General features: G+C 37.4%; 4 protein-coding genes across 6 annotated transcripts; 2 read left to right on the forward strand and 2 right to left on the reverse strand.

Moving 5' to 3' along the window:
• Positions 1 to 8,298: 8,298 nt before the first annotated feature.
• Positions 8,299 to 12,698, forward strand: LOC104112721 (BTB/POZ domain-containing protein At2g13690). Its single transcript, XM_009622726.4, has 2 exons — positions 8,299 to 9,268; positions 11,603 to 12,698. Exons 1-2 carry the CDS (start codon positions 8,558 to 8,560, stop codon positions 12,536 to 12,538), a joined length of 1,647 nt encoding a protein of 548 aa, XP_009621021.1. The 5' UTR covers positions 8,299 to 8,557; the 3' UTR covers positions 12,539 to 12,698.
• Positions 12,699 to 15,938: 3,240 nt separating this feature from the next.
• Positions 15,939 to 19,178, reverse strand: LOC104112720 (pentatricopeptide repeat-containing protein At1g20230). The gene has a single exon (XM_009622725.4). It carries the CDS (start codon positions 19,104 to 19,106, stop codon positions 16,827 to 16,829), a length of 2,280 nt encoding a protein of 759 aa, XP_009621020.1. The 5' UTR covers positions 19,107 to 19,178; the 3' UTR covers positions 15,939 to 16,826.
• A 1,956-nt stretch (positions 19,179 to 21,134) lies between these two features.
• On the forward strand, positions 21,135 to 22,289 carry LOC104112724 (F-box/kelch-repeat protein At3g23880-like). The gene is made up of 2 exons (XM_009622729.3): positions 21,135 to 21,862; positions 22,214 to 22,289. Exons 1-2 carry the CDS (start codon positions 21,135 to 21,137, stop codon positions 22,287 to 22,289), a joined length of 804 nt encoding a protein of 267 aa, XP_009621024.3.
• Positions 22,290 to 23,012: 723 nt separating this feature from the next.
• LOC104112718 (pentatricopeptide repeat-containing protein At3g24000, mitochondrial) lies at positions 23,013 to 27,267 on the reverse strand. 3 transcript variants are annotated; one of them, XM_033660414.2, is made up of 3 exons: positions 24,821 to 27,267; positions 23,957 to 24,234; positions 23,013 to 23,611 (listed from the first exon to the last, which is right to left on the reverse strand). In XM_033660414.2, the coding sequence occupies exon 1, from the start codon at positions 27,213 to 27,215 to the stop codon at positions 25,239 to 25,241; it is 1,977 nt and encodes a 658-aa protein (XP_033516305.1). In that variant the 5' UTR covers positions 27,216 to 27,267; the 3' UTR covers positions 23,013 to 23,611; positions 23,957 to 24,234; positions 24,821 to 25,238. The 3 variants fall into 3 exon arrangements, with proteins under 3 accessions (XP_033516305.1, XP_009621018.1, XP_018632074.1); XM_009622723.4 differs by having other exon boundaries at positions 23,013 to 24,110; XM_018776558.3 differs by having other exon boundaries at positions 23,013 to 24,234.
• Positions 27,268 to 59,615: the final 32,348 nt, after the last annotated feature.

The following is a 59,615-nucleotide window of genomic DNA, read 5'->3' on the forward strand; positions in this document are numbered from 1 at the left end:
CGTGCATACGTAGCATCCACAATTAGTAGCACATACTAATTTAATACCTACAGAGTAGTTTCTTTCTCACAAGGTCAGATAAGAGACTTACCTCGCTCCGAAATTCGATAACCGGCTTCAACACCTCTCTAACACCTCAAATCGATGCCCATCGATCCGAAACTATCCAAACAGCGAGCAAACCAATCAAAATATACTTCAATACTCATAACTTAACAATTTATAATAATTTTCAATTCCAATCGAAAAGTCAACAAAGTCAACCCTCGGGTCCACGTGCCCGGATTCCGAAATTTTTCAAAGATAAACATTACCCATGACACCACAAACTCAAATATATAATTTATTCCTAATTCCATATCCAATTTTATGGTCAAAATCAAACAATATCAAATTCTAGGTTTTCTTCCAAAATCCCCCAATTTCTACAAAATTCCATGTTTAAATTCATGTATAATCCATGTATTTATCTTACAACAAGTGAAAATAACTTACCTCATGATATATGGCAAAAATGATCTTCAAGAATCACCCCAAATCGCCCCATATGTGCTCCAAGAACTTAAAAGTGAAGAAAATGAGCTCAAAATCCCGAAATTAGATGTTTAATACACTTGTCAGGCCTCCTCCTTCACGATTGTGATCATTAGCCATGCGATCGCGGTTAATAAAAGTTCCATAATCATTTCCTTCATCGCAATCGCGGCCAAAATCACGCGATCGCGATGTACAAATTATTTTTTATTCTTCATAGACACCCTTCGGTATGAAGGCCATAACTCTTTGTACAAAATTCCAAATGATAAAAGGTTTAAGTTTTTGAAAATTAGATTCAAAGATCTACAAATTCCTTATAGATTGCACGATATAAGTTCACAAAGTCAGACCAGTAACATCAGAAATTACTTCTATGCGATCTCGACCTTCCTTCTGCGATCAAGATTCATAAGGTCTGGAACAACACTTTGCTCTTTGCGATCGCGGCCCAAACCTCAGCAATCGCATTTAATAACCTCAACACCAGTTATCAGTAGTTCCAAAAGGCCTAAAAGTGATTCGGAACCATCCCAAAACCCACCCGAGGTCCGAAGAACCATGTCCATTCATTCTAACAAGTTTATATACCATATGTAAGCTTGTCCGAAGGCTCGGAACATAAATTGCAGCATTGAAACCAAGAATTAAAGATCAAACTAAATTTCTTAAACTCTCTTAACTTTCAAACCTTCATCCTTCGCCAAACACGTCCGAATCACACGTAAACATTTCAGAATGACGCCAAATTTTATGTACAAGTTACAAGTCACAATACGAACCTATTCCAAGGCTCGAAATCCCAAACAGACATTGATAACACTGAAGTACACTTCAAATCATACTTAGGAAATTCTAAAACTTTCAAAATGCCAACTTTTCACAATAAGCGCCATAATGCCCCTAGACCGTCTGATACTTAACCCGAGCATACGCTCAAGTCCAAAATCATCATACGAACCTATTGGAACCTTCAAATCCCGATTCCGAAGTTGTTTACTCAAAAGTCAAACCTTGATCAACTCTTTTAACTTAAAGCTTCCGAATTGAGAATTTTTCTTCCAAATCAACTCCGAACTTCCCGGAATTCAAATCCGACCACACGTACAAGTCATAATATATGAAGTGAAACTATTCAGGCCTCAAACTATTGAACGGCATGTTAAAGCTCAAAACGACTGGTTGGGTCATTACAGTAAGGTCGTTGCACCTTCGAGTAATATTATGGACATCCATACCATCAATATGAACCTTAGCAGGATTCAAGAATCATACATACATGCTTAGAATAACTTTATAAGGAAAGAATAATATGGACAACCTTAGTTTGTAGGATTAGATCCGTTATGAAATAGTGTATCATTTACGTTTATTTCACTTTAGATCATGCCAAAAGAAAGAAGGATAACATACCTTTGCAATCTTCTCTCCAATCGCCAACCAAGCTCAATATGATTTTACGTCTACAATGAGGAAACCAACTTCGTCGTCATCACATAAGCGTTGTAACTCTCATATGTCGAAACCAATATTCTACAAGAAAATGGACAATACCTCCCTTGTTTGTACCACATCCCAGACTCCGCCTCATATGTCGAAACCAATATTTACGATTAACAAAATATAATATAGTCCTATTCCTTTCCATGAATCTGCCTACAACATCTATAACATCATACTTATGCTTAGCATATCATTTTCAGCCCAAAACATCATAAGAAAATCTTCAAAAATAGTCCACACGCCTAGCACCTTAACCTTTATCGTCAACCTTTTATTTTTCATATTTTCTTATTCAATCAACTTAATTGGCACATAGATAAGCTTAATAACATCAGCCATAACATAATCAAACTATTTCTAACAATTTTCAGCCACAAAAATAAGATAAGTTAACGATTCTTTATGCCATGTCAATTACAATCTTGTAAATTTTCACTCAGACAACTCAACCAATACATGATTAACCTTAATCACAATCAATAAAAAGATTTATTTATCTTAGGCAGTAGGTACAACTTGAAATTATCAGCTGGTGTAGCTCACAACAACCCTCAATCACACCACAACACTATAGGAGTTGTATTCTCTTCTTGAATTAACTTTTGATATTCAAGTTGGTGTGTAAGCACTTGTATTGTTGAAACTATAATATATATAAAGGAGGGGCTGATTCTTAGCTTAATCAACGAGAACAACAATAAAACTAAGGTTACTTAACTTTGAAGAACCCTAAAAAACAGTCGCAAGATGAAGAACTATGATCTAGCAAACACCACTAGATTTCTAACGTTGGATTCATGTTTTGATCTTTGATTTTCACTATAAAATCATGGAGACTGCTGAAGAGCATCTAGGAGGGTTTAGGAACTGTTTTGATCTAGAAAAATTGAGCTAAGACGAGTTATAATTGACTTAAATAGAGCTGGACTTTTCCGCCAACTTTGTGGGTCCCAAGGGAGCTGATTGCGTAGTCTCGCAAAAATATAAATATTTCTCTACTTCAATGTCGTATTGACAAACGGTTTAATGCATTTCAAACTAGACTCATAGATCTTCAATTTGATATGCGGATAATCCCGTAACTCCAAGTATATTGGGAGAAAAGATCTGGTACATTTGACCTAATTTTCAGCACATTTATGAATGTAACTTGTGATGACCTCTCGTCGACTTTTGTTTCACAACTCGCTTGACTTCAAAACTCAACACACGATTATCATACGACTATAATAACTCATAACATAAACTCCTTATCATGTTAAGCACCCTAGTCTCACCCCAAAAGTATATGTTATAACATTCCCAACTTGTCGATTTCGACAAAACTTATTTTCTTCAATTCATTTAGTTTCTAAGCCTTCCAATCCTCTTGGTACTTGTTATTCATGATCGTAAATATTTGTAACCTCCAAGGTAACATGATTAACTCACTTTATGTACCTTCAAAGATGATCTCATTTCTTAGATTATATCAATTGACTTACGCTGTACTCTTACGTACGAAAACATGGGGTGTAACAAATGCGGGAAGAAGATAACTAGTAAGTAAAATCAAGTTCTATAGAACATTTATTAGACCTATTATGTTATAATGGAACAAAAGGGGAAATATAATGTCAATTGAAGCTTAATAATATTTATCTCTCTCGATAATTCTTTAATAATGTTGATTTAGTTAAAAAAAATATTACATTAGTTGCCTAATACATACTCCATAGACTGTTTGAGTTTAAAGAGGTTATTCAATAATTTGCTTCATTATAAGTTAAAAATCATCAAATTTATGCATTCAACTTTTCCTAAATGCTCAATTTTGCCCTCCACCTTAAGCTATCAGCAAAAAACTAAATTCCAAATGCTTAATATAGTGTTATTGGCCCGTGCGCAGCACAAGCTACCCCTAGCTAGTATAAAATAGAAATAACAATAAGATAATGAGTTAAAAATATATGAGGGTGATTGGTAACCGAAAAAAGGAAAGTCGGACAAAAGTTTGAGTAGGTAATGGAGAAAAAGAAAAGGAAAAGAAGAGAAAAAATAAAAACTAGAATATCTAATATTCAATAAAGAAATAATGATAGAAATAAATTTTTAATAATATTTTTACTCCTTACTCTTTTCAAGAGACTAATTTACACTCTTTATGTCACGTCAGCTCAAAATGTTGTTTTATTAACTTTCAAACAAAGTCAGGAGGTCATAGAATCAAATATTAAGGTATAATTGATAAAGTGAAACAACCCAAGAGATAATTATGTATTATTCCTTATTAAACAAATAAAAAGGAGCTACCGAAGTAACCATAATAATATCCTTTTAAATCCTCTCTAGATTTTAAATTTCATAATTAAGGTGGGTAAAAAATATCTACCGTTTATTTGAGATTCTTTTAAAAACTAATATTTCTTGGTGTTTGATTGAAAATTAGTTTTCGAAAAAAATATTTTTCTTCAAAACAAATTTTCCCACAAAAAATGAAGCAACCGCAACTTTAGAACAACTAATTAAACAAGATTGAACCACACGGAATATGGGATTTTATAATTAACTTAGATTAGGTTTTGGAATTGGTAACAAACAATTTCAATTTATCTTTGGTTCCGACAGTTAAAACTTAAAACACCAAAGAAAACTAAAATCTAACTTATATTTTTTCTATGAACTTTCTTGTATACATGGCTTGTAACGGCTACTTATGAAACATTACTTCCCAAACGTTTATTTTAATCCAAGTATATGAAGCATTTATTTTTTCGAAAATTCATCCTAGCTAACATTTTCTGGAGAGAATGTTCCTCTTTGAATAATTACAACTTTTCAATTTAAATATTTTAATTGTTAGAGGATTTTGTTTCTTAGAAATATCTCATTTGTCATAGTATCTTATTTTGGTTTCTCACTCGGTATCCGATATCAGCATTAATCAATATTAGCACCTGCGCGGATACGCGTACATTAACCATGTCAAAATTATTTGGATTATATGTAAATAATCTTAAAATTTAAATCTTCTCGATAAATATAGATAATCATTGGATATTAATTAAGCAATATTACATGAAAAAAACTAACCATTTCTCAAATCTCCTAGTTATAGTTCTATTTTTTGTTTTTGGTACAATTCTCGTCGGTGTCATTGGATCCTAAAAATAGTGAGGAAGCAAAATAATAACTCAGATTTATGGCAAACACAATATTCAAAGGTTGAGACTATGAAAAATTCTTTGGATATGACTTCACTCTTTTACTACTACTTGAACTCTTATTTGGTGTTTGATATCTTTCAAAAAATAGTTCTATTTAAAATTTTAATTTCTAAAACTTTATTTTTCAATAATAATTATTTTTATAATAATATAAGTGAAAACATTATCCTTGATTCAAAACTCATTTTAGTCGGCTATCTAAAAATTTAAAAAAATTCTTTAGCCACTGAATTGTTTTTCCCCCCTCAATATGACTCCATTTTAATATTTGATATAACCATGTTAAATATCTGAGTTATTTGAATTATATATAAATAATCTTAAAATTTAAACCTTCTAGATAATTATAGATAACCCTTAGATATTAATTAAGAAACAATACATGAAAAAAGACTAACATTTTCTCAAATTTCGTAGTGATAATTTTATTTTTGCACCATTTTCATTGGTGTCATTGGAACCTAAAAATTATCACAAAGCAAAATAATAACTCGTATTAATGGCAAAGCGCAAAGGTTGGAACAATATAAACAATTCTTTGATTACGACGTGACTCTTTGACTACGACTTGAACTCTTATTTGGTATGTTGTTATCTTTCAAAAAATATTTCTATTTTGAAATTCCAATTTCCAAAACTTTATATATATTTCAATAATGATTGTCTTTATAATGATACAAGTAAATATATTATCCTTAATTTAAAATTCACTTTAATTGGCTATCTAAAAATTTAAATGATTCTTTAGCCGGTGAAATTTTATTTAAGTATGACTCCATTTTGAGTTTATCGATCTAACCATAGATTTTGAATTTTGAATACACTATATATACAATTTTTTTGTTCTTTAAATCATTAAATATTAAATTAGTTGATTGTCATTATATAACATTACATATATTATCTTTAAAATGCCAAGTAATTTTTTCTCCGTACCATATTTGGCTTAACCTCAATGTAAACTACACAAATTGCATTTAAATTCAAATTCGAATATCATATCAGTGTATTAGTAATAGTAATTTTTTAAAACGACACACAATGTAAATTAAGAAAACTATTCTACGATATCCTTATCTTATAATTTATGTATTTGAGTTGGAGTATTTTTTTGAAATTAATGAGAACAGCTTCCAAATATTTTATACTCAACAAAGATGAAAAAGAAGAAGAAATTTGTTGTCATCTCTTGTTTTTGGGTTTTAATTTTTTCATACATTTTTTTTCTTTCTTTCTTTATTTTCTTTTATTTTATTTTTTATGTCTTTATTTCTTTTATTACAAAAAGTTAATTTATTTTGCCATAAAGGATGAGTTTTAATTGAATTTGTCTACATAAGAACTTTATTTATATTTTTAGTCTTTGGTTGAAATTCTTTCATATTTTTGTTTTGGCTTTATCTAATCAACCTAAATAGGTGCTCTCACAACCACTTAAATTAAAAAAAATTAAAGGATGAGTAATTTTATATATAATTCATATAAAATACGTGTATAATCGTGTGTTGTCGGTATATCATCTATGTATATTAGCTATAAAAAGTAAACAATAAATCTGACAGATATTTATGTAAATATTTTATAAGATTTCGGTTTCTTAATTTTATCCATGATATGACTTCTATTAGAATAATTTTAAAAACTCTCTGCTAAAATTCAAAAATATCTTATCTTTTTTATTTTTAAAATTATATTATATTTTAAAAAATAATTCTATTTCGAAATAATTTGTTTACATATTAAAAGAAAATCACGTCATACCATTTTTTTTAAAACATACTTTTGGTTACGCTTGAAAATTGCTATATAAACTATCAATTAAAAAGCAATATAGCTCTTGTTGAATTCGAGAAAAAAAAAACCTTTCACATAATCTAATGATTCAAAACTAATATTCTTTAACGAAAAAAATATTATACCCTTGCAATGTTGGCTTGAATGCAGCTAAATGAAGAGATTTCAGCTTATACCCTTTAATTTCTAGAAGGTGCTAATTTGAAATTAATGATAGCAATTGTATAGCCAAAGTTTTGTTATTTGTTTGATGTCGATTTATACAAATTGACTCTTCAAACAAATATTTTTCAAAAGGGAAAAAAATAACTTTTTTTTGAATATTGACTGATTTTTGTGTTGTTTCTTTCTCCAGCATGTAGGTTTACTTCATTATATATGTAAGCAAACTTTTATTCGATTTTTAAACTCTTTTTTGTTAGCTGGATAAACATAGACGTGTACCCTATATATTATATTTATTTTAAAAGAAATTCGCTTTATTCAAATCTAGATATAGTGCTTTAAAGAATTATAATTATAGGGTTTTAAATGTGAAAATATTCTATAGTTATATGGAGTAGTTTTTTTCTTTTTTTGCGAGAGGCGAAGTAGTATTTAAATCATTAGAAAAGATAATAAAATTTCTAATATGATTGCATATGATCATTAACCGAATTAAGTATGATAACATGATAACAAAAGATAAATTTCTTTTTTATTTTAATTCAAATTTAAAAACTTTATCTATAAATTCAAAATTATTCTTTAATTCAAATTCAGTTTATAAATATATATATATACACACACACACACACACACATACACACTTGTATTTCTATTTGATTATCATAGTCAAATATAGAATAAAGTTACCATATACTATTATCATTTATTAGCTTGCCATTTGGTTTAACCACAATTTTAAATATATATGGTAACTTTATTCTATTAATATATATATAAATATAGATATAAAAATCTAATTAAATTCAAATTCACGCTAAAAAATTTCATATTAAAAATATAACGCTCCCGAATAACAATTTAGTGACCATATCTCATTTGTCGTGTCCTCTAAAATACTACTTTAAAATAGTCTTCCCACTCATCATACACCTTCTCCCCACAAGGCCACAATAAAATAAAAAAGGCATCAAGCGGATCTGTAAATTTCTTTTTTCAAAATAAATATCCAAATGTTGCTTTCTTTTAAAATTTTAAAAAACAGAAACAAAAGTAAAAAAGGAAATCCCAATATTCACAATCACAGCTCACTTTGCCAGTATCTATACTGTTTGCTTTTGCCGTCAGCTCAAGAATCTCCTCTCCACCACCCTACCACCCACGGACCACCTCCTAATATTCTTCGCCCTAAGAAAGAACATTGCCAATTCCCATTTCCCAATAAATGTAAAAGTTTTCACATTTCTACATATGGGATTCATACTCTGATCTCTAACAATCTCTCTCTCTCTCTCACACACACACACTGTAAGACACATACTGTTTTTCTGTGTCTTTAAGCTTTTGCTCTCGAAATGCACGACTCCACGCGCCTTAAATCTCAACCCCACAATCGCCGCCGTGAACCGCCTCCGTCGCATCATCATCGCCGTGCTTGGTGTTGCTCCTTCACTATTCCACCACACAGCCCAGAAAACCCAATTCAAACTCCAACTCCGGCCGGTTTGCCCAAAAAGAACCAATCTTTACTAAAACCAGAAATAGCCACAAAATCTTCATCCAATTCCACCTTATCTTCTTTCGCTAATTCACCTCAAAACACCTCCAGACCCGGCATCGTGACCCGAATCGACCCGCGTCGGATCCTCTCACCGGGTCGGGTATCTCCAATTGATTCCATTGACGAAACCCTAAACCCGATTAACCCGGTTAATTTCCCTGAAATTCCTAAATCCCCGAGTCCGGTTGATTGCGAGCAGCAAGTTAGTGGTGGTGGGTCCGGGGTTAGGGATGATTGTAATTTGGGGATCTTTGATGTGAGGTTGAATTTAAAAGGAAAGAATGGGAGTGGATTAGTATTGGAGCTTAATTCTGAGGTTCTTAGTACTAATAGTTGTGTTTTTGCTGACTTGATTGCGAAAAACTCGAGGGGGTTGTGTAGGATAGAGGTGCCTGAGGTGGAGAATTTGGGGGTGTTTCGCGAGACGATTGAGCTAATGTTTGAGGATGATATTCCCCGGAAACTTATCAGGATTGGTGCTTATCGCGCCATTGATGTGCTTGAGGTAATCAATCTTCTCAAGATCCAGGATTTTTAAGTTCCCTAACTTATGTTTTTTTTTTTTAAAAGCATTAATACGTGATTATTAGACTAGGATAAAAATGCTATCAGGCTTATTGAGTTTTGTTTGCCAAAATGAGAAATAGATTATGAATAATTTGGTGGTCAAACTTAGCAGGTGAACATAGAATAGTTAATTTCGGGAGAGAGAGGGGTGTAATGATAGTGATTCCAGAATGAATTACTTGTTCCTCAGAGAATATTGAACTTCTCCGATGATTTTGAAGGATGGGAAGAGTATGTAGAGAAATTGTGATGAAGTTGGCATCTTTTTGATAAAGTGAAAGAAGTTGGTATCATACATTTCTTGTTTGAAGACTAACTAGGCACACTCAGTAGACTAATTAAGAATCGCGTTGGTGATTCTAAGAGTATGGAAGATCACGTATGCTTTTTAAAATAGAGAAGAAAACATGCAGTGGAGTTGACATCTTATATTTCATGCTTGAAGACTAATTAGGTTAGCTGCTAAGATTGGAGCAACCATATCGACTAATTAGAAATTGCATGGTTGGTTCAGTTTACAGAGGTTAGTTCTTGCACTGCTGGTCCTTCTGAAACTTCTTTCCTGTGTGCGTGGTATATTACATATGGCAAAGAAACTTAAGTGTTTTCCACATTCCAATGGCTAGCTAGAACATTGAATATATGTGCGATAACAATGCAGTCGAAAGGAAACTAGAGAGCTACCACATTCCGAATCCTAGATCTAGCGGAAACTAATCCTAATGTTTTGGTACTAGGTTAATTCAGTGTTCTTAATGGAAGTTTGACTATTTCCTTAATTCAAGTGTATGCCTGTGAGCATTCTCTTATAGGTAATATCCTATTGTAAACCTCTTCTTTATTCTTGAAAAAATAATTAATTAACCAACGAAAAGTTACATAAGCTCTTAACGTGGTGCAACCTCAGTTACACGATGTAATCTGATCCTGCTGAGTGCTGCCTAACATGTCTGCTTTGCTGCATTCTTTGCTCCATTCGGCCAAACTCGACCTGATATTTCCATACCATTCAAAATCTCACAAAGATCTTTAGTTCCATAGCTTTCAGGATGTGCAGAATAAGGTGCCTGAAATGGCCAGAGCTTTACAAAATAGTGGAGCAAGTCTGTTGTCCATAATTGTCGCCTTCTTGCATGTCATTTACAAAGATCTACTGTTGGTTTTCTTGCATAATTGCTCGCTGAAGATAGAGCTGCTAATCGATTCTTCTTATTTATCTTAAAAAATCATTGATTTATGTCGTGTTAACTGCAGCCTCATTTGTGTTTGTGTACTGTTCATTCGACGAACATTATACTAAATGGATAACCCAAAGGTCAAAGGGTAAACCAACCCCCCCCCCCCCAAAGAGGAAACAAAGGAAGGTTACTTTTCTAAAAAGTACGAATAAAGTAAGATATTCAAAAAAGATTAACAGATATGGAATAGAAGCTAAGATAGCTTTATTTTCTGTTAATTTTCTAAAAAAACTTTATTCTCTGTTTAGCTATGCATAATTTGGTAATGTTGTTCGTATAGGATTGAAAAATAAAGAAAAGGATTGGAAGTGGATGGATCTTTGTTTTTCCAAATGTGGAAGCAAAGGCTTATACAACTTTTCTTTAATGTGGAGAAAAATCTTGTAAGAATTTTCTCTATTTTCTAAGAGTAGTTATAATGTATATCTGCAAAGTAATGCCATTTAGCTTTGCCTTGTGGCAGTAAAACCTATAAACACTTTTGGTTGGTATGTCTTCCCAGAATGCATTTGAATCCTTTGTTTCTTTAGTCTTCTAAATGCCTATCAAATCAGTCCTCTCGTCATGTTTTGCATTCTGCTAATTTCTATGCTGAATGACTTGAGTATTAAAAACTACTGCAGAGTGCTACTTCTGCAGTAGGTCTCCGTGAAAGAGGGACCTCTTCTATTGGGTGTCTTTGTTTTGTAATTTGTTCTTTCTCTATATGGAGCTTTAGGTCTCCGTGCCCCTTGTTCCACCATTTGTTTACATGGCGATTGGGTAGCCAGTTTAAGCTTTTTGTGCGTTTTTCCTTCATCATCTTTTAAGAGGTATAGCATTGTCGAACATATATTAAAGCTCCTCTTTTACTGAATAGAGAAATTCGACCTTACATCTTCAAAAAAGGAAAAGTATTCATTGTCTAGCTAACTCTCACTATTAGTTTTCACACAATAAAACCCGCCCCTGGTTGTTTGGCTAGTACTAGGCTTCTCTCTCTCCTATTTTCAACTTTGTCTTTGTTGTTTAATGCTATACCTTGTTAATGTTAGGTATCAGCTGGAATCAAATTCAACCGTGGTGTTTTATCGTGTTTGAAGTACCTTGAAGCTGTTCCTTGGACTGAGGAAGAAGAAGAGAAATTGAGGAGCTTGTTTAATAAAATGAAGTTTGATCATGAAACTGCTAGAGACATCTCGGCCAGACTCTACACACTAGATATGGCAGATTCCCAACATACTTTGTCTAAGCAGCTTGTTTGGTCTGTTACCACCTGTGTCGATGCCAATTCCAGAAACGAGCTAAAATCCTTAGTCAGGGGTCTCCTGTGCAAAAGCTCAGTGTACAAAAAGGACTGCCCTGATTTGAACAAGGCGGATATATTTGCAGTTTGCCAGTCTTGTATAAGTTCACTTGTTTGTTTGCTTGAGGAGGCCACTAGTACCAGTCCATCTAATAAATTTGCAAAGAAAGGGGAGAAACCCTTGATTGAGCGCATATCGAAGCAGGTTGACAACATCATTTGGCTGCTTGAAATTTTGCTTGATCACCAGATGGCAGAGGACTTGGTGGTGATATGGACCAATCAAAGCAAGTTGCTTGGAATGCATAAATGTGCATCTCCATTGGTCAGATACGAGCTTAGCCGGGTGACAGCTATGTTATTCATAGCAATGGGCACAGGGAAAATGCATTGTCGCTCTGAAGCAAGGTCGGGGCTTCTTCAGACATGGTTTAGGCCGATGCTTTTGGACTTCGGATGGTTACAGAGATGCAGAAAGGGCCTAGACATGAAGGCATTGGAGGAAGCCATGGGTCAAGCACTCCTTACTCTTCCTTTGAAGGAACAATATATTCTGTTTATGGATTGGTTCAAGTGTTTCTCTAAGCATGGTACTGAATGCCCTAACCTTAGCAAATCATTCCAGATATGGTGGCGACGATCGTTCTTGAGAGGGTCTGAAACTCATGCCACTGAATCTAGGTAGACTGGTGTTTTTTAGTCCTGTTTTCTTTCTAGTGGAGTGCTGTACTTGGGCAATCTGAAACACTTGGGAAGTCAATAATGTAGATTAACACTGTAGATTTACTAATTGTTGTGAGAAGGAATGGAATGCCAATTCAGTATATATGGCACTTTTACCATAATATCTACTTTTTAAAAGAATAAATACATATTATACTTAACTTTGATACTGGTTGATGCTTATAATGTTATACGTCAGACAATAGTATAAGGTGGATTTTGTAGAAAGGATAAAGTCTGATGATAACGTCAAACTCCAAATACTCCATCTTTTGCAATTGACAGTATTCCTCCAGTATTTTTCTCTAAATACATAGTTAAGAAAGTAAAACATTAAATTTATATAATAGGTAGTGCAAACTAATGAAAGAGCGTGTGAATAATAAAAAGGCAGTGGAGTGGGTTTTGGAAACTAATGAAAGTTTTCGCTACATTTTCTCTACATGTGCTAATTTTGTAAAAAAGAAATTACTATTTATGGAATAAACAAAAAGTGATATCATTTTCTTAAATAGTTATTAAAAACTGCTTAGCAGTGTAATTTTCCTTTTTGGGGAAACTAATGGAAGTTTTCGCTACATTTTCTCTAAATAGATAATATACTTTCTTTACAGAAAAAAAAAAAAAAAAACGCTCTATTCAAATTTATTTTTTTAAAGAGTAAATTATACTATGTATTTAGAGAAAATGTAGCGAAAACTTAGGTTCTTAATTAAAAGAACTTATAGGTTTCTCTCCAAATTAAAATACTTATATCAGTACGTACCCAATGCAAGTATAAGACCAACGCCGAAATCACAATCTCAGCATTTTTTTAATCTATGACGAACCATAATCTCATGTTCTCAACATTATTTCTGTCTTATTGTGCTCCGTTCTTAGCTAAATTCGTATTGATCCAAGGAATTGTAGGCCTCTCCAAACGATTTTTTTTCTATAATGTTAGGTCTACCTCGTTCCTTATTATTATTATTATTATTATTATTATTATTATGTATTGTTACACTTGTTCACAAATGCAGTTGGAAGTCTAATTCAGGGGCGGCCCTTCCATAAAGCAAGTAAAATAACTGCTTTAGGCCCCATATTTACGGGGGTTCCACTTTATGCTACACCTAATAGGCTATGTATAAGTTTTAAAAAATATTATGTGAAGTGACAAAATTTGATTTCTTTCTTTAACAAGTATAGAGAAAAAGGATTTGCAACTGCTATGATTTCTGCCAAGAAAATTACACTTGAAATGAATATCGAATCCGATTTTCGTAAGAAACGTATGATATATAGGAAGTAACAATTTGGCGAGAATGTTGATAATAAAATCTCAAAATCTTTGAAAGAGTCTTTTGAATTGATTACTTTATACATAGTAGACAAGACTATTTTTTTCACTTAAAATAGATTCGAACAATTCGAAACATATAAAAATATATTTGGTTTTCTATTTAGCGGTAAAAGTTAAGATCACTAGATGATGAAAATTTGAAAAAATATTGCTTTAATCTTGAATGTTCCTTAAAACATAATAATCAATTCGATATAGATGGTTTAGATTTATTTTGGGAATTAAAAATATTAAGAAAAACTGTACAATTAGAAGATAACAGTTTAATTGATACACTCGGTCAAATAAAAAAATTGATTCTTTTCCAATGCCTATATTACTTATGCAATAATGGTAATAACTCTTGTTTTCGTCGTTTCAGCGGAAAGAAAATTTCAAATTAAAATTGATAAAATCACACCTAAGATAAACAATGTCTCAATAAAGATTAAATGGATTAACTATATTGTTAATTAAGAAATACTTATTTGAAGTTATTGATTATAAAAAAAATTATTAATAACTTTGTATCTAAGAAACGCTAGAAAAATAGACTTCAAATAAATAAATATATATATTTTTTTTAAAGTTAAAGCCCCTCGTAAAATTTGGCCAAAAGGCCACAAAACTCGTCGGGCCGCCCGTGAGTCTATGGATAACCATGTCAGCTTATTTTCTCTTATTTTGACCATTTATGTATGCTACTTGCATTCTTTGCCGTTTATAATCTTTTACGATTGCATATCCTTCTTAATTTTCATGTTTCTACAATATCCATCTAGGTGGGCACGTTTAAACGAATTCAATGTTAGGACTCATTATATCATGACTATTTTTACGATGATTGTAATACAGTAGCGGAGACACCCCGACAACGCTTTGCAAAGTAGTTCATTTTATATGTATAAATAAATAAGCAATATCCTTTTAGAGAATTTATATATATATACAATGAGACAATGCTTTAAAATAATATAAGGTATTAATTTGGTACAAGAAGTAAAGTCTTGAAAGCACCACAATTCCAACCCATATATCACTTAAAGTCTTAAAATCTTGTATATCACTGTTGTGATTGTTAACGTATGGCAATCTTCCTTCTATATTTGGGTTTGAGACCAACTAAGCGAAGAGCACATAATAACTAAGAATAGATTTTTTTTAAGAATTTAAAGAGTGAAAATGCACTTATTTTTATTACTCACTGGTTTTCATTTCTCTATTCACTGGTCTGAATTATGTAATTTTACTTGAGACGTTATGCTATCTTTTTACTTTCTCTCCATTTAAAAGATTCTCTAGATACATGGTTCCATTACTTTAAATTCATCTAACATGCAGTTCGCCAAGCGTATCAAATTAAAGTTTCCGTGCATTTGCTCGTGCAAAAAGCTAGAATTCTTCATGTACTACACTTCTCGTAGCTCTTTTTTGTTTTGTTTTTGCACGTTAAGTTGTGTACGGTGGAGCAATAGTAAATTTGTCTCCATGTGACCTATAAGTCACGGGTTCGAACCGTGGAAGCATCCACTAATGCTTGTATCCCTTCGAATGTGGCCTTTTCCCGGACCCTGTATGAATACGGAATGATTTGTGCACCGAACTGCCATTTTATTTGCAGGATAAGTACACTTCGTGTAGCTCTGTCATACACTATCTCCACTTTGGTTCTTTGCAGATAAAGCTTTCATTGTTTGATTTTGAGACTTGTGACTACTTTACTAACTGAATGGTTAGCTTTTAAAAGACTTCCAAATTATTTATCTTTATTCGTTCTAATTACTAGAATCCCTTGTATTCTTTTAAAGGGAGTCCCCCATAAGAAAATAAAAAGATAAAAAAAAAATAAAAAAAAATAAAGGAAAAAGTAAAGAGGCAGCTCCGCGGGGGATGGACGGACAGTGCTTCCCCGAAAATCATATTTAAGAAGGAAAGCCCCACATGAAGCACAGAAGAATAGAGGACTTAATCAGTAGATACAAATTCAATAGACATTTTAGCTTTCAACTCCTTGTCTATTGCACACTACACTTATAAATGAAGCTGAAACTCAAAGTTTTAACTCTTATATTTAATCTATCAACTTTCTTAATAAGTAGTGCGAAATAATCAAGGTCATTAACTACAGGCGAATATATGACATTCTTAGGCATCAGAGGCTGAACAAAAAGATGGCTATATGAAAAATGGCTGATTACAAGTACTCATCAAGAAAAAAAAGGTATGCTGATTACAAGCGCTTGGACGTTAGATTCAGCCTTTGGAATAACAGCTGCCAAGTTCAAATTTCTCATAAAAGCAACAGTCCTCTTGCATTTTGGATTCACAGATCCAGCTTCAAGGTGCTGTCATAGCTCAAATAACTTCCTCATTGAATTACAAAACTCCTTGAGCCAAGGGTCTACCGGAATCAGCCTCTCTACCTTTATAGGGTAGGGGTAAGGTCTGCGTACACACTACCCTCCCCAGACCCCACTTATGGGATTAAATTGGATTTGTTGTAGTGAATTACAAAACTCAATCACGAAGGATCCTCATGTGGACACATACCTTCAAAAGAGTGATGAAAAAGGTGGTCTCTAACAAAATCCCCGACCCTTCAAAGCAGGAAATGAATTTGATAAAGACATGGCAGCTCCCACAGATTCCAAGGTTTTTCAACTTAATCAATGAATCAAGGTTCATCATCTGCAATGAACAAAGAGGACCTCAGACATTAGAGATTTGAATAGTATAAAGGTAAGGCTGACTATAACTGCTTGGATTGCTAGATTCAGACACTGGGATCAAAGCTGGCTGCTGAGCTCCAATTTTGTACAAATGCAACTAGTTTTGTTGCATCCTACCCACAACTGGATTCACTGAGGTCCTGCTTCCGATTGCCATCAAATGCTCGAAGAACTTCTCGAGAAATTAAAAATCTTAATCACCAATAATCCCCACATGAGCAGACACCTTCTTTGAAGTGATGAAAACGGTTCGCGTCTCTAACATAAATCTCTCTCCCCTCAAAGCTGGAGATGAATTTGATAAACGAATGGCAGTCCCCACATATTCTAAGGTTCTTTATGACACTTAGAGGAGTCCCAGGATTAGTGTTCAAAATTCCTAAAACTACCGCCAACTTCTCACTATGTCCACACAAGATCAGCTCCTTGTCCTGTTCTTCAACATCTTGCAAAACAAAATCCATATCATGTGAAACACCTGAATTCTTCATGTCCATGCTAAATTTTCGCAACTTTTCCATAATCTGTGGCATTTGAGGATGTAAATCATCTCCTGCTAATAACATGTGCACTTTGTTTTTTATTTCAATCCAACTACATCCAGGATTTTTACTCAAACCCACATATTTCATCCTGTCCCTCACCCTGTCTACTTCTTTCCATCTATTGTTAGAAGCATAAATATTGGACAGTAGGATGTAGTTTCCAGGATTCTTGGGTTCTAGCTCAAAGAGCTTACAAGCAGCAATCTCACCCAAACTCGTATTGCGGTGTAGTCTACAAGAACTTAATAAAGCACCCCACACACATGCATCAGGTTCAACTGGCATCGTGGACATCATGTTATATGCTTCTTTGAGCTTTCCTGCACGGCCAAGAAGGCTCACCATACAAGCATAGTGCTCAACTCTGGCCTCAAGTCCATGAACTCTAGACATAGAATAAAAGTAATCTTGCCCTTGTTCTATAAGGCCTGCTTGGCTGCATGCAGATAAAACACTCGTGAAACTAATGAAGTCAGGTTTCTGCCCACTCCTTTGCATTAGCTCAAAGATCTCAATAGCTTCCATAGCCTTTCCGTGCATTGCATATCCACTGGTCATTGCGTTCCAACAAACCAAATTACGTATGGACATCCTATCAAAAACGACGCGAGCCACCTGAATCCTTCCACAATTGGCATACATATCTATTAATGCACTACCAACATAGACATCATCTGAAAAACAATTTCTCAGAGAGAAGCAATGTGTTGCCTTTCCGTGTACTAGTGCTGCAATATTGCCACAAGCTGGAAGCAAACAAGAGATTGTTACAGAGTTTGGCATCACCCTAGCCAACTGCATTTCTCTGAAAATCTCTAGAGCTTCAAGGTCTTTGCCATGTTGCGAGCAAGAACCAATCATCGAAGTCCACGAGACCACATTCAATTCAGTCCCTTTGCGCTTAAACTTTTTGAATACTTTGAAAGCCTCATCAACAAGACCATTCCGCGAGAGCCCAGCTACCAAAGCATTAAAAGCACCCAAATCCATTTCCTCTTCTCCTTCAAAGACTCGTGACATCTCCAAAGTACACCTACACTTGCCATACATATCAATTAACGCGCTGATAATACAGATATCACATTCAAGGCCCATTTTAATCACATAACAATGAACTTGAACACCCATCTTAAGATCCTCCAAACCACCTATAGAAGGAAGAACGCTAGAAATACTAGTCCCGTCACTACTAAACCCTACTGAATTCATCCTCAGAAACATCAAAACCGCCTCCGAATAACACCCCCTTTGATTAAACCCCGCAATCATACCATTCCACGAAACAAGATTCGGCTCAATACCCAACTTCCCAGCTTGATCAAACACCAACTTAGCATTAACAACATCCCCTCGTTTCGCATAACCGGAAGCTAAAGCACTCCAAGAAACCAAATCCGGTTCAAGCATTTTATCAAACATCTTACGTGCACATTTCAACTGGTTACATTTCACGTACATATGAACCAAAGAAGCTTCAACAAACGAATCTAAAGCCAACCCAGTTGTTAAACCAAACCCATGAACTTGCTTCCCAACTTCTACCGCCGATAATCCAGCACAAGCCTTAATAGCACTAGGAAGGATATGTACATCAGGCAAAATACATGCCGATATAAGTCGAGAAAATAAAACAAGTGTGTAGCTGAAAAGATTGGATTTTGAAGAAGCGTGAATGAGGGCTTTGAAAGAGAAGATATTGGGGTTAGGAAGCGAGTGGAGAAGAGATTCTGCATCGGTAAAGCGTTGACAGTTGACGTATAGGGAAAGGAGATTGTTGGTGAAATAGGTGTCATTAGAATGGCCAGTTTTGAGGATATGAGCGTGAACTTGTTGTGTTTGAGAGATAGATGTTGATTTTGTGATGAGAGTTAAGATGCTGTTGCTGTTAAGGTTATCAAATGCGCGCAGTGTTTGAACTTGCCTGACACTCATGGAATTAAGTGAGAACAGAACAAGGTCCTCCCCGCTGAGTACCAATATCAGATTTCTTTTACAGTATTATTTTCCATTACTTCTTTCTTTTATAGGGAAGTACAGGTTTGGTTCTTTACCAACCAATTTTAATCTTATATTATTTTTTCTTATGTAATTTAACTACCTATTATACATATAATTTAATTTTTTTTTACCTATTAACAGAGTATTAAAAAATTAATATTAGAAACTAATTTATGTTGAAAACATAATTAAGTAAATAGAGTGTGATCTCTCTAACACTTTATGCTTTTAGATGAGATGGTCACACACTTCAACATGGTATCAGAGCAGGCAGAGGTATTAGGTTCTCGAGTCTCATCGACACCCAATATCAAAAACAATTTCATATGCTTGGCTCATAAAAAAGAATCAAGCTCGCGAGGACGCGTGTTGAAGACATAAATAAGTAAATAGAGTGTGATCTCTCTTACTAAATTGATGACTGCAGTTTCTTGGGATGACATTTTCAATTTGTGGTTAAAATTTGAGCTATTTGGTAATGTTTGTCGTAAGTTCAAATTCGTAGGAGACGAAACTAAATTTTTGTATATAAGTGTATAATGTTTTACATCGGATGTATAAATACTATTGCGAAAAAAATAATTAGCTATGCAGCTGTAATCTTAAATATATATAGACATATATACAATGTAGTGTATTGAGCTGTACTTTTGTATAAATTAAATCTCTATAAACTTCGTGGCTTTAGTATTACTCTATAAGATAAGATAAATACTAATTTTGTGACTTTAATATTACAATAAATGAAATTAAATTCTACTTATTTTAACCTACTGAGGAGTCCTATTCAAGAGTTATATACCAGTTACAATCCGACGCAAATAATCAGTGAAGAGGAATCGAAGCTCCGAAGATGATAGAAAAGACTACTAATCTTTTCAACCAAAGAAGTAGAAAAGAGGAAGCTCCGAAGATGACACAAAAGAAGAAGTCAAAGAATACAAAGCATATTGATGTTGATCGGGTAAGTTCTGATTTCAAGCTGTATCAGTTGAGTTTATTCACTTATTTATTTCACTTTTAATGGTTAAAATATTGTATAACCTAGCTAAAAATTTAGCTTAGCTGAACAAGGGTTGGAGTTTCACCGTCCCAAAATACTTGTCACATTTTGCTTCTGGAGAATGAAACTACATCATATTGATACGAGAAGAATTACAAATTATAGTATGTTTCATATAGTGTTTGAATGTCTAAATTTTGATATTAAAATATTAAATTAATTGAATCCAATTTAGCTTTAAAGATTAGTGAAATTAAAGCGAAACATCAAAAGTATTGTGGGACGAGAACGTAGTATAGAAGAATTGGAATAAGTGCTATTTTTTGTTCTTTGAAAGCTAGAACTCTACTTTGAAATTCCAAAGGTATTATATTTATTTTGAACAACAGTTGTTGCATTTGTTGGACGGTTTTCTCAACCAAATCAAGGTAAGTGTGCAAGTTTTGCTTGAAAATCTGTTTCAGACTGTAGTTGCTGTAGCTTTCTTTCTTTAATATTTGTTGTAGGTTTTTGTATATATGTGTGCCCTTTGAGCGTCTTCTGGAAACAGCCTCCCTGCCTTATTAAACGTAGGTGTAAGGTCTGCGTATACACTACCCTCCCCAGACCCCACTTGTGGAATTATACTGGATTTTTTGCTGTTGTTGTTTGTAAAGACTTAATATCTCCAACCTGTGAACTACTAAAGCAATTGCTTTGTCCTATCTAGGCCAGTGGCGAAACTAGGAATTTTCTAAGGGTATTCAAATTTGAAAAAAGTGAAAAAAAGTTCCCGACAAATGGTGTTCAATATGTGTTATATAACTCTAAAACGTAATATTTTGCCTATATACACAGTGCAAAACTTCCAAGAGGATATAATTATGGACATCCTGAGCAGGTTACCCGTTCGATCTCTTTTTCAATTCAAATGTGTTTCAAAAATTTGGAAGAAATTAATCTCTGAGTCTTACTTTAAGATGAAGCATCAAAGTCGTCCTATGAATGACTTGAATTCCAAAAAGTTTCTCGTTAGCCAACAACGCATTGGTAAACCAATGTATAATTTCTATTGTTCCTATTTATCATCGGTTCAACTTGTTGAGGATGTACAAAAACTTGATTGCCCTTCAAATTGCAAACCACACGACTGCAAAATGTATTGTTCTTGTGACGGGTTGGTTCTTCTCGCGATTGATGAACAACTTTTGCTGTGGAACCCTTCCACAAGAGAATCAATAGAACTTCCCCGTTCAGAACTTACTCTAAGAAAATCTACTTGTGGATTAGGGTATGACGCAACTAGTGATGACTACAAGATCCTTAAGATTAACTATTATCCTAAAGTATACATTGAAATTCCCGCGCTAAAAAGTGGTTCCTGGAGAAAAAAATTTGAATATCCAGGTAGCCGTTTTGACCCAATGTTGGTTTGTATGGATTCCTTGGCATTTGTAAATGGAGCATTTCATTGGGTTGATCTGAAACAAAATTATTCTATAGTTTCATTTAGTATTTCAGATGAGATGTACGGAGAGATACCGTTGCTAGAGCGACTGCTCAATGAATTCAAAATAGCCATCAAACATGGCGTTTCTATACTGGGAGGAATGCTTTGCTATAATTATACTCATATACCTTTAGGGGGGAGCACTTTTAAATTGTGGGTAATGAAAGAGTATGGTGTCAAGAAATCTTGGACTGAATTGTATGCAATACGACTGGATACTATCGGTCATTCATTCACACCGAAATATAGGTTTCCGGATGGTGAAGTGCTACTCTGCCATAGATGTTTGAACCGGGTTGGCTATGTATTTAGTACATCCAAAGAACCATTTGGGTTATGGCCTGAATGTAATACCCGTCAGGAAGGAATAATTTATACAAAAAACATGATCTCTCCAAAATCACTTATTTAGTTTGCTTATATATGATCGAGACTTTTTTTAGGGTACCATGTAACAACCTCTTATTCTGATAAGTTTATCTATTGATCCTTAATTTTTTGTTCCGAAGTGTATTTACTAAAGCTGTCAGCTTACTCTCATGTTCTCAGACAGCAACGGGAGCCATTTTTTGCTAAGGAAGAAGTGATTGAAACCCGCTCATTTAGCATATTTTGCTTGTCTTAATCGTATATCCTAATTGCTATGAGTAATGCGCTATTTACACTTATAATATACAGTGATATAATATTAATTTGCTATTGCGCCTCAATCTCGAAGTTAGTTTTTAAATTTTTTTATAAAAAAAAAACGCCCGGCCATGTGCCTAGGTGGGAATTTTTATTAATATCTCAAAAATGATGCATATAAATGTGAGACTGTGGTAATCAACTTGCTACATCTAGATTATACAAATTAGTTGAAATCGACTATACATTATTCAATTTGCTATATCTAGACTATCTAGAGATATAGTCAAATACAAAAATACTGCAAGTTGAATTTACAAAACATCACAAAATAAGAAATTTTCTTAAATTATCTGCCTCAAGGTTACTTGACTGGCTCAATAATTATTGATTCTGAATACCTGATAGCAATTTCGGGTGGAAAGTAATATTGAAATATTAGAACAGTAAAATATCAAAAGTACCAGTCAAGGTGAAAAACAGCAAAGTGAAAGGAAAAAATAAAAAAGGAATTGAAAAACAGAACGTACATTCTTTGCGATATCACTAGCCGCTGCTTATTTGGAAATTAAGAACTTTGGTCTCACATTAGCAACAACAGATAGAAACCCACAATCTGGTATTTAAAGGAAACAATAACGACAATATTATCATGACAATGTCACTCAAGCAGAACAATGCAGATTCTACTAAGACAAGCAATTTCTCAGTAATCAATAAAATAATTACCTCACTGAAGAAATATTTGGGTCATAATCAAACCATTATATATGACTTAAATCATACAAAATCATACAAAACCAAGAGAACCTCAAGAGTAGCTACTTACACTGATAAAACAACCCCTTCTTATCCTTTTGTGCTTGCTACCACGTCGAATTCTACTAACAGTAAATGTTCTTAAAGGGAAAACTTTACACGAGCAGGCTAGGTTTCAGTAACTTCTGCCTGGAGAGGGAAAGAACGTCCGTTCACCATTGAGTGAGTTACTCTATAACATTTCTTGCTTTCTAGGGCTGCATGGAACATAAAGGGTTATGTCATGAAATCATGAAAATAAACTTTCTCACTACAAGCACTTCGGTTTGTTCTGTCACAATCCTAACATAGATAAGCTATAAGCTTCTTTGACATGATCTGGTGAAGGATCTTCTCCTCTTTGCCACATCCTTCCACTTCTCTGCATCTCGATCAGCAAAACAAAATCCCCATCCAAAATGCATATGATATAACACAGGAAAGTATAATTGGGATGATCATATCATACTCGCATTAGCCTAGGCCTGTAGCTATAGTTTTTTTTATTTCAAGCTGTCCTGTCTTCATATGATACAAATGCTATTATAACGACTAACAAAATTATTCTGGAAATTATAGAGCAGAGTAAACTAATTGTAACGTAAAGAAATTAGGAGAGGTGCACTGAGAAGGAAAGATCAAAGAGTTTTCACAGAATAGATCTCGATGTTTTTGTTTTCCTTTGAGGGAAAGTAACTGGAAAGTACATATGGTTAGAGACAAACTATCGAGAACTTGCTGGTGTTTCCTACTTGCTGACATTAGAATCTTAAGCTCTCTGTGACATTCAGCCTAGTAACAAGGGTTAGATTAACCCAGCAATCTTTGACCTAATTTGCAATTCGGGGTCCAAGATGGTTGTCTTACCCTCATAATACTCCACAGCCTCACATTCACCACCAAGATTCTCAATTTTCGTCTGCTTCACCATGTGCTATAGAATTATCCTAGAATCTTTTGGCCTCCACCATAGTTCCTTCATGAATCCATGCTATCAGACCATTCTCGAGGCTTTGGCTACCTACACATCCCAGAAGAAAAGGTTTTTAGCATTTCTGAGTTGCATTGCTGCACCGATACCCCATTATCAAGTTCTCCTGTAACCGTATTGTTCCTGAAGTTCAAGAGCAGCATCACCTACATTTCTGTTTATTTTGACAGGTAAAGTCATAAACGTCAGTAGGCGGCACCAAGTAACATTGTTGATGTCATTAATGAGGAACTGACCCAATACAGATATGCATAAGACAGACGAACACAAAGTGGCCTTTTCACTTTGTGATTGAGCTCCAATCAAATGTAGCATTAACAGGATTTTTAAGAACTCTAATAACTCTTTTGCGGGAGATTCTGTGAGAGAGTTCGACCCACGTTGTAAAGAAATATGACCATGAAGCATGATATCTGATATTACCAAAAAGATTGTTTATAACAAAACCTTAAAGCATGATCTAGTAGACCCTGATTTTCTTTTAAATGTCTGACATCTGTAACTGTACATGAAGAGAAAATGTAACACACTCTCAAGACACAGCAGGTAGAGCTCAAGGTTCTTAAAATTTAGGAACAGAATAAATTCTCTTTCATTTGGTAGAAACTAGGCACATAGTCACTACTATGAGTACTTGCAGTTAAAGAAATGAAATGTAGGTTTTCTTAAAAAAGAACATGAAATGCAGATAAAATATTAAGACTACTGTCTTTCCGCGTAAAGGTTCCTTCAGTTCATACCTAGATGCTTCCCCAGAAAATCTGAAAGATAGTATTGATTTTCTCGAAACCAAGTGCAAATATCATCAGCAATTGGCACCAATCTTTTCCAGAACCTCTGGCGATTATGTTATCATTCCTGTGCTATTAAGAGAGGCAGACCATGAAAGTAACCTGCTTCTAACCATGTGCTGGGAAGCAATAAAGTAGTCAAAACCAGACTTAGTAGGCAAAAAATCCCTTCCAATCCATCTGATGGATGAAAGCATATATTAAAGAGGCTTGCTTATATGCCAACAAGTAATTTTGGTTGGAAAACATGCATCATCCTATCCCAACAATGTCCAGCATGCAGTCAAGAATGATTTCACGTTACCACATATAATTTAAATGAATCTTTGATAGTTAACCATTGCATATATGGGAAATTATCTTTGCACTACCAGTAGTCTCCACAGGAACAAGAACCATTACGAAAATGATGGAACCGATTTGTGTCTCTCAAGATGATTTCCCTATTCACCACCTTTGAAGCAAACTTAAATGTAGTATGGCAATCACCACAAACTCTGATGTTCTTCTTTATACGGATAGGGGACCCAGGTGGAGAATTGAGAAGAGCAAATGCTAAAGCAAGTCGTTCACTATGGTATTGCAACCTCTCTTCCCTCTCCTGCTGATCCGTAAACCAAAGCACGTGGCTAGTGTCTGGGACATAGCCAATTTCTTTAATTTTATCAGTTATCTTTTCCCACATCTTATGGATCTCCTCTCTCTGTGGATGGGCATCATCATTTGCTACAAACATATGAACAGCATTCTCAATCTCCACCCAACTGCAAGCAGGTTCTTTCTTGACTCCACTCTCATTCATCATTTTTCTAACTTTCGCAGCATCACTTCTCCTACCAGCAGAAGCATAGATGTTGGACAGCAAAATATGTGGCCCTGAATCATAGGGATCAAGTTCAAACACACGTTCAGCTGCATAAACACCCAACTCCAAGTTTTTATGCATCCTACAAGCTCCAAGCAAAGCTTTCCAAACAGCTGCATTAGGTTGAATTGGCATTTCATTTATGAACTTATCAGCACGGTCAAGTTGACCTGATCGGCCAAGTAGATCTACAATGGTCACATAATGGGAAATATTAGGCTCTATCTTAAATTTCTTCATCAATTCAAAATAATGCATTCCTTTGTCTAGAAGCCCAGCATGACTGCAAGCTGTAAGAGCACAAAGAAAAGTCACTTCATTAGGTTCAGGTCCTATCCTACGCATTTCCTCAAAGCATTCTACAGTTTCTTTTCCGAGTCCATGCTGAGCATAGGCGGTAAGCATTGAGTTCCAAGAGACCACATCCTTTTTCACTAACAGATCAAAGACCTTTCGGGCATCATCAATGCTACCAGACTTAGCATACATATCAACCAGAGTATTCCCAATAAAAGCAATAAGTTCCAACCCTGACTTGATCATATGCACATGCACCCATTTCCCAGGCTCTAGAGCTCCAATGCTTGCACAGGCTGCATAAACACTTGAAAATGTAAAGTGGGTCGGCTGAAAACCGCCTCTTTTCATCTCAGAGAAAAGCTTCACAGCAATTTCTCCCTCACTTTTCCTCGCATGCCCAGCAATCAAAGCATTCCAAGAAACCTCATTCTTGCAACTTAACTTGTCAAACACAATTTTCGCTTCGTCCATTAGTCCACACCTTGCATACATATCCACAAGAGCACTCCCAACATACACATTCTCCTTGTATCCAAATTTCACACACGGCCCGTGTAGTTGCCTGCCCGTTCTACCACTGTCCAACGCCCCGGAAGCCTTGAGAACACTGCCAAAAGTAAACTGATTCGGCATAAACCCAATCCTCAACATCTCACAGAACAAAACCAATGCCTCCTCAGCACCCTCATTCTGCGAATACCCAGTAATCAACGCAGTCCAAGAAACCATATCTCTTTCAGGCATTTCATCAAACACCTTGCGAGCATCATCCATGCTTTCACACTTCGCATACATATTAATCAACGTGTTATTCGGAACAACATAATGTCTAAACCTCGACCTCAGGAAGTGTTCATGAACCACTTTGCCTTCTTTAAGCCGTTTCCATTCCGTACATTTTTTCAGTAGCTGGTTATATAAAGTCGCATCTGGGTCCATTGCGCCATTGTCAATAAGATACAGTACTAAAAGTTCCCCATTTGGAGCCTTTTTCAGAAGATCTTTGTCTTGTATAACACCAATAAATGAACCAAAACGTTTGTGTACCGGTCCAGTTTCTGATTCTAAGGCTGATACTGCACTTGACGTAGAAAAAAATTGACGAGCTATGGGGATGATTGAATAGAAAATTGATGGATTTGTGACGTACTTTTTCATGTGTATCGCCTTTGCCATCATCTCTCTCACCTGCAGCTCTTACTCTTAAGTGCTTCCCAATTACAAATGGGAAGATGACATGCTATATAATCTAGTGTTTAAATTTTTATGCGATTAGCTCATTTATAAATTAATTTTACTTGTCTACTATATTAAAAATATAATTTTAATTTTAGTAATTTTTAATTTTAGAAAATTAAGATAAAATCAAATATTTTTTTGTCTTACCATTATCATTAACTACTTATTCCTCAAATTATTTCTCACGACCTCTTAAAATACTATTATTATTATGGGTGTTATGGTAAAACAGATACTTTATTTATCATTTCTGAATGGGCGTGCCAACTCCCTTGCGGATAATTAAAAGTGAGAGTATATTAATTAACCTCTTATCACATATCTTTACAATATCTATGTGTGTAAATTAAATAATAAGCTTTATGAAAGTAATAACTTCAAATATTATCTTTTTTAAGTAGCAAAGGAATATTTTTAATTGGTGATTTTTGCCTTTTGTACTTTTTATTATGGTTTTCTAATGTATTATTCTAATTAAAGCTAAGAACAAATAATAGACAATTCTTGCTTAATTTTAGAAGCAAAACTTTGAAGCTGCTAAACGTAAATAAAATGGGTAATTAAATATTGGACATACACAAACCTTATTGTTTACCCGTAAAACGATACAGTTGAATTTGTTACGTGGTTTATAGATAAGCGAACAGATTTGATCCAAAAATGATGAATAAACAAGATTAGAAGTAAGACTTAGCGATTAAGATTGAAGAAAATGACGAGCCTGGCTCCGATACCAGCGTCTCCGAGGACAGAAATGAGAGCAATATAAAAGAGCAAATAAAGTTGTTTAATTGAGAGTGAAAGTAGAATACAATATAAGTTTTGCTAAGAATCGTATGTTACAATGGCTACTAAGCATGCTATTTATAGCTATATCTAGGAAAACAAGATCCTAGGATCAAGCCCCTCTTAAATGACAATAAATGGGCCATTGATGAATATGTAACGATAATCCATGAATATAAATATTCTCTGCAACGACTGTCCATTTAATGTTAGAAAATATTCTTTATTAAATGTTATCCGATGGCAAACGTTCGAGCCGCTCCCGTTGACCAGGTTCCTTTCAGGGTTTATCTGATACCACCCGCAACTGTTGTTCCCGGTGCTGGTTGTCACGTGATTCACCTTTTACCTGTCTTAGGTTCCACGTGGCGTACCATCATTTGATCATTTATTATGGACCAATTTTACCCTATACAGATAGTCCCTCTGCTTTTCGGTGGTATATCTTTGTGTCACCGATGAAGATTCCTTTCTTGGCGGAAAATCTTCTTAACAGTCTCTGACGCTTGAAAGGACGCACATCTTCTCGCATTTAATAATCCGAACACGTATTGCCCCACGATTCAGCAATATTTTCTCTGGTTCTTGATGTAACATGACCATGATTTTTACCGTATATATCTTCACTTATACTCATCATTTTACCTCTTTCACTTTCAAAATTTTCATAAGTTTATCATCTTCTTTGGACTCAAACTTCTCTTGCTTAGAAAAACTTTCATCTTTTCTCACTTTCTCTAAAATTTTATTGCTCTTCTATTACCATGGCTTCTTTTACCTGAATCTTTTAGAAACTTTGGTCTTCTCTTCGGTGGAGGCCCGAAGAGAAACAAAGACAAAGAAGTTGACATTGACGGCGAGCCTCCAACGGTAAGCACCATTATACCCAAACACAAGAATTCTAACACGATTTTATACCCATCTAGGAACAATGAAATATTTTTAGAACTTTCGTTGATACAACATGCTATTTTTACCATTCATTTCCTTTCAGGATCAGTCTTGGTCTTCCAAACTTTACCGAGAGTATGGACGAATTCCTCACTTTATCCATATGTGTAAAAGAGACTATCCGCACTTAAAAGCCGAGTACTCTACCATTGAGTTAGCCACACGAAGAAAATATCAAGAAAATCGTGTATATCCAATCCGGAAAAAAAAAATATAAAGAATTGTGAAGGAGGACTGGAACTTCCTAGACCTTAACATCCTTACTTCGGATTTGATAAGGCGGGTTACCTTCACCAAGGAAGGTTTTACGTGTGTCTATATGTACCCCTTCACCTTGGGTCCATTTTCCCTAAGCGAAGGGCTCGACTCTGTAATTTTGGAGTTCTGCCACTGGTACCAGGTCTGTTTGGCACAAGTAGATCCATCTATTTAGCGAACGGTGGCTTGCCTACGCCGGTTGTGCACAGAGACTGGAGAAACCCTAACCCTAGCACACATGATGAATTCTACTCCCCCCAAATCTTCTGTGGTGGAGTAATAAATTTCAGCAAACGTGACCATCACACATTCTCATCGGCGTGGATGATGACAGTGATCGTGGATGGATGGAGCGGTTTGTCATCATCGCTACCAGGGATATCATCCCGACCACAACTCCACATTTTCCTGAATCGTGGAATCGTTCTCGTAAGTTTGTAATTTATTCATCTCTTTCTTTCGTAAAAGACCATTTTCTGTCATTGTTGATCTCTTTGTTTCCGCTGTTACAGCTACCCAGTGGACTCCACCACGTGTTCAAGGCCTGGACCAGTAGGTTCAAAAGATTATGTATATTATGATACTAGAAACCCGGTAGTGGAAGCAAATGAACCCCAAGTATGGGTAGAAGGCCAAGAACCATGGTAAACCGAGTCATTCTTCCTTTCGTCTATGTATGAACATAAGTAACATTCGCTAACTCCGTTTGTTGTTTGATTCCAGACTCTGGCATATCTTTTTCACTGACCCAAGATGGATATTTTGGCTGACCCTGTGGAGGCCGCGAGGGTGCTACAAAGTGACCTTGCTTGAAGCAGCGCCCTTGGATATGTTCCCGGTGATAGTGCTTCCTCTCGGAGTCCTCAGCTAGAGAACAAGCAACCAAAAAGGCGGCATTCTTCCTCGGCTGGGGATAAAAATAAGAAAATAAAGAAGGCCACGCCCGAGCTTTCCATGGTCACAGTGGTCATTGAAGATGAAGGGGAAGCTAGTGATGAAGAAGCTTCCCTTCAAAAGAGAAAACGATCTCCATCAGCTCAATCGGATGCTCAATCGGGAGAGCTTTAAGCCCCGACCGAGGGTGAGATCCGAGCGCTTTGTGGTGAAATGGAGATAGTAGAGGATGCCGACTCTCACTTTCCTACCCCTGTTGTTGTTTTTAGTCCTAGGAGCTCAAACCCTAGGCATCTTTTGCCTTTGGTCACCAAGTAACCAATAATCAGCGTTGCTCCCGTTGCAGCTGCTTATCAACTTTCGACGCCAACGACTTCACCCCACTCTACACCAGCTGCACCTTCACCACTAGTACCCACTGCATCTCCTCCACCAGCAACAAATACTCGAGAGGAGGGTGTTTCTTCTCCCCAATCTCCCGACCACAGAATTCGGGGCACAATTATTCACCCCTTCTCCAAATCCCCGATGGAATAGGAGTGCCACCCTTTCGGTTTCAAAGGGGTTCCATCTACTGTCCAGGCTGGTGGAGCTCGTTAGGCCGGTAGAGCTCATCAACTATCTGAAGCCACTAGCTTCAGAAAAGGATAAGAAGAAAATACACTCCCTTTTGGGGAAGTGTCTGTTGAATGCTGCAATGCATAATACGGCAGCGGTATCGTGCTTGCTCTCTTATTGCTTGTTTTCTACTTATCTATTGTAATGAGGTTTTTAACCTCGATATACTTTTTACATGCCAACTTCCTTACTTCTGAGGGACTTTAGATACTGTTTCTTGATAAATAAGGGCTTTCCTCAAAACGAGATTAATTGTTGGCCGAAAGAAATTAACTTGTTGTGCGCCTCCCGGTACTGGAGGCAAAATCTACAGAGGCGGGTGAACTTGAGGCCCGGTTGAAGAAAAGTGAGCAACAACTGATGGACCACAGCCAAGAAGCCACTCAATTACATGCACAACTCCAAAATGCTAAGGATAAGTGGGTTGAGCTTCAAGATGTTGTGCTTGGCGCCGCCGAGCGTGAGTCTGCCTCTGTTGAATAAATGAATAACTTGGGGGCAGCCTTCAGCTCCAAAACCAAGGTGGCTAATGCCCCCGAGGAGAATAGGTCCAGAATGGAGGAAAGATTCAAGAAGATCATGGAGTAAAATTGGCTTCACCTATCTACAATCTGTGATCTTGATTCTAGCCTCAGTGCCACGAGATCCGAGAGGGACGACCTTCAGGATGAAATTGACAGGCTTAACGTAACGACCAAGCCGGTCATTTTGAGTATTACAACCTCGTTCCCCCATTTACTGCTCAATTTATGCTTTACAGTTATTATGTCACTCGCCGGGGTGATTGGTTCGGGTCCAGTGAGGTTTTGGAATGAATTGGAATATTTAGTTCCAAGGTTTAAAGCTTAAGTTAAAATAGTGATCGGATGTTGACTTATGTGTAAACAACTCCGGAATAGAGTTTTGATGATTCCAATAGGTCCGTATGGTGATTTTGGACTTAGGAGCGTGTCCGGAAAAATATTTGGAAGTCCGTAGTTAAATTAGGCTTGAAATGACTAAAATAGATATTTAAGTTTGGAAGTTTGACCGAGAGTTGACTTTTTGATATCGGGCTCGGAATCCGATTATGGAAATTGGAATAGGTCTGTTATGCCATTTATGACGTGTGTGCAAAATTTGAGGTCAATCGGACTTGATTTGATAGGTTTCGGCGTCGAATGTATAAGTTGGAAATTTGTAGTTTTATTAGGCTTGAACTAGGGTATGATTCGTGGTTTTAGCGTTGTTTGATGTGATTTGAGGTTTTGACTAAGTTCGTATGATATTTTGGGACTTATTGATATATTTGGTTGAGGTCCCGGGGGCCTCGGGTGTGTTTCGGGGTGGTTTCGGACCAAGTTTGGTTGGGTTGCTGGTACTGATGTTGTTCTACGCGAAGGGACTCACGCGTTCGCTAAGGGAAAATTTGGACTTGCCCATTTTGTGCTTCACATTCGCGACCAAGGGCACGCGTTCGCGGTGGAGAGGACGCGTTCACGATAGAGAAGCCCGGTGAAGTATCGCGTTCGCGACCCTTGTCTCGCGTTCGCGAAGAAGAAATGCCTGGACAGAAAGTTTAAGTTCTGAAAATGGGTCCATTTTTGACTAATTAGAGCTCGGGAAGAGGCAAATTTTGGGAGATTTTAAAGGAAAACAACGGGACAAGTGTTCTTAACTCAATATTGGTCAAATTACGTGAATCAATGGTTGTTTATAATATTTAATTGGTGATTTAAGTTGAAAAAATTGTGAAAACCCTTTTGGTTTAATTTGAACATTTGAGGGTCGAGATGATGTCAGGATTTGATAAAATTTATATGGTTGGACTCGTGGTTGAATGGGCGTTCATATTTTATAACTTTTGTCGAGTTCCGAGACGTGGGACCCACGAGCGATTTTTGGGTGCAATTTCGGATTTTGTTGGAAAATTTATATTTTCATATGAAATCAATTCTTATAATTTGTATTGACTGAATCAAATTATTTGTGACTAGATTCGAGGCGTTTGGAGACTGATTCGCTAGGCAAAGGCATAGCAGAATAAAGAATTACGCGGTTTGAGGTAAGTAGTAGTTCTAAATTTGGTCCTGATGGTATGAAACCCCGGATTACGTGTTATGTAATTGGTTTTGGGGTGACGCACATGCTACGTGACGGGCGTGTGGGCGTGCACCATAGGAATTGTGACTTAGTCAAATTTCATGGAACTATGTAATTGAATAATCTGTTGTTATCTGTACATTCCCATGTAGTAGAGAAATTAAACTACAAATCATGGTCTGATTATGTGTTGGCACTGTAGGGACCCACAAAGGTCGTGTACATGTTGAATTATCTGCTAAATTATTGTTTTGTACTCGGTCACAGTTTACTTATTTATTTTATCTTAGTCTCTATTGTTCATTATTGATATATTATATCATTTCTGTTGGGGCTGATTTTCATGATTTTTGAGATCCCGAGAGACCAGAGAGATTTATGACTGAGTGGGGTCGAGGGCCTGATTGTCAGATATTGATACTATAGCACGTTAGTTGTCAGTGCAGCACGTGAGTTGTCCGTTCAACACGTGAGTTATCTGTGCGGATCTAGATATTGATACTATAGCACGTGAGTTGTCCGTGCGGATTATAACACTTGGGTTGAAGGAGCCCCTCTGGAGTCTGTACACACCCCCAGTAAGCGCAGGTACCTACTGAGTGCGAGTGTTGAGTGAATGGAATGGCTGAGTGACTATGGTCCTGAGCGGATGCATTTGATTTCATTATTGTTGCACTTCGGATATCATATATCACTATTTTGGAAAATTTTGAGAGATATTATCTTATGTTTCAGTTGAACTTGACATGAAATTACTATTTTGGCCTTAAATATTGAATTTAAAAGCATGCCTACCTTATTATGTTGGAAATTACTGTAATTGGACTCAGCTGTGAAGCTCGTCACTACTTTCAGCTCTTTATTTAGTATTGTTACTTGCTGAGTTAGTTGTACTCATACTACACCCTGCACTTCGTGTGCAGATTCAGGTGTTCCCGGATACAGTAGGTGTTATTTCTTCGCACAATTGATTATCCGAAGATTCCGAGGTAGCTGTAAGTGTTTTGTAGACCTTTTCTCTCCTTCCTTATCTTCTTGATTATTGTATTTGGTCTCAGACTATTATAGACCGTGTTTTCCAGACTTATGATATATAGATGCTCATGTACTATGTGACACCCCGATAGTTGGGAATTCCGTATTATATTTTGGGTTTTCTATCCCGGTTATGAGAACTTTTACTATTAAAACTATTTTATATTCATTCTTGTTAAAAGTGTTGGAAATATTTGTGAGAAATCGGCTTGCCTAGTACCACGTTAGGCACCATCACGACAGGTTAGGATTTTGGGTGGTGACACTTAAGTCAAAGCTCCAACACCAATGGGACTCCCTCGTATTTGAAAAGACTTATGCTATGTATCATATGAAAAAACATTGGAAAAAGCCAAAACGGGCATCATTGATATTGATGATTGCGTCGCCAAGTCCCGAGCACTGGAGTTAACTGCTCGAGAACATTTCCCTACTCAGCCTGCCACAACTGACTCTTCGAGCATCAGTTTTGAGTATTGGAGAATCGAGGATGAAATTGAAGAGAATGATGATGAAGGCCCAGGCCTCGAACTGGCAGTTGACACACCTTCTTCTACCGGGGGGAGGGGGCGTAGATGCCTCCCTCCCCCCCAAGCTCCGGCAGTGATAATGTTTAGATTTTTTCCTTTTGTTTTTTTTCTTGTACATTTGTAATTATGCCAAACTTTTCATCGAGTTTGGCTCTTTTGATAAATAAATAAGAATTTTGTTTAACTGTTGTGCAAGATACATTTTCTTTCCATTAAATTAGTTAAAGCTTCGGGTATATTTTCATCTGATAGCTTCTGATTCCGAGCATAAATTCTTTCAGAATCAGCCCTTTACTATGAGGGTTTCATAAGAGAGGGCCCTCTTATGTTTACGGTACTCTTGAAGAGGACGTCTCCTGTTCATTCCGGCACAAGCATTTGAAGTTTTTTGCTAACTTTCAAATGATAAAATCAACTCATCGTTTGGACAAGAAGCAAGATAAAAATAAAAGGACTTTATTTTATTCCTTTTATCTTTAAAAGTATATAAGCATTCATTTACAAGCAAAACAAAACTAACAATACATGTGGCTAACTTGTACAACTTGTTTCTACGGGGCTAGCCATGCAGTCCCCGGTCCCAATGAGACATTATTGTTCCCAGTTCTCACTGTCCCCAATTTTTGTGGCATTCATGCTGCCATATTTAATACTATTCCCCCTATTGTTCGAATGCAACGTATGCAAATTAGAACACTGAAAGTCTTGCTTCGACGGTAGAAACAACTCGTGAACTGTTAAATAGTCTTTGGTTCGATGGCAAGTTTTGTTTCCTATTAGGAACTTGCCATCGAGCTGAAGATTATTTAACCACCCCATAGTGGTTTATGATTTCAATGCCTTGTCATTTAATGTTCTTAACCTTGCTGGTGATGTCTTCTCGTAGTCTGTTTTTTGTTGCTGCCTCGTTAAAAACCTTGCCAGAAAAATTCGATTGGGAGGGAAAAAGAGTGCAGCACATACTTTCAGTATAACTAGGATCCATCAGCAGTAATACCTTTTATAGGTGAGTCACATTCTAATTGCTGGGCAACTTGACTTCATCTTGATTTTCCAACTCGTACGATCTTTTGTCGGTGATAGTGAAATCCGGTAGGGGCCTTCCCATGTTGGACCCAACTTTCCAGAGTTGATTTCTCGAGTGTTCTTAGTCACCTTTCTCAAAACCAAGTCTCCTACTTTGAAGTAACAGAGATTGGCCCTCCGATTATAGTATCTTTCCATCCTTTGCTTTCGAGCCACCATTCTCATGTGTGCCAAGTTCTTGCATTCATCGAGCATATCCAGCTTCCCCAGGAATGCCTCATTATTTGTTTCTTCATTTGCTCGGGAAAATCTTAAGGTTGGTTCACCTACTTCCACCGGGATCATAGCTTCAGTGCCGTATACGAGAGAGAAAGGTGTCTCTCCCGTGCTTGATTTTTCTATCGTTTGGTACACCCATAGCACGCCCGGTAACTCTTGGGGCAACTTGCCTTTAGAAACTTCTAACCTCTTTTTGAGGTTTTGGATAATAACCTTATTGGTTGACTCCGCCTGTCCATTAGCGTTCGGATGGTACAGTGAGGATGTAATCCTTTTGATTTTCAAATCTTCGAGAAATTTTGTGACTTTAGAGCCTATGAACTATGGTCCGTTGTCGCAGACAATTTCCTTCGGTATTTCGAATCGACAGATTATGTGTTCCCTCAGGAAGTCGGCCACTTTGTGCTCATCGATCTTTTGGTAAGGACCCGTATCAACCCATTTAGTGAAGTAATCGGTTAAAAATAAAAGGAATATTACCTTTCTAGGACCCGGTGGCAGCGGACCAACTATATTCATCCCCTATTTCATGAATGGCCATGGGGACAGTACCAAATGCAAGAGTTTCGTCGGTTGGTGCACCAATTATGCATAGCGTTGGCACTTGTCGCATTTCTAAACGAACATCTTTGCGTCTTGTTCCATCCGGGGCTAGTATTATCCTGCCTTAACCAACTTTAGTACCAACGAATCTGCACCGGAAGTGTTCCCACAAATTCCTTCACGGACCTCTCTCATCACGTAGTCCGCCTCTAAGGCTCCTAAACATTGGGCCAATGAGCCTTGGTACGATCTACTATATAATTGCCCACCCATGAGGCAGTAATGAGCTGCCTTGGTGTGTAGTGCTCAAAATGCCTTTGGGTCTTCGGGCAATTTGCCATGCCGAAGATATTCGACAAACTCATTTCTCCAGTCCCTGACTAGGTTGGTTGTGTTCACTTTACAATAGCCATCCGCATCCAATACCGAATGTAGAAGTTAAACAATACCAAAGTCAGATCCTTTCATCTTCGTAGATGACCCCAAATTAGCCAATGCATCTGCTTTCACGTTCTCTTCTCTCGGAATGTGTGTGATCAACCATTCCTTGAATTGTGCAAGCAATGCCTGAACTTTATTCACATATTGCTCTATCCATTCCTCCTTTATCTCAAAAATCTCGAACACCTAGTTTACTACCACCTAGGAAACACATTTGATCTTTATGGCCTCTGAGCCAAGCCTCCGAGCCAGTTTGAGCCCTGCAACCAAAGCCTAATACTCAGTTTCATTGTTAGTTAACGGAACAATTTTAATAGCCTGCCTCAGGATTTCCCCCGAGGACGTGATTAGAACCAACCTGAGCCCGGATCCTTTCACATTGGAAGCTCCATACGTGAACAAGATCCAAACTCCTGATGTCATTTCCGACACCAGCACCGCTTCTTTAGCAGCCAAGGGCATTAACCCGCGACTGAAATCGGTCACAAAGTTGGCCAAAACTTGTGATTTGATCGCAATCCTAAGCTTGTATTCAATATCAAACTCACTAATTTTGACTTCCCATTTGGCCAACCGTCTTGACAACTCAGGCTTATGAAGAACATTCCGCAAGGGGAAGGTTGTCACAATGGCTATCTTTTGGCACTAAAAATAAGGCCTAAGCTTTCGAGACGCGACTATGAGAGCTAAGGCCAGCTTTTCGACGTACGGATAACGAGTCTCCGCTCCTGACAAAATTTTACTAGAATATTAGACAGGAAATTGCGTACCTTCATCCTCTCGGACTAGAACGACACTTACCGTTACTTCCGAGACCGATAGATACATCAGCAATTGCTCATATTTCCCCGATTTTGATAGTAGCGTGGGCTTGATAGGTAACATTATAGGTCTTTCAAGCCCTTCTGGCATTTCGTAGTCCATTCGAGATTGTTCTTATTCTTCAAAAGTGAGAATAAGTGATCACATTTTTTCAAGGATAGAGAGATATACCTGCTTAAAGTGGCCAATCTTCCGGTTAGCCTATTTACTTCGTTTACACTCATTAGCTAGTTCGGGGTGTATTTGATGGCTTTGATTTTATTGGGATTCACCTTGACCCCTCTCTATAAGACCAAGAGCCCCAAGAACATACCGTAACCAACCCTGAATGCTTATTTTTCCGGGTTGAGTTTCATGTTATGCTTCCTCAAGATATCGAAGGTTTCTTGGAGGTATTTCAAATGATCACCTGCATTCAAAGACTTAACTAACATGTCATACATATACACTTCCATTGTTTTGCCTATTTGCTTCGTGAACATCTTATTCACGATCCTCTAATACGTGTCTCTGGCATTTTTAAGTCTGAAGGGCATCACGTTATAACAATATGTGCCAAAGTTCGTTATGAACGAAGTTTTTTTCAGATCCTACGGATTCATCTTGATTTTATTGTACCCATAATAGGCATCAAGGAAAGTCATTAACTCGTACTCGACAATTGCATCAATCATTTGATCAATGTTTGGAAATGGGAACGAGTCTTTAGGGCATGCCTTATTCAAGTCTTTATAATCTACGCACATTCTAAACTTGATATTCTTCTTTGGAACTACAACTACATTAGCTAACCATTCGGGATACTTTACATCCCGGATTGAACCGATGTCGAGTAGTCGAGTTACCTCTTCCTTAACAAACATGTTTTTGACCTCGGATATTGGGCGTTTCTTTTGCCTTACTGGAGGGAAGCTCGGGTCCAGGCTTAGCTTGTGTACTTCCACCTAATGGGATACCTGTCATATCCGAGTTCGACCATGCAAAACAATGTTAAAGGAAATTAATAAATCCCTACTTGAGTTTGGGATTAAGTCCTGTTCCAAATGAAACTTCCTTTCCAAGAATTCTTCGAACAAAGCCACTTGCTCTAGTTCTTCGGCAGTGGACTTGGTTGCATATGTCTCCTCCGGTACCTGAAAGTATCTCGGCACCTGGTGGGATTCCGACGACTCCTCGCCTTTATCATATTTATTGGTTAAGGAAGAAGGCATTGGTTTCGGTAATTGCTATTTACTGGGCCCCTTCCCTTTGCTGTTGGAAACCAACACTGTGTTCATTTCTCTTGCTGTAGGTTGACCTTCTCTTATATACTTGATTCCTTTCGGGGTCGAGAATTTCAATATTTGATGATATGTTCAGGGCACAACATTCATATCATGTATCCACAGCCTTTCGAGGATTATGGTGTAACTCATGTTGCCATCTACCACTTCAAATAAGGTGGTCTTGGTTACCCGTTCGGCATTCGTGGGCAGAAGGATCTCTCCTCGGGTTGTCACACTTGCCAAGTTGAACCGGCAAGGATCTTGGTTGCCGGAAGGATACTTCTGGTTAACTTTGCTTGCTCTAGCACTCTCCATTGAATAATGTTTGCTAAGCTTCCTGGGTCAACCAAAACACGTTTAATCTTAAAATTTAAAACATTTAGAGAAATTACCAGAGCGTCATTATGTGGCAGAAGAAGTGATGTCGTCTTCTTTGACTTCCAGGAGTCTCTTGTTGTGGGTCACTGATATCTTTGTTTTCTTGGCTACTGAGAAGGTTACGCTATTCATGTCGTTCCCTATGAAAATCATGTTAATAGTCAATCGAGAAGGGTCTTCTCCAATCTTTGAGGGCTATCCGTTGTCCCGACTTCGGCCATAATTGTTCTTGGCTCAGTCGCTCAAGAACTCCCTGAGATGGCCATTTTTCAAAAACATCGCTACCTCCTCGCGCAGATGCTGACAGTTCCTAGTTTTGTGGCCGTGAGTCCCATGATAATCGCACCATATGTTAGGATCCCTCTGGATAGGATCATATCTGATTGGCTTTGGGAATTGTGCTTCTTTGATGTTTCTCATTGCAGATACCAATTCCAATACGCTGATGTTGAAATTGTAATCCGACAACCTAGGATATGTTGAATCCCGACCCCCCGATACTTCTTTTTCTTGTAATGATCTGTTGCTACGACTGCAGTTGGTTCTTCTATCGAGAGAGAACCTATCCGAGGATCACAACCCTATCGTGTCTCTTGGCTCTCTCATAATGCAAGAAATGACCTTTAGAAGACCGTCGATCCGTATCAAAATTGCTTTTGAACTTATCCTAGTTCTTGTCTCGGTCCCGTCCTCTAGTTGATGGCGGGAACCCGAGATGATCATCTTCTATCCTTATTTTTGACTTATAACGGTTAGGAACATCCACCCAGGTAGTCTCTTGGAAGTCGAGCATGCTTTCCTTCAGCTTTCGGGAGGTGTCAGAGCTCCTCGGATTCAAACCCTTTATGAATGCCCCAACTTCCCACTCATCTGGTACAGTCGATAGCAACATCTTTTCTTTCTGGAACCTGATCACGAACTCCCGTAATAATTTAGTCTCTCCTTGTGTGATCCTACATATGTCCGTCGGACCTTTATGAAGGAATCTACAAGTATCTCAAACGAGTCAATTGAATGTTCGGGTAAGAGTGAATACTATGTAAGGGCCCCCTTTTTGAGGGTTACTCTGAATTCTTCAGTAGAGCCAATTCGATCTCATTACTGTTATTGTTACCATATCCGTTACCGGTCCCCCCGGCACCGTCGAAACCGACCTCACCCATTAGGGTATTTCTATCAACTCTTTGAGACGTTTAGTTTGCATGAACATTAGGAAGAACCGGGACCCTTCCGTTCGCATTGTTGGAAGCGACTGACAACGCTTACTTCAACTCTGTCATCACTTTGATCCTGCCTTGAGAGGTGACCCATGATGGCTATCTGTTGCTCTCTTAGGATTCTTACTGTTTTTGCAACGTGTTCATCTTCAGTGTCATAGGAAGTTGTATCCCGTACATGCCAGGGGTACTGACCTTCACGAACCGGGGTTGCCTCGTCCTTTCGTTCGGGTGTCACTGATTGAATCCTCATGTTGAGGCAGATTTTTGTGTCCATCAACACTGTGAGCGATATTGACATCATTAGCTGCCATTTTCAATTTCTTGCTAAGGAAAAAATCAAATAAGTTAGTAATAAATGCAAGGATTAACTCAATCACGCAATTGTATAAGCCTCATGGTGGGCACCAAACTATTCACTCGTAAAATGATGCAGTTGAATTTATTACATGGTTTATAGACAAGCGAAATGTCAATCCAAAAATAATAAATAAACAAGATTAGAAATAAGATTTAGTAATTAAGATTGAAGGAAATGACAAGTCTGGCTCTGGGAACAACGTCTCTAGGGACATAAATGAGCGCAATATAAAAGAACAAATAAAGTTGTTTAATTGAGAGTGAAAGTAGAAAACATCATAAGTTTTGCCAAGAATTTCGTATGTTACAATGGCTACTGAGTCTGATATTTATAGTTATACCTATGGAAACAAGATCCTAGGATCAAACCCTTCTTAAATGACAATAAAAGGGACATTGATGAATATGTAACGGCAGGCCCTGCACGCAAATACTCTCTATAATAGCTACCCATTTAATGTTAGTAAATATTCTTTATTGAATGTTATCCGATGACAAACATTCAAGCTGCTCCCGCTGACCAGGCTCCTTTCGGGTTTTATCCGAGCAAGCCTGTTAGATTTCCTTCTATCCAATCTTACCCATGAACAATATAAAATCAATATTAAGAGATATACATAAGGAGAGTGTAATCTTCCCCATTCTTTTCCCATTTCTCAAAAGAAATTCATTTACGATTTCCAAAATTTTGCAAGTTTATAGATATAATAAAAAACATGTTTGCCAAATACCAACATCTCTTGTTCAATTCCCAACATCAAACACCACCCACAACTTATCCACGGAGCCTCTAAGTACAACAAAAGAGTAGTAAGGAAGTGTCGACAACAAGGCCCCAGTTATACCTCAAAATACAATGTACAACATCAAATGATATCAAGCCCGGAATAGAGTAGGGCTCACCAAAACCTGCTAAAAAGGGAGTAACTACTAACGAGGACCAAAGTTGCCTGCTGATGAACCACCTGCATCCATTGAAGATGCAGCGCCCCCGACAAAATAGATGTTAGTACATATGGAATAATACTAGTATGTAAAGCTAACTGCCCATTTTTAAAATAGAATGCCAATGTAAGAAAGGGAAAACCATGGAAACAACAATCAACAATCAATGATATCCAAATGCCAAGTTAAAACATAATAATTTCTTAAATACGAGGATAATATTATTTTTGGTTGGGAGATCTTTAGCACTGATATACCACTGTTCACAATACCAATACCACCGTACTTTTATCACGGAGTCCGATCACGACCCGATTGGCTTGGCTGTCTCATTAGAGACATCAACCACAATCACAATTTCAATTACAATTTCCAGCACAATCACTACCATATGTGCGACATGGCATCCGATCACGACCCGATCGGCTAGTCCATCTCACCACAATGCCGTGTGGATCGACATCATCCTTTTCTATCAATAATCTCATCCCAATTAGGGGTAATAATTTTATCACATCAATCTCATCTAAAATAAGGGGAATAATCACAATCCACTCCTACACCGGCACGTGTAGTTTCGGGGTTAGGTTATTTCAACCTACCCTTCCTCGGTGACTATCGATACTCCCAAATACATTTTTGATTTTCATACAAAGGAAACAACAGTACAAATTGCATTTTACCTCATAACCTTTCATACCGTATATAACCTTATTGGCACTTTCTACCACTTATAACATCATTATTTCACTCGCTCTCTTGGTCATACATATGATTCTTCATTCATGGCATAATGACAGTATTTAATATTCCACACTTTCATTTTATTCCTTTCATGGATCATCATCATAAATATCAACAAATAGAATATTCCGGACATCACAACTTTAGGTAAATTGGTAGTGAAGACTTTAAACACAGTGGATTTATTTCCAAGAAATGGAGTAAAATAATTGACAATCGAAACACAAGTTAAAATCATAAACGATTAATACATCATTTATTCTTGAAATACTTTTCCCCCAAAGGGCAATACACATTTTCAACTCATGAATACATAAGAGCTCAAAACACGTTGGAAATACTTGCAAAGCATAGCATTAGTTGAAATAACCCAGTTTGGGCACGACTTGAGTACATAAGCTTTTAGGCAATTCTATTTTCGAAGTCAATTTGGAATAGTTGAATCAAGGCTCATTTATTAACCTTTCTCACATCCCTTCATTTCATTGGCACCATTGGCCCCAAGTATAATATTCATTATCGACACGGTGGCCACACATTATATCTTTAACCCTCTCCTTTCACTTTCAAGCATCCTTATAGATTATCAACAACAAGACATTTCGAATCAAGACTTTAGGTACACATATAAGCAATTGGAGTTTTAGACGCATGGAGTATTCTTTCCAAGTTAAGCATAATGGACTTTCATTTGAAACACGGCACAAATACATAATATTTTAATACACATATCATTCTTGAACACATTTTCGAAGGATAACATAATGTGATAGGAATATTCAGAACACATTTTGAATACATAATTATCGACACTTGCTTACTCGGGACAATTAAATTTATTGGGAACACTCGGAACATGAGAATAAGGAACTTTAGCCAACCATACTTGAAACTTACGAGAACATCATGGAATTCATTTCTAAAAGAGCATTTTAGCCAGCATACCTCACATTGAGCTTTCCTTAAATTACTACAACGTTACGAAAATCCTAGCAATCCCAATCTATTTTGAGACATAACAAAATTGAACACAAATTAGGAAGATATTCATGGTTTCAGCTCCTTTGAGCATTTTATCAAACACTAGGAGTGCAAATTTGACTACAAGATTCTTCAACAAGATTTCCTTCATTCAATAACCCAATCTTTATTTATTTGAGCTAAACAATCTTCCCGCAAAACTTAATGGTACATACATGTATAAATAATACTCTTACACCCAAGAATCATACTCCCAATCACCCATCCTTTACCCCCAAACTCGAAATTGAAGACTAGGGTTAGAACCTTACCTCTTGAGTGAAGATCTTGTGAGAGTTTCTTGTTGGATTTCAAAGCTTGGACAAGATCTTGATGAACAAAGCGCTTGAGCTTCTTCCTCTCTCTAGAAAACTCTCACTTCTCTCTAAACTATCATGTAATCCCCCAAAAATGAACCCTTAGGCTAGATAAATGAAATGGGGGTCGGGTTATAAAATTGAAAAAATAGACCCTCCGGACTACAAACCAGGCTATGCACGCTCTGTAGCGAGCTATAGACCAGGCTTCACGAGGGATATAACACGATCTAGCGCGCTACAGACCAGGCTTCGCGAGGGATATAGCATTGCCTACCACGCAACAGACCAGGCTTCGCGAGGGATATAACACGGTCTGGCGTGCTAAGAGCCAGGCGACGCGATAGAGAAATGATTCAACTCCCCAACGCATTGTTCAACCCAAAAAGTTTGAAAATACAATACATTATCCTACCTTGGCACCACGAAACCTTAAATTCCTTAGCAAAATTTTTCGGGGGATTACATTCTCCCCCTCTTAGGATCATTTGTCCTCGAATGAGGAGTAGAGTCCGCCATAAACACCTATCATAACACATCTCTTCTCTCACACGTCTCAACCTCCCAAATTTGACTAACTCCCAAATTTTGCAAATATTTCGGCAAAGTTTCCTCTGCAATTAGGCCCGACCACCTTCCAGAGAATCACAAAAACCACCCTAACAATACATCTATAACTAAACAAAGCATCACAATATATATATATCAACAATACTAATCTCAACATTAAGGGCATTACATTAATAAAAGCGGTATCTTGACATGAACTGTACATATTTAAATCATAACACATAGAAAGTACTTTTCGATTCACAATCATTTGACTATACAATCAAGTGAGAACATTTTCTTTCCTTAACATTTTCGGCCTTCGAGGTGGCCTGTTCGACTCACAGACTTCTCCATAACACACTACAAAGGCAATCTCAACTTCTGAACTTATCTAACAAGGATAACAATTAAGTACCTCCCATAGGCCAATTATCAAATAACTTCACCTTCACTAGCTTTCACCAGAACGATAGACGAAAGATTTCCAACTACCTTCTTAGACATAGACATATGAAACACTGGATACATGGAGAACAACGCTGGGGAAACATTATACTCATAGTTTGGCCTATTTCCTTCAAGATTTCATAAGGCTTAATGTGACTACATATAATTTACCTTTATTAGCAATTCACATAACATCCTCATGGAGAAAATATTAAGAATAACCCATTCACTTTCTTCAACTCTAAATCTCTATGCCAAACTCCCAAACTAAACCTTGGGCGACCTTCAATAATTACTCTAAGATGTGCTAGCATGAATATGACCATAAGATTTTCTACCCAATAGAAACTCGGGACTTCGTGGGGTCGGGGTAGACTTATATGTTCATGATTATAAAGATATGGACTTTTTGGGTTGAACGATGCGCTGGGGAGCAAAGGAAAAAAAATATTTGCGTTAGGTAGACACTACCGCACCGCACCATGCGGCGCGCTTGTGGCGATTTCCAGAACACTTTGAAAAATCCTTTCTGGGCACATTTTTTCACGGCCTCGTTGCGCTATGCAGCGCCCCACGCGGCGCGACTGCGCTAATTCTGGGTTTTTATAACCCGACTACCATTTTATTTATCTAGCCTAAGGTTCGTTCTGGGGATTTTCGGCTGTTTTAGAGAGAGGAGAGAGCGACTCTAGAGAGAGGAAAGAGAGGACTAAGGATTTCACTACTCTACCTTGAATCAAACCTTGAAATTTCATCAAAGGGTTGCTAGGGGTTCAAATAGGTAAGAATTTCTTTTTCCAATTCTTCAATTTTGAAATTTAACTAGAAATGGGTGATTAGTAAGATAATTGTTGGGCATGATAGTTGTCCATCTTGCATGCATGTGTTATCAAAGGGGTGTAAGAAGATTGTTGAGATAAAAATAGTAGATAATGGGTTTGGTATGATGGAATCCTCCATAAAAGGATCTTGGAACTTTAATGCACACCTAATGTTTAATAAAATTCTCAAATGAGCTAGAACCATGATCATCTTCCTAATTTTGGTTCAATTTGTTACATTTCTAAATAGATTGAAGTTGCTAAGATTTTCGAAATATTTTAGAGTGTAAGGAAGCTCAAGTGAGGTATGTTGGCTAAACTCTTCTCTTAGGATTGAACCCCACTACCTTTGTAAGTTCCAAGATGTTTATTATAAATCGAGTATTCCGAATAAGTTTTGTGACAAAGATATTCAATTCGTGTTTCAAATGATCTTATCATGTTGTATTATAAATTTGAGAATGTGTTTAAAGTATAGGTTGTGCATTAAAAAAAATTCGACTTCAAGACAAGTACAAACGAAGGTTATTATGCCAAATTTTGTGAAATATCTCTATGTGTCTAAGACTCTTAATTGCTCACATGTGTACTAAAAACCTTGATTTGAAATGCTTGTTGTTGCTGACGATGGCGATGTTTGAGAGTGAAAACAATGAGTATGAAATACTAAATACGGTCGACGTGCCACGAATGATTTTATAATTATGGCCACTAGTGCCAATGAAATGAAAATATGTGAAAGAAGTATGAAATGAGATGAATGATATAAAAATGATGATGTCTCAAATGAGACAGCCTAGCCGATCGGGTCGTGATCGGACGCCATGCTGCACTCATGGTGGTGATCGTGCTGGAAGTTGTAAATTAAAATTGTGATTGTGGTTGATGTCTTGAATGAGGCGGCCTAGACGATCGGGTTGTGATCGGACTACGTGCTAAAAGTACAGTGGTATTGGTATTGTGAACGGTGGCATATTGGTACTAAAGATCTCCCAACTTAAGATATGGAAATTAATTTGAACACTGTCTTGATCTTAATTTGGGGTTTGAAGTTGTTTGAGTCTTCCTCTGATATTGTTCTTGTTCTTGTTTGTATTATTAATTGTTCTATTGAGAGGGTGTTTTGTCATTCATACTAGTACTATTCCATATGTACTAACGTCCCTTTTGTTGGGGTTGTTGCATCTTCAATGGATGCAAGTGGTTCCACAACAGGAAACATTGATCAGTGATAGCGGTACACCCTCTTCCCAGCTAACTTAGTGAGCCCCATTTCATTCCAGGGTTGTGCATCTTTTGTTTGGTATGTGTTATCGTGTTTTGAGGTATAACCGGAGCCTTGTTACCGGCACTATCATTGTACTCTTTGGTATCTTTAGAGGCTGCGTAGACTTAGTGTGGGTTGTATATAGGTATTGGAAATATTGTTGTGATTGAATTAATTGTCCCACTTTGAACCATGAAGGTGTGTGTGTGTGTGTTTTGAGACTTATTAAATGAAGTAATTAATGGTAATTAATTTGGTATTGTCTACATGATTTCCTTGTTGGTTAATTAATAAAGCTGTGTATACTCTTAAAATCATGGGTGAGTTGGTAGAAAGTATTCAATAGGGTTGCTTGACCGGGTTCACTCGGTTGAGCGTCGGTCGCTCTCCCCGAGTTTAGGGCATGACAAAATTGGTATCAGAGCCTAATGTTTTAAAGTGTCCTAGGATGTCTCGGAGCCGTGCCTAGTAGAGTTCTTCTTATCAGTGTGACCACATCTATAATTAAGAGGCTACTTGGATATTTAGGAATAATACCCTTCTTTCATGTTCTCGATCGTGCGATAAAGCTGGTTGTAAGATTATTCTTTCATTAACTCGTGCTTTACTCTAACTTTCAGTATATGGCGCCTAAGAAGAAGGCTAGAACTGGCCAAAGAGCCAATGTCACCCCAGGTGTGGTAGTTGATCCTATATTCAATGACGCGGGTGAGCAGGCAAGGAATGAGAATATTCCTCCAGTTACTACACTGCCTGATTCTACTACAACTGATCATACCGCACCTGTCCCTACACCTACTGAGGGTGTAGCGGTCCCTCCAACTGATATACTAGTTCCAGCTTCCGATCCGGGTGTTTCTGATGTTGATCTCAGGGGATCCATACAGATGTTGGCTCAAATAGTGGCTTCCCAGGCCCAGAGATCAAATGTTGCACCCACTCCTTCCAGTCAACCAGGGGATTCTGGTAGTTCCAGGGTGAATATGTTTTTTCAGTTAGATCCTTCAGTGTTCACGGGTGTTAACCCAGAGGAGGACCCCCAGGACTTCATTGATGAGATGCACAAGACTCTCTGAGTTATCCGTGCTACTGAGATAGAGGCAGTGCAGTTGGCCTCCTACTACCTGAAAGAGGTGGAATACTCTTGGTTCGAACTATAGGAGGAGTCCCGTGAGGAGGGAAGCCCTCCAGCGAGGTGGGGTGAGTTTGTCGATGCCTTCATTGATCATTTCTTGCCTGTCGAGTCTAAGGTAGCCCGTGCTGCTGAGTTTGAGAGCCTGAGTGTGTGGGAGTACCATATGAGATTCACGCACCTGCCCAAGTATGTTATTTACATGTTGCCCATTATGGAGGCTAGCGCCGATTTGTGCAGGGCCTTAGTCCCTTGGTAATTAATGAGGCCGATACAGGTGCCTTGAATTATGATATGAACTATGGAAAGATGGTGGCATTCACTCAAGCCACAAAGACCCGTAAATTGAGGAACAAAATGGAGCGATAGGGTAGCAATAAGGCACGATCCGCGTGCAACTTTGGTGGTTCTTCTGGTGGTGGCAGGTCAACATTCAGGGGAGGTTCGGCAGGCCCATCTCAGTCCTTTGCTCAGTCTTCAGCTAGTGGACTGCCATCAGGGCCCAGTCAGGGCAATAGGGGCACCTACCAATAGGGTCGGCATGGTGGTAGATTCCAGCAGCAGCGGAGGCCCTCATGCCCTAGGTGTGGAAATATGCACTTAGGAATATGCTACATGGACTTACCCATATGCTACAGGTGCAGATTGAGGGGTCACATTCAGAGGGATTATCATTCGTCCCGCCAGGGTGCGGGTAGGGGCACGACACAGCCAGCCAGTTCTGCAACTACTACATCCGCAACACCTCATCCAGCTCGAGGAACGCTAACACCCGCATGCAGTGGTGCAGCTAGGGGCGAAGCACAAAATTTGGGATGATCCAGCCATTTCTATGCTATGAGGGGTCGTCAGAATTTAGAGGCTTCTCCAGATGATGTTACAGGTATATTGACTGTCCAATCTCATGATGTGTATGCTCTTATTGATCTCGGTTCCACTTTGTCATATGTCACTCCTTATGTTGCTATTGAATTTGGGATAAAATCAGATTAACTTCATACGTCGTTCTCTATTCCTACTCTGGTTGGTGAGTCTATTTTGGCCACGCGAGTTTATAGGGATTGTGTTGTCACGTTGCGTAGTCGGGACACCATGGCCGATCTCATTGAATTGGGAATGAACGATTTTGATGTAATAATGGGGATGAACTAGCTATATTCTTAATTTGGCAAGCTTGACTGCCGAACTAGGATTGTTAGGTTCGAATTTCCAAATGAGCCAGTTATTGAGTGGAAGGATGATGATGTGGTATCAAAGGATAGGTTTATTTCTTACCTTATGGCCACGAAGATGATCAACAAAGGGTGTATTTAAAATTTGTTCCAGGTTAGAGACACCGATGTTGAGGCGCCTACACTTGAGTCTGTGCCTGCTGTGAACGAATTTCCGGGAGTCTTTTCGGATGAACTCCCTGGAATCCCACCAGATAAGGAGATTGATTTTGGGATTGATATGATGCCAGACACGCAGACTATATCTATTCCTCCCTACATAATGGCACCGGCAGAATTGAAGAAGCTAAAGGAACAACTAAGAGATTTGTTAGAAAAAGGGTTTCATCCGGCTGAGTATGTCACCTTGGGGCGCACCGAGTCTCTTTCTAAGGAATAAGGATGGATCACTAAGAATGTGTATCGACTATCGGCAGCTCAACAAGGTCACAATCAAGAATAAGTACCCACTATCAAGGATAGATGACTTGTTTGACCAATTGCAAGGTGCTAAGTACTTCTCCAAAATTGATTTACGATCCGGGTATCACCAATTAAAGATCAGGGAGCAGGATGTTCTGAAAACAACTTTTAGAACCCGATATTGGCACTTTGAATTTTTGGCGATGTCTTTTGGACTAACAAATGCCCCAGCATCTTTCATGGATCTTATGAATTGAGTCTTCAAGCCTTTTCTTGACTCCTTTGTGATAGTGTTCATTGATGATATTCTTGTATATTCACGAAGTTGAGAGGACCATGAAGATCATCTCAGGAAGTTCTACAGAGTGTATGCAAAAATTTTGAAATGTGAATTTTGGCTGGAATCTGTCACATTCTTGGGTCATGTCATCTCTAGAGATGGAATTATGGTTGATCCTCAGAAGACTACGGCTGTGAAGAATTGGCCTAGGCCTATAACTTCAATAGAGATTCGTAGTTTCCTAGGCTTAGCGGGGTATTACAGAAAATTTATGGAAGGGTTCTCAACCCTTGCCTCTCTGTTGACTAAATTGACGTAGAAGGCGAGTAAGTTTCAATGGTCTGATACTTCTGAAAGGAGTTTCCAGGAGCTAAAATCAAGATTGACAATGGCGCCGGTGTTGACCCTACCAAAGGGTACATATAGGTTTGTGGTGTATTGTGATGCTTCAAGGATCGGTCTTGGGTGTGTATTAATGCAACATGGCATGGTTATAGCTTATGCTTCTAGGCAACTCAAGAAACATGAAAAGAACTATCCAATACATGACTTAGAACTTGCAGCGGTGGTATTTGCATTGAAGATTTAGCGTCATTACCTTTATGGGGTCCATGTGGATATATTCATGGACTATAAGAGCCTTCAATATATTTTCAAATAGAAGGAGCTGAATCTGAGGCAAAGAAGATGGCTTGAGTTACTAAAAGATTACGACATCGATATCATGTATCACCCGAAAAAGGCCAATGTTGTGGCGGATGCTCTTAGTCGAAAATCTATGGGTAGTTAGGCTCACTTGGAGTCATATCAAAGGTCGTTGGCCAAGGAGGTTCATCGGTTGGCTAGTTTGGGAGTTCGTCTTGCGGACTTTAGTGAAGGAGGGGTAATTGTACAAAATAGGGATGCATCATCGCTTGTTGTAGAAGTCAAAGAGAAGCAATACAATGATCCATTGTTGGTACAATTGAAGGAGGGGATTCATAAACATAAAACTATGCCTTTTTCTCTCGGCATGGATTATGGTACACTAAGGTACCAAGGGCGGTTATGTGTGCCAAATGTAGATGGTCTTTGGGAAAGAATCATGACCAAGACTCACACTTCTAGGTATTTCGTGCACCCGGGCTCTACAAAGATGTATCATGATCTTAAGAAAGCCTATTGGTGGAATGACATGAAGAGGAATGTGGCGAACTTTGTGGCAAGGTGTCCGAATTGTCAGCAAGTGAAGGCCGAACACCAACGACCCTATGGGTTGGCACAAAATATATAAATTCCAATGTGAAAGTGGTAAATAATTCATATGGACTTTGCGGTAGGACTATCGCGCACTCACGCAAGTTTAACTCAATTTGGGTGATTGTGGATCAACTCACAAAATCAGCACACTTCTTGCCAGTTAAATCTACCGATGCAACAAAACAGTATGCTCAGTTGTATATCAAGGAAATAGTCATGTTTGGGTACTCAGGTGAATCTTAGTACAACCTTTCATCCATAAACCAACGTACATGCAGAGCAGACTATTCAGACGCTTGAGGATATGTTGCATGCTTGTGTTCTTGACTTCAAGGGTAGCTGGGATGATCATTTGCCACTCATAGAATTTTCCTACAACAACAGTTATCATGCTAGTATTCAGATGACACCATTCAAGGCGTTATATGGTAGGATATGTAGATCTCTCATTGGGTGGTTCGAGATTGGGGAAGCTAAATTGATTGGACCAGACCTCGTGCATCAGGCTATGGAGAAGGTCAAAATCATTAAGGAGCGGTTGAAAACTGCTCTGAGCCGTCAAAAGTCCTATTCGGATGTTCGTCGTAGAGATTTGGAGTTCAAAGAAAATGATTGGGTATTCTTGAAGGTTTTCCCCATGAAGGGTATAATGCGGTTTGGAAAGAAAGGGAATTGAGCCCAAGGTATGTCGGACCGTACAAAATCATTCAGAAGGTTGGTCAGGTGGCGTACAAGCTTGAGCTACCACCTAAGAAGTCATTAGTGCACCAGATATTTCATGTGTCTATATTGAAGAAGGTAGTCGAAGATCCGTCGCTTATTGTGCCAATTGAAACTATTGAGGTTAATGAATAACTGACCTATGAAGGAATTCCAGTTGCCATTCTTGATAGGCAAGTCCAAAAATTGAGAAATAAAGAAATTGCCTCCGTAAAGATGTTATGGCGAAACCAGCAGGTTGAAGAGGCTACTTGGGAGGCCGAGGAAGAGATGAAGAAGAAGTATCCTTATTTGTTCGAATAGCTATGTAATCCTTCCATGAAGTTGTCGCCTATGAATTTTGTATCACTTGTACAGTTGATGTTAAAGGTGTTCCTTTCTGGTTATATGTTGCTTATGAGGCCACGACTGGCATTGTTTTGTGTTATGTTACGTCATTGGATTATTTATATGTTGTTAGGATGTGTTTTTAGGGTTCTCTGGCAGGTGGATAGGCCCAGTTACAAGGGAAACTCAGACGAAAATTTTGGAAATTAAGGGAGTTAATCAAAATTTGGGACTGCTGGCGTGTGGTATGGTAGTTGAGTTGCATCGGATGCTAATAGTGGACTTTGGCCCTCATTCGAGGACGAATGATCTTAAGTGGGGGAGGATGTAAGGCCTCATAAATTTTACCTAGAAACTCGGGACTTCGTAGTGTCGGGGTAAACTTACGTGTTCATGATTGTAAAAATATAGACTTTTTGGGTTGAACGGTGCGCTGGGGAGCAAAGGAAAAATATTATTCGCGCTGGGTAGACACTACCGCACCGTACGCCGCGCCTCCCCATGCGGCGCGCTTGTGGCGATTTCCAAAACACTTCGAAAAAATATTTTTGGGCACATTTTTTCACTGCCATGTCGCACCATGCAGCTGGGCTGGGTTAATTCTAGGTTTTAATAACCTAACCCCCATTTCATTTATCTATCCTAAAGGTTCATTTTTGGGGGATTTTCGAGTGTTTTAGAGAGAGGGGAGAGCGACTCTAGAGAGAGGAAAGGGAGGACTAAGGATTTCACTACTCTACCTTCAATCAAACCTTGAAATTTCATCAAAGGGTTGCTAGGGCTTCAAAGAGGTAATAATTTCTTTCCTCAATTCTTCAATTTCGAAATTTAACTAGAAATGGGTAATTAGTAAGATAATTATTGGGCATGAGAGTTGTCCATATTGCATGCATGTGTTATCAAAGGGGTGTAAGGAGATTGTTGAGCTCAAAATGGTAGATAATGGGTTTGGGATGATGGAATCCTCCATAAAATGACCTTGGAACCTTAATGCACACCTAATGTTTGATAAAATGCTCAAATTATCTAGAACCATGATCATCTTCCTAATTTTGGCTCAATTTGTTACATTTCTTAAATAGATTGAAGTTGCTAAAATTTCAGGAACATTTTAGAGTATAAGGATGCTCAAGTGAGGTATGTTGGCTAAACGCTTCTCTTAGGATTGAACCCCACTACCCTTGTAAGTTCCAAGATGTTTATAATAAATCGAATATTCCGAATAAGTTTTGTGACAAAGATATATGTTCAATTCGTGTTTCAAATGCTCTTATCATGTTGTATTATAAATTTGAGAATGTGTTCAAAGTATGGGTTGTGCATTAAAAAAATTTCAACTTCAAGACAAGTCCAATCGAAGGTGATTATGCCAAATTTTGTGAAATATCTCTATGTGTCTAAGACTCTTAATTGCTCACATGTGTACTAAAAACCTTGATTTGAAATGCCTTGTTATTGTTGACGATGCCGATGTTTGAGAGTGAAAAAGGTGAGTATGAAATACTAAATACGGTCGACGTGTCAAGAATGATTTTATAATTGTGGCCACTAGTGCCAATGAAATGAAAATATGTGAAAGAAATATCAAATGAGATGAGTGATATAAAATGGATGATGTCTCAAATGAGACGGCCTAGCCGATCGGGTCATGATCGGACGCCATGCCGCACACATGGTAGCGATTGTGCTGGAAATTATAATTTGAAATTGTGATTGTGGTTGATGGCTTGAATGAGGCGGCCTATCCGATCGGGTCGTGATCGGACTCCGTGCTAAAAGTACGGTGGTATTGGTGTTGTGAACGGTGGCATATTGGTACTAAAGATCTCTCAATTTAAGATATGAAAATTAATTTGAACACTGTCTTGATCCTAACTTGAGGTTTGATGTTGTTTCAGTCTTCCTCTGATATTGTGATTGTTCTTGTCTTTATTATTAATTGTTCTATTGAGAGGGTGTTTTGTCATTCATACTAGTACTATTACATATGTACTAACGTCCCTTTTGCCGAGGGCGCTGCATCTTCAATTGATGCAGATGGTTCCACAAAAGGAGACATTGATCAGTGATAGCGGTACACCCTCTTTCCAGCTGACTTGGTGATCCCCATATCATTCCGGGGTTGTGTATCTTTTGTTTCGTATGTGTTGTCGTGTTTTGAGGTATAGCCGGAGCCTTGTTGCCGGCACTATCATTGTACTCTTTGGTATCTTTAGAGGCTGCGTAGACTTAGTGTGGGTTGTATATGGGTGTTGGAAATGTTAAACTAGTTATGTTGTGATTGAATCACTTGTCCCACTTTGAACCATGAAGGAGTGTGTGTGTTTTGAGACTTATTAAACGAAGTAATTAATGGTAATTAATTTGGTATTGTCTACATGATCTCCTTGTTGGTTAATTAACAAAGTTATGTATACTCTTAAAATCATGGGTGAGTTGGATAGAAAGTATTGAATAGGCTTTCTTGAACGAGTTCACTCGGTTGAGCGTCGGTCGTGCTCCCCGAGTTTAGGGCGCGACAAACTTGGTATCAGAGCCTAATGTTTTAAAGTATCCTAGGATGTCTCGGAGTCATGTCTAGTAGAGTTCTTATTATCGGTGTGACCACATCTATAATTAGGAGGCTACTTGGACATTTAAGAATAATACCCTTCTTTCTTGTTCTCGATCGTGCGATAAAGCTGATTGTAAGATTGGTATCTTTAGAGGAGAGTCATAGATTGGTATCGTGCGACAACTGTTTGAGTAATAGAACAATGCTGCATAAAATAAAAAGAAGGAGAGTCGAGGTCTGCGGGCGTCATAGCAACTACCTCACAGTCTCCGAGCAGGTTCTAGCACTAAATCTAGTAATCATCGCGTCCAGATGCACCTGGATCTGCACACGAAGTGCAAAGTATTGTATGAGTACAACCGACCCAATGTACTCAATAAGTATCGCAGCTAACTCCGACGAGATAAAAGAAGCACATATTATAAATGATGCTAGCTATCACTTATGCAGTTTCATCATTTTAACAAGTACAGAGCAATAATAAAATCAAGTCATAAAGTACAGGAAAAAGCATATGTGTGTGTAACTGTACAGCTTCTCAAATACTCTGCTCAGTCTATGTTCGATATATAGAGATGATATGCAATTAAATCAGGTAAATAATAACGGAAATTGCAGGTAAAGATGAAATGCAAAATCCAAACAATTACGGTTTGGTATGGAATTGGAATGGTTGAGGAAATCTGACCAGTAATTGTTTGGATTTTGCAAGCACGACCAATTCAATGTGCTACCAGCCTGACGTGATCACATGCTCAATATCATAATCCACCCGGTGTGGTCACAGGAACAATAACACAATCTGCCATGTATGGTCACATGCATAATAATACAATCCGCCCGGCGTGGTCACATGCATAACAACACAATCTGTCCGGCGTGGTCATAGGCATAACAACACAATCCACCCGGTGTGGTCAGGGGTACCCAATCCAATCACATCACACAAGAGCAAATAATAAGAATACATGTACGTGATGAATAATTAACAAATTTCATGCTCCTGGCTTGGTAAAAGTGACATGATAAGGGTAGGCATGTGCAAAGCCTACTAGCATAACTTGAATCGACAAATCTCATCACATAATAACATTCATTTATCAAGTGCATTCAAGAATTAAACCTCTATGTAGCCTCTAACATGGCTCAAATAGTTCACAACAATGTTATAAATGTGAGAAACATCATAACTTAAAGCTTAACAATTAAATCTAGGCATATCATAACCTAAGCACAATCCGAGTATAGATAAATACCCCCGGTGTTAGCACATGGGATCAAACCCCACACATGTGCGCACCCAGTAGCACGTAACTATCATAATAATTCAGGCAACTAGTGCATTAACCAAGATTAGATAAGATACTTACCTCAAGCAAACTAAATCACTCTGCTAACAAGCCCTTCTCGTACGTATCAACCTCCGGAAGGCTCGAATCTAGCCAAAATAGCGTAATACGTAAGTGTGTCCTCTCTACAATAGAGAAAAACTTCTTACGTATAAGTATAGACATAATGCTTTAACCTTCCCAACAGGTAAATTCGTAGGCGTCTATTTAAACGAAGAATTTTTTTATGCCCGAAACTTGGGTTACAGAATTTTTCCGCTAAGGGGCTACTTGTATGAGAAAAAAAAGAGTCATTTCGAAGGCTTTGTATCAGACATCTTCGCTAGAAGACAAGAATCAAAGATAAAGGATGCTATCAATAAAAGCCATAGGAAGTGATTCCAAAAGATAAAGCTAAGTCTTTAACTCAAATAAAAAAATCAACCCAAAAAGTCAACTCCGGTCTCGCACCTCAGAACCCGACAAAATTTATAAATTCCGAACACCCATTCAATTAGTCCAACCATATCAAAATCATCCAATTCCAACTATAGATCGCCTCTCAAATCCATAAATTTCATTCTCCAATAACATAGTCCAAAAATCCCTAAATTCTAACGTAGATTCATGAGAAATAGGTGAAATAATCAGTGGGAATTCAATATTTATGGACAAAAATAATTGAAAGTCACTTACCTCTTCAAATTAGATGCAACCCTCTCCAAAAATCATTCTAGATCGAACTTCAAAGTTCAAAAATGAGAAAAACAATCAAATTCCCGTTTTTAACACAATACCTTTTTAACACAATACCAACGATTTCGCTTCTGCGGACTCCATTACCGCACTTGCGATTCCGCTTTTACGAAAAACGTCTCGCTTCTACGAAGATCCCCAAGCCAAGCCCCTCCCAAACCTGCAACACTACAGCTGCACCTGCGGCGTCGCATCTGCGGTCAAGCATACCGCAAATGCGGTTACACTAGCAACCCAAATTCTTCAGCAATGCATTAAGTTTAACTTTTGATTTGTTAGCCATATGTAATTCACCCGAGATCCCCGAGACCCAATCCAAACATACTAACACATAATACAAACTTAGTCGAAATCTCAAATCACATCAAATAATAACAAAAACACGAATTGCACCCCAATTCAAGCCTATTGAAACTAATAGATTTCTAACTTCTAAAACAAATACCGAAACCTATCAAACCATCTCCGATTGATCTCAAATTTTGCACACAAGTCATAAATGACACAACGGACCTACTCCAACTCCCGGAACCAAAATCCGAGTCCGGTATCAATAAAGTCAGCTCTCGATCAAGCTTCTCAACCTTCCAAACCTTCAACTTTCTAACTTTCGTCAATTCAAGCCAAAATGACATACATAGCCTCCAAATCAATATTCATACATAATCCTAAGTCCAAAATTACCATACGAAACTATCGGAGCTATCAAAACTCCATTCCAGAGCCATTTACACATAGTCAATATCTGGTCAACTCTTTCAACTTAAGCTTCCAACCTTGGGACTAAGTGTTCTAATTCATTGTGAAATATCCCCGAAACCAAACCAACTGCCCCAGCAAGTCACGTAACCATAAGTGAACATAGAATAAGCAATAAACAGGAGAACATAACTACAATACGCAAGACGACCGGTCGGGTTGTCACACGTTCTAACAAATACAATCAATAATTATATTAAAGAGCAGAAAAAATAGGACTTTAAAAAATTCAAGTAATGAATCACAAGCAGAACTCAAACTTACTTCAGGTTTAACACACTAATAGAATCTCCTTCCGGGATTGTTTGTAATCGTCGAAGTGAATTTGTTCGCAATCTCCCCATAATAGCACCTCTATCTCGATGTAACACTAGAACTAGATATTGAACCAACTTTTTAAGACTACCTTATAAACGAAGAAGAACAAAAAAACTGAACGATAAGTTCTAGCTTTTCAGTTATAGAAGAGAGGGAGAGATAGAGCACTTCTATTGCTGGAACCAAAAACAAGTGAACAAATTAGGGTTCACACATTAATAGGATGAAGGATCTAATATTTGGGGTCGAGTAATGGGTTTGGGTCGGATATAGACTAAAGTTAACCGAATGAGTTTGGTCTTGCCACATGGCTTATCTGTTAAAATAAAGATATTTATGCTTAATAGTAAGACGGCATGGCTTTAATGCTCTAATAGTATAATATGGGGCCTTTTTAAACTATTGATGATAGTAGAGGGACATATCACACCCATTTACGTTTTTATAATGGCTGGGGGTACTATTTCATGGATAACTCCACAAAATTGCATCGGTTGCCCCCTAAGGGCTGGTGTTTAAGTATTGTTCTCGTTTTTAACTTTGTTACGAAAATTGATATCTTCTTCGCCAAGAACAACATAGTTCTTACATATTTGAAGCTTGACTTTCGTGTTTTGAGGTGAAAACTAGAAGTTAATGATTAATTTGTTAAAATTACTTAACATGTATAGATAATGTGTGCTTAACTTTTTAGTTCAAACACTAATTTAGTGATTTGCTTTAAAAAAATTTGTAATTCATTTTGGTCTTTAAAAAATATTGAAAAATACAAACTAATTCTTTTTGATTTGGTCTTATTTGACTAAAGTTGTAATTGAAGATTGTTTGTGTTGCTATTTGGAGGCTTTGTTTCAAATTTAAGATATTTGGAGCAGATTTGAGTTGGTTTGATCGAAACTAAAATTTTAATTTTGAAAAATACTTTATTTAATTACATTAACGAATTATGTCAATTGGGTAGAATTACATGAACAATTTAACATATAGGTTGATTGTACAATTTTTTAGTTAAATTTGTAAAAAGTATTGGTTAGAATTCTATTTTTCTCGGCATAGCTACAATTCTAATTTTTAAACGCGTAACAACTTATTACATATTAAATAAAATTTTACTATTTAAACTCGCACATCTTTGGAATTTATATTTTTATGATGATGGAGTCCGAGCCAACTTGCGGGTATCACACTATTCCACCATATACTTGATATTTATAACCAATAGAAATATTGATTAACTCTATCCATCAAAATTTAGGCAGATAAAAATAATTACCGAGTATTTTTTGCCCCCACCGAAACTTCATAATTCTCCTTCAACTTCATTAATTATTAGGCTACTATTCGCACATCTTTAATTTGGAATTCATTTTTTCAATCAGACTAGTAATATAGGCTTGACTAGAATTCTATTTTCTTGACGTAGCTACAGTTCTAGTGAAAATAGCACGACTAGTCAGTTTTTGAACTGGTAATTGAATAATAGTCAGTGGTTGCAAAGTCATTGAAAAATAACCATTATTTTGCTATAACACGGAAAGTTCCAGCATAATATATTGGAGATTGGTGCACCTGTGTATGAACTTCCAGCATATTATGCTGGAACTCCAGCACACGAAAAGTTCCAGCATAATATATTGGAGATTGGAGCACCTGTGTATGAACTTACAGCATATTATGCTGGACTATTATACTTTG

The sequence above is a fragment of the Nicotiana tomentosiformis genome, chromosome 5 (genome assembly GCF_000390325.3).
Source record: "Nicotiana tomentosiformis chromosome 5, ASM39032v3, whole genome shotgun sequence".
Classification (NCBI taxonomy): Eukaryota; Viridiplantae; Streptophyta; class Magnoliopsida; order Solanales; family Solanaceae; genus Nicotiana; species Nicotiana tomentosiformis.

Coding starts and splice junctions, on each gene's coding strand:
- LOC104112724 (XM_009622729.3), top strand. CDS start 21,135: ATGAAGCATCAAAGTCGTCCTATGAATGACTTGAATTCCAAAAAGTTT. Junction 21,863..22,213: donor AAGAAATCTTGGACTGAATT/GTATGCAATACG, acceptor TCATGTTCTCAG/ACAGCAACGGGAGCCATTTT.
- LOC104112721 (XM_009622726.4), top strand. CDS start 8,558: ATGCACGACTCCACGCGCCTTAAATCTCAACCCCACAATCGCCGCCGT. Junction 9,269..11,602: donor GCGCCATTGATGTGCTTGAG/GTAATCAATCTT, acceptor TGTTAATGTTAG/GTATCAGCTGGAATCAAATT.
- LOC104112718 (XM_009622723.4), bottom strand. CDS start 27,215: ATGATGGCAAAGGCGATACACATGAAAAAGTACGTCACAAATCCATCA.
- LOC104112720 (XM_009622725.4), bottom strand. CDS start 19,106: ATGAGTGTCAGGCAAGTTCAAACACTGCGCGCATTTGATAACCTTAAC.